This window comes from Solea senegalensis, linkage group LG1 (genome assembly GCF_019176455.1).
Source record: "Solea senegalensis isolate Sse05_10M linkage group LG1, IFAPA_SoseM_1, whole genome shotgun sequence".
Taxonomy (NCBI): domain Eukaryota; kingdom Metazoa; phylum Chordata; class Actinopteri; order Pleuronectiformes; family Soleidae; genus Solea; species Solea senegalensis.
Genome location: NC_058021.1, coordinates 28840716 through 28912804, shown reverse-complemented (window position 1 = coordinate 28912804; position 72089 = coordinate 28840716). Strand labels below are relative to the sequence as shown.

The 72089-nt window shown below is 41.4% G+C and overlaps 2 protein-coding genes and 1 long non-coding RNA gene across 3 annotated transcripts; 1 reads left to right on the top strand and 2 right to left on the bottom strand.

Moving 5' to 3' along the window:
* Positions 1-16281: 16281 nt before the first annotated feature.
* On the bottom strand, positions 16282-43720 carry LOC122761027. The gene is made up of 2 exons (XR_006358520.1): positions 43533-43720; positions 16282-17735 (listed from the first exon to the last, which is right to left on the bottom strand). It is a non-coding gene; the product is annotated as an uncharacterized LOC122761027 (long non-coding RNA).
* A 5015-nt stretch (positions 43721-48735) lies between these two features.
* On the bottom strand, positions 48736-51339 carry myca (MYC proto-oncogene, bHLH transcription factor a). The gene is made up of 3 exons (XM_044024803.1): positions 51078-51339; positions 50033-50769; positions 48736-49755 (listed from the first exon to the last, which is right to left on the bottom strand). Exons 2-3 carry the CDS (start codon positions 50730-50732, stop codon positions 49124-49126), a joined length of 1332 nt encoding a protein of 443 aa, XP_043880738.1. The 5' UTR covers positions 50733-50769; positions 51078-51339; the 3' UTR covers positions 48736-49123.
* Positions 51340-60413: 9074 nt separating this feature from the next.
* Positions 60414-71061, top strand: ankha (ANKH inorganic pyrophosphate transport regulator a). The gene is made up of 12 exons (XM_044031714.1): positions 60414-61099; positions 63220-63436; positions 63656-63774; positions 64059-64142; positions 64669-64839; positions 65089-65217; positions 65846-65938; positions 66031-66123; positions 68513-68642; positions 68786-68909; positions 69098-69197; positions 69977-71061. Exons 1-12 carry the CDS (start codon positions 61004-61006, stop codon positions 70163-70165), a joined length of 1545 nt encoding a protein of 514 aa, XP_043887649.1. The 5' UTR covers positions 60414-61003; the 3' UTR covers positions 70166-71061.
* Positions 71062-72089: the final 1028 nt, after the last annotated feature.

Sequence of the window (72089 nt, the reverse complement as noted above, 5' to 3'; positions counted from 1 at the left end):
GCAGAATAAGTTCTACAACAAATTTGTATTTAAAATGCAGAAGCTTTGTTTGAATCCTATTTGACAGATACTTTATGATTTAGAGGAGCACACGAGCAAGCGTTTGCCTCATTTTTTAAATTATAATTTAGCAGATAAAGTGTCAAAAAGGGGTCGTTCGCTGCCGCTTCGTGCTGCAGCGTCTGATCAAAAGATCCTGAACACACCTTCAGTGGCTCTTGAGGGACAGCAGTCTCACTCTCATGAATATTTGACGACTCATCAAAGACTTGAGACTTGAGCATGATGAAATGCAAAGAAGGCTCCTCACGACTATCGCCGAGACTCCTTGTCCCCTCTTTATAAGGTCTTTTTATGACCCATCAAGGGCATGTCTGCCCCCAGCCCTTGTTAATTACTGATGGTTAGCGCATGTATGTGTATGTAAAAGTCTCCCTTTTTTTTTTTTTGCATCAATTCTTCACCTATTGTGTCGTCAGGTTATCAGATAACTGTCTACAAGCCCCGCAATCTCTCTGACAGGCGACGTCAGAGAGTAGTGGGCTATATAATGTACATGGAGTACACTCGGACACGCACTTTGACCGCATGATGCGAAACCCTATATGTTTATATAATTTTATATTTTTTGACACTTGAAATTCAGCTCAGGTGCGTCCCATTGTTCTTGATCGTTGCTGTGATGATTCTACAACTTAACTGGAGTCCACCTTGATTGTGGTCCATAAAATTTATTGGACATGATTTGAAGAGGCACACACACACACCTCTCTATAGAAGGCCCCACAGCTGATAATGCAAATCAGCAAAAAAAAAAGCCATGAGGTCATAGTAACTGCCTGCACAGCTCAGAGACAGGACTGTTGCAAGGCACAGATCTGGGGAAGGCGGCAAAAAAATCTGCTGCACTGAAGATTCCCAAGAGCACAAGAGTGGACTCCACAATTCTCAACTGGAAGAAGCTTGGCACAAGCAGGACTCTTCCATGAGCTGGTCGCCCGGCCAAACTGAACAATCGAGGGAGAAGAGCCTTAGCGAGAGAGGTGACCAAGAACCCGAAGGTCACTCTCAGTGATTTCCAGAGATCCTGTATCGCCATAAAGTTCAGAAAGAACAACCTTTACTGCAGCCAATGCCAATGCATAGAAGAAAAAACTCATGAAAAACTGAAAACTGAAAAAACCTGAAGGCATCTCAGTCTGTGACCAACGCGATTCTCTGGTCTGAAGAAACCTTTGAATTTGAACAGTTTGGCCTCAATTCTAAATGTTATGCCTGGAGGAAACCAGGCACCGCTCTTCACCTACCCAACACCATCCCAACAGTGAAGCACGGTGGAGGCAGCATCATGCTTTGGGGCGTGTTTCTCAGCAGCAGCAAAGTACAGAGATGTCCTCAATGAAGACCTGCTCCAAAGCAGTCTGGACCTCACACTAGGCCGAAGGTTCACCTTCCAACACGACAAGGATCCTAAGACAACGTAAAAGTGTCAATGTCCTAGAGTGGTCCAGCCAGAGCCCTGAATTGACCTCTATCAAACATTCTCTGGAGAAACCTAAAAATGTCTGTCTGTCCACAGAAGGTCCCTATCCAACCGGACCAAGTTTGAGAGGATTTGCAAAGCAGAATGTCAGAAAAGTGTGCAACGATTGTTGCATCACATACAAAAAGACTCAAGGCTGTAGTTGCTGTCAAAGATGCTTCAACTAATACTGAATAAAGGATATTTAGGATGTTTAAAGAATACTAGCATCAAGCTGAAATATAACAAAAGTGAAGAGGGGTCTGAATACTTTGTGAAGCCTCTCTATGTGTCCTTATACTGCAGTTGTCCTGCATGTCCTCATAGTTCCTCTTCATCTCTTTGAGGTACATTTGTGTGTCTTTGTGGAGTCATTTCATTTTATAACACTTCATAACTGAACGTCTGGAACAGAGGCTCGTGCTCACGGTGTGACACGCTGAACGGGTCAAGTTTGTGGACAGTGCAGGTCAGGGCGCTGAGCCCAGAACCTTGAGCAGTCAAGTTATTTCAGTCTGAAGTCAGTAATGAGATGCATACTTGTGTGCACAGCGGAGACACAGTGGACCCATAGAGGACCCGGCGTGTACACGGCATCTCGGAGTCCCCTCCTCTGTGAGCCGACACAGCCGGCCATTCACCGTCGACCACACCGCAGCACATGATCCTCACACCCACAGCCGTCCCTTACGAATGTGGTGTGGCATATAAAAAAGACATTTCGTCTCGCGGTCCGACTGCGAACACAGGCGATAATTGATTTATGCAGACGGAATAATAAACGCTACTTCATGAGTTCAAGGCGAGGCGATTCTGCCCCGCAGTCATCAGTGGGTGCAAAGTCATTTGCCCGGTGCTGAATCATCAAATGTCCCCCTCATTTTTTTTTTTGTCACTGCCACATCTGATCATTTGATAGTAGAAGGAGAAAGAGTGAATTAATTTGAGGCCTTGTAGAGTTGCACTCTGTGAACTCTGTTTTTTTGGGGCCTGAACTGTCATTTGTGGATGCACATGATTCTATGCTACTTCTCCAGTAACTATACTCTTCCCGAACAACAGGCGCATCAACAGGCGCTATTATCGTTGGAAATTACAAGCTTTGATCCAACTGTGGTTTCTGTGTGCTGTGAGAGGGTTAGAGATCTTTTCTAGCTGTAATTTTTTAGATCACTAACCAACTGAAAGGGCGGAGACGGCAGCAGCTTTTCTGTGTCTCCACAAAGTTAAAGACTCCTCATTGTCAATCATGGGCTTTTCTTATTTTATTATCAACACTGTCAGACAGAGGAATTCATGCTGTCTGATTGAGAGCAGCCTACTCAGACGAGAAGTGCATCAGAAGTCGTAGTGAAATTACTGGAGACATGTCTGCATGGGTGACCTGGAAACCCCGCATGGCCTCATGCCCCAGAAAGTGTTTTTTTTTTTTTTTGAAGCTCTTCCTAAACCAGATTGTAACACAACATACCCACACAATCATACTATGACTACTTTACTATATATAACCGTATTTGATCATGTAAAAAAACAACTACATGCTTGTCTTGCAAAGTCAGTCAGTGCAAATTTAAAATAAATGGAACAAACAAATAAAGACACATCATATCAAGTAAATGCATAGTTGAGTGTCTTCTCATACATGTTTAAGCTTCTCACAAAAACAACATCATTGCTTTTATGTTTATCTGTGGAAACATGTCTTTAAATGGCGCCTTTTCCTCGAGCACTTACATCAAATAAAAGTGTGAAACCCACTTAAATCTGTTGCTGATAAAGCCGTGCTCTTTTGACCATTCAGAACTAGAAGATGTTTTTTGTTTTTGGCATTTCTGTCACGTTAGCAGCTGCCGGTGAACACATGGAAGCCTTGTTTTACATTTACAATACAATACTAACTGTGTGCTAGAACATGATTAGAACGCGTTTAGAACGGATGACAGATCATGAGATTTTTGTATCCCTGTAGCATTAAAACCACTTGAAGCTCAGCTTCAACTGTTCTCTATGGGATGGCACACAGTAGGTTTTTTTCACTGCAGTGAGCCTGACACTGACTGGACAAATGCGGCAAAATGGTCACTTCCATGGAAACTCAGCTTCTCTGGGAGTCAATGGAGGAGTGGACGGACGCTGGGCTTCTGCATGATGATTGGGGGAACTGTCTGAAAGGAGGAACCAGATTTTACATTTTACATACGCGTTCTTGTCATATGTTAAGGCATTTTTATTAATTTATTCATTCAGGGGCTCCACATGTGACTGACTGGATGTTTTGTCTTTGTTTTATTCACATTCTGTCAGAAAATAACCCAGAGACTGCCTCCAAAAGCATATGTCCTTATTTTCAGTGGAATGTACAGCACTCAAAGTCCACTTTCTTTTTTACAGCTTCAACAGAGTCGGTGAATTCAAGAAGTACGACGATAAGACAGCTGCAACACCAGCGGTACAACTGCCACATCACTGGAGAGTACCTACTTTGTCAGGCGCACAACACCTGAGAAACCTGTTTATCTGATTATGCTGCTGCCACACACACACACACACTCATGTTGTTATAATTAGGAAGTCAGCCACTGATAATTACAACCACAAGCTCATATCCTGACACACTCTGCACCAGCACTTTTCCAGCCCGCTGCAGACCGGGCTGCTTGAAAGTGACAGTTGTGAGGTGACAAATTCCTTTCATTCACACAGCGTCACAATAAATGCTGCTAATTATTCCGCCACCAGTGACAGTAAGCCTAAAGGGGAACTCCGTCAAACCTACACATCTCACAGGCAGTCATAAGATGCTCCGCTGCCTGTGTGAAGAATGTTGTATAGTGTCTCTGCGGCTCCAGGTGGCATTGCATACAGTCTGATAAATGGTGCGGTTGGAGGAATGTGCCTGTCCCGTATCGCTGCGTGAAGCTCAAAGCTGACACACCTGTGGCAGAGTCGCAATGTTGGTTATGTAGGTAAAGAAGAAGATATTTCTGGCTCAGCGGCATCAGTTTGATCATTTATTTATAAACAGCCCATTGTGATACAGCTGGATGTGCACAGTGAGGTCGATAAGGTTCAAATCACAAGCAGCGACGCAATACAATAACATGTATTTTGATTCTGTGAATGCCTAAAGCTGGACTAAGTGTCTAGCACATTTTAGATTTGTATTTATTTGTATACAGTAGTGCTGGCAGTTTAACTTTAATTTGCCTGAATTAGTTTTTTACCTTTAGAAATGTTTTAAAACTCCACCTTGAATGTACCTTTTTGAATAATAATAACAATAATATGAATAAAACTGCCTTATTACCACTACTTACACTCTGTCTCTGTTGCTATGGTTGTCATCGAGCGACGCGCCAAAGCAAATTCTATTTAAAAACTACTTGGCATGAGCTCAAATTCAGATTTTTATCTGAGCCGTTATTGATGCTTCACAGAAGGATGTAAAGTTGTTGTTTTGTTTTTTGGTATTTATATACAGCTGCATCACTTTGTCCTGTTTGTTTATCACTTGCACACTTGGTAACAGTGGATTTAAGATATTGTTGTTCAACTTGAAATGATAATAATAACAATAATTCCTTTGAACCCACTGCACCTTATGTGAATATATTATGTTTGTGTTACTGTATACATTTTCTATATCTTTTTCGTTTTTCTTTTTTTTCAAATTTTACTCTATTTAAATGTAAATTCAAATTCCAGTGTACTTGGCAATAAATACCGATTCTGATACTGAATCTTCCGAGGGAGCCCTCATTAATAATTCTGATTTAAGAGCCTGATATTTAAAATTCTTATTAACGAGGCTTGAACTGCAGGAGAAGATAGGAGGCGGGACAAGAGGGCGGGTTTTGGGGATATGAATTGGAGGCGGTGCGATGTTTGAGGTGTTTTCTTAAATCAAGCTGTAGATCTAAATATTGACACAGAGGAGCTCATGACACATCCCCTACAAGTGTCCCCTAAATTATTCATCAACAAATTGGGCTGTGTGCACAGTTGATGCATATTTCATACACCTTTCTTTAATTTATTATATTCATACGCCGACACCCACCAAAATAAGGGAAGTGGGTAAAAATATAAAAGAAGTAAGTCAATTTTAAGCAAAAAAGGAAATGGCCTCTTTATTTTGAGACCAAGTTATAAAGAACACGTTCCACATTCTGCAAAGAAGTGCAAAGAACAACCGTTCGTGGAAGTGACGCGGTGGGCCAAGGCAAAGCCAAATACACTCACAGCATGGCCTCGATATGCAGAGTATAGTGGTTCACCACATTAAATTAACGGAAACTTTTATCAGGCAATTTATGACCTATTGCAAAGCAGAACGTTACAGCCTGCATCTGCAGTTTAACTTCATGCAGTAAAGCCTTCAGCAGTGATTCCAGACTCCCCCAATTTTAAACGCCCGTAAAGTGAATGAGACCTCTGTACAGGTGGAGTCAGAAAGCAGCTTTGAATGATGTCCGTTTGCTTAACCAACATTCACACACTCTTACTGACTGACCCACACACAGGGAGACTCCCAGGAGAAGGGCAAAGGGCAGCAGTCATGCAGGAAATACTGAACTTATCTATTTTAATTAACTGATTGTAATGATTCAGTTTGTCACAGCAGTTTCGTGCAGCGGAGTAAAGAAAACGACGTGCCTGTTAACAAACCGAGTCCAGCTGAGCAGAGCCGAGAAGAGCTAGATCACTCAAGACGGTCAAGACCGACAGCTACTGCAACATGGTGCTAGTAAAGTGAGCCGACTGCAGACAGGTTGGAGTACGACTGAAAAGACAAAGAATTCCGCTGCTCAAAAAACCCAATCGCTCAACAATATTATGATGAGATGAATGCTTCTTGTCCCCACCCACCTCTGTGCTACAGCTGTATACACACAAACCCCGAGTCAGGTCTGGTCACTTCGCTCGACAGAGCCTCTTTCCAGATAAACGACGCGTCAAGAAAATGAAAGCACTCCTCACATTCAAGACCAAACAACAACGCCATAATACCAGCAGCAACTTAAAGTTACACACTGCAGCTTTAAAGATATCAAGGTCTGTCATATTTATACATCTTTTAAAGGATACGCCGTCTGAATGTACATGTCTTGCATGCACTTTGCTGCATAACTCAATATAAGAGTTGAAAGATGTGCTCTTTTCTCCCGTCATGACTACCTAAAGACATTGAGGTCGGTAGTGAGTACTAATAATGAGTGAATACACACTCTGCTTAGCAGAAGTGAGAGGCAGTGTGACCAGGGGAGGCCCCAAAGCAGACTGTATGATTGGCATGGCAGAGGCATAAAAGCAGCATTGGCTTTCACAACAAGTAATAACTTCCCCGAACCCCCAAATGACTCAGAGTGAAAACGCTGAATAAAATAAATTGAACGAACCTGAACCCTCTTTCAGTACTGAGTTTGACTGCACATTTTCCACAGACATCAACAGTGTTTTCCCTGGAATCCAATAATACCTTGTCGAGATTTATGTGGAGGCCACAGCGCGGATTACGCGACGAGGCTCACTTCACGCCGAGGTGTGAGACGCAGCTGTTGCTATTCTTTATATAAACACAAACATACGGGCGAATGCATTCTGAGTCACTGGATGTTAGTCATTTTTTTTGGAAGGTTTTCAAGTTTTTTCATTCATGTTCAGAGATGAGAAAGAAAAGAGAGAGGGAGGTTTGGGACAAATATAATAAAGAACAACAAATACGTGAGATCACTCAGTGTCTACACAGAACAGAGATCAGCAAATACAGCATGGAAGCGGATTACTTCTGATACAGAGGTGACTCCAGGGCCAAGTGACTCTGCAATGCACATATACTTTTATTGGCTTTGGCTCTGGTTGGCAATCGTGAAACACGAGAACCAACCTTGTTTTCTTGAAGCCACCAAGTTTGTCCAAGACAAACCAGCCCCCCCCCCAAACCCCTGTCCCCACACACACACACACACACACACACACACAAAACTAAGGTAACTCTCGAGATATTGCCTTGTTTTCTTTTTTGATAACGGTGAATCTTTGGTACTTTTTACTTTTCTCACACGTGATATTTTGTTGTACAGATGCTGACAACAGGAACGTGATCAGGTATCGCTGCTAACTTGTCCGTCTTATAAATTTAAAGGTGGACCAAAAAAGGGTTTTAATTTGGGTGTTATGGAGTTCTGACGATCCAATATAGTGTCTGATTGTGGGTATGTGATCTCTGGCTTGGACCTCAGGTTGGGAACCTTGGCTGTAGAGGGTAATTTCTTCTTCGGCTGCATAATTATTCTTCCCTCGAGTCTTTTCTGGTGCAAAGCTACAATGTAAGTTCATTTCCTGGCTGTTAGCCCAGTCAATAGCCGTGATTGTTAGTGGTGAAACTTACTTTTTACAACTTTGGAAGTGTGACAGCTCTCGTTATTTTTATGTCTTCATTTGGATCACATAGACAATCGATTGACTGAAATAGGGGCCTGAGAATATCATATTAACACAATGACACAACTGTAACCACCGTGAAACTGTCGCTGAGTAATCATCTGTAATATTAATGGCCAATTCACACGGTATAGGAAATCTCAGTAAAACTGCCACAATTGCAAAAAAAAAATCTGTCCCAGGAGTTCCGTGTGCCTGGTGATCCCAACACGGCACCGGTTATGCACAAACAACTATACCCCGACTAGTCCGTCGTCACCTCGTACTATGCTGCTTCATGATATCACAAGTGCAGACACGCTATCAACATCAAAACTCCTTGTAAACAGAAGATGACGGAATATTAACTCAGATATTTACTGCTGGTCTATTTGCACGGGATTAGTATTATCTGGGGTAATTGTTCTGGACCTTTTTACCCCAGGTAAATGTCGCCGGTAATCTTTACTGACATGGCAAATTTGGACGGGACTAAAAACTCACTGAGACGCTCTGGTAATAATTACTTAACCTTCACCTCCTCGTGAGAAACTAATCGCGTCTGAATGGGACTTTAGTCTCACTTGCTTTGGGTGACAAAAAACAATACAGGACAATTAAATAAAGCATAAAAATACGTAAATTAAATCGTAGTATAGCCATCGATTTTAGTGCGAAAGAGGCCTAAGCTTCTCCTTTCCACTCTTTGTGCAAAGCTAAGCTAATTGACGCTTAGCTACAGCTCCATAGTCGATGTATAGACACATTATCAATGTTCTCATCTCACTCCTGGCAAGAAAGCAAACAAGCACATTCCGCAAGAAATGTTTTCCTTGTCTAATGAAGTCTGGGAAAGTCTTTAAATAACGTTTGATGGACACTGTACATAAGATATTCACTCAGATTGTCTATCAAGGCCAGGAATGAGCAGCTCAATGGCGCAGTGGAAGTCAGTAGAGTTTGTGACAGCTCTGTTTACTGTGGCTCGCCTTTAGCAGTGTGGCGCGCACCGCGGCGGCATTAAGATCACTTTCGCTCGCCTCGTCGTCATTGGCCAAGTCTTTGATTAAAAACCGCTGTTTGAATTTACGTAGGAACTTTATAGCCTTTTACCGAGCTTTACTGTGCACAATGTTATTTTAAGAATCCCTTTTAAACCAAACAAAGTGATGGGTTTAAATGAAATAAAAGTGCCTGACGGGGCCACGGAGAGACCGGTGGAGCGTGTTTCCTGGAAAGTGCTTTCCCATGTGTGGGCAGGCAGATCAGTTGGACAGGAGCAAGTAGCAGCCTGTGATGAAGTTTGACTCAGGAGAGGGCATACTTTCGATTGCACTGCTGCCAAGCTGCAGGCACTCAGAGACCTCCCACTGCTGCCTGATTATTTTTTCACACCAAGCCTGGGAACGCAGGGTTAACGGCTCACCTGCAGCATGTCTGGACACTTTTTAATCCACAGACTCTCTGCTCGGAGGGAGCGGAGGGAAGATCTGTAGGGGGAGAAACAAAAAGATAAATGCGATAGTGAGGATAGTAGCGAGGGCAGGCGGTATTATATTGCATGATGGGGAGATAAGATGCAGTTACATTTGTACATGCACACACATACACTCTGTCTACGTTTACACAGAACTAGGCTGAAGGTTTTTGGGTTGGTGTGGACACAGAAATCGGACCCAATTTTACAGTCAGATTTGTCTTTATACTTGTGTGTGTGTGTGTGTGTGACCATGCAGCAGTCAATCATTTAGACTGGTTTATATAGATAGATAGATAGATAAACTTCATTGTCTCTTCAACTTCAACTCATTGCAACTAGCTGTTAGCATGTCGAGCCTTTCTACCGCCCACGCCGGACTTTGAGTCATTCATTCATTCATTTTCTACTTCTTTATCCTCCACATCAGGGTTGCAGGATGAACTGAAGCCAATCGCACCTGGCATAGGGCTAAAGGTGGGGGTCACACCCTGGACCAGGTCACCAGTCCATTGCAGGACAAACAGACTCTAATAAACAGACAAACATTCACTCTCACAGAGCGTCCAATTAAGTGGAGAACCTGGAGAGAACACACACACACACACACACATGCACACGCAGGAAGAACATGCAAACTCCACACAAAAAGGTCCCTGATTAAGCCCAGGATCCAAACTAGTGACCCTCTTCCTGTGAGGCAACAATGCTGGCCACTTCCCCACCATGAATATACTCAATCCTCAAAGCTGACAGAGCATAAAATCTGTCTCTTCCTCCGTTATTAAAAAATATACCACACTGAATATTTCACTGTGTTATGTAGTATGTAGATTCCCACACTATGTAAGTCTGACTTGGAGGATTCCGTCAGATTATAACATGCATTTTAAAAGTCGGGATTTAGTCAGACGAACACAATAACTTTAACGTCATGTACTACTACTACTACAACATACTGTTTCCCTGTCCGTCTCATATTAATAATCTATTTATTGATCTCTCTTTTACATTAAAACACATTTTAGGACAAATCAAACAAGCAGCAGAAGCACCCAATAGAAAAAATAGACATTACGTTGACATCAAAATATAAAAAACAGAAGTCATACATCTTCCACTTCCCGTTCACATGCTGACACTTGAAGTTATGAATGGTGAAGCATCAAATCTGACCTGCGATCAATCAGATTTGAATGGGACTTGGAACAATGGCGCTGGTCGTGTGAATGCAGCCTAACGTACAGGAGACATGCAGTATGTGTACGTCGGTGCAGTGGAGCAGATCCTGTGTAGATAAAGGGATTAAACGACTGTCTGTCTGAGCAGCTATTTTAATTGAAGATTTGCTGATGCCAGACATATTAATGCCTAATGGGCCTTTTCTATTTATATCGCACTCCACCCTCACTGACCTTTACATATATATGTGTATATATAGAGAGCAACTGAGTCACAGTAAACTATATTTCTGACCCCAATACGATTAAATACGCCTGTTCTGTTTTTATACTCTTGAAATCGGATCAGTGGAACCACATGCAATAAAAGATACGTGTGCATACTGGTTTACACTATATTTAAATTCAGCCTGCAGTTGTTGCAGCTGCCGCATGTTTGCATGCAAAATTCTTTAAATAAATCAATGATTCAAACACACATTTTTTTGCCCATGCATGTGTGATACCTGCAGCGCTGTGGTTTACATGCCCCCCCTGCAAGGAAACAACGGTGGCGGTTCACACATCTCGAGTTTGTGCGAGCTGCAGTCTCAGTATCAGAGGTGCCACTGGGTGCTGTCACGGGTTCACAGAGTGCAAATTTGTGAATGGAGTCCCTTCCATATAAGGTGCTGGTGGAGTGGTCAGGGCAAGAGGAACTTGACTTGAGCCTGATGGGTTTCCTCTCGAGATCACAGTGGCACTATGGTCGCACTTCTGTTTACTGCATTCATAAAATGGCTGCTCATTGGGAAAACATGAATGTTTTAATGTAGATCCTGAATTAACTGCTGTGGCCTGCAGTCAGTGACCGTTTTGCTATAAATTCAGTAGTTCCTGTTTGTGGTGATTCATAGTTTTTCTTCTCTCTCTGGTTTGGTGGAGACTTTCCTGTTAAACTTTTTTTTTTCTCACTCTCCAAACTCAAGAGGGGACATTACTGTTCAAAACTCTCACTTCATGAATAATAGAAAGAGATTGGGAGAGGTTTATATGCACCAGCAGTTAGTGAATCATGGTTTCAGGTAGAGTCTGTTCCTGTCGCGTAATCATCGCTTTACATGTTCAGTTTTGAATTGATGGTCATATTCTCATTACATTTGAGTCAGAGAGCATCTGCTCTTCGATAAAGGAGATTTTTGTGGTTTTGCATTCAAATGAAGTGGAAACTAAAATGTCATACTGGTTTTACATCGAATCAAAAATGTGCTGTTTCCATTTGACGACTAAATTGAAACCTGGGGAGACAGGTTTAAAGATTTAATTCAGTGTAGTTTCAAGACCTTTAATTAATATAATAGATACTCTTCTTTGGATTATTGTTATTATGATTTTTCCTTCTCTAGGGGTCGTCACTGCTGCAGATGATCTGAATATGTTTGATTTGTTATACCGGATGCAACCCTCCCATTTAGGTATTGGATGAGTACCTTGAACTGGCAACCCTCTGGTTACTAGCACAATTCCCTTCCGCCATGGGCTGCCCTCTCTTCTTTGGATAATAACTGGTCTATAATATAGGGAGGAAAACCCTTAAAACTACATTAATTTCATTTGACAAAAAAATATATAATCTGCACAATATCATTTTCATCTTGAAAGTTTGGCATCCACATGTTTCTGTGTCCTTCCTCAGTCAAAGTGCTACGTACATTGGTGGATTTAAATTTCACACCTCATGTGTGAGCCACATACTCGTGATTTTAACATTCGTCGTGATGTCACAAATTATCGCACACGAGTGGCGGTAACGGTCCTCGTCTGCTGTGTCTAACAAGTGTGTGATGTAATCTGGTTTTTTTGTGAAGACGACGACGACTTCTCAGCGTCCCGACAGGACAGCAGTGTCCTTTTATTCCCGTCCTGCCTTGACTCCATCGTGGAATTCGACCTCCACGCCTGCGGTGTGAGTCATGCAGGCCCGGCCCTGGACATTTGCCCTCCACAGAAGTGAACTCCTTTGTGGCGGCTCTCAATCAAGATTCACCTCAGAGAAAAGAGCTGCACTTCCTGGTCTCCGTCCCTCGGCTGGGAGGGGGAGCACGACGCAGAGCAGGAGCACTCAGACTTGGCTCTCTGCATTCCTGGCTCCACTCACGGTTTTCCTCTCTTTCCCAGTGGAACACATGGAGTCTGATGCTGAAAATGGGACTTGCCTGGTGGAGGAACGTGCCCCCCCCCCTCCCAGCTGACCATCTGCTTGCCTATGCAGCTCTTCAGTTCGCGTTCAGCAAAAAAACCACACCAGTTAAGCGGAACCAAAGTTCCACCACCTTACATCATCAACCGCAGGCACTGCTCGGTGCACAGTGTGAGCAGAAGTAATCACAACAGATCTTCTGCGAGCGCTTCCTTCCGTTAATTCACCTGGAATGAATGCGACGCCCACATTTACAAATATTTAACTGCATGTTCTCCATGTCCTTTATTATTTTCACCAGAACACTGTCCTTCCTTCTTTTTGTCTACAGCTTACACTGACACGCCCACTGATTAGGTAGATAACAGTATGAAGTGTTGTTCTTTAAAGTATAACCCTTACATTCAAATAGACAACCATACAGAAAAAATGGCGGTTTTGTCCAGCCGAACAACCTCTAAAAATCTTAAAAACTTCTCTTTTGTCCTATGACTAAAATTGAGGAGGTTTACAAAGTCATTTCAGCACCACTTGTGTCTAATTGAGCCCAGGCTGAATTTCAATGCAGGTGAGAAGTCCCGCCCAATGAGCTTTTCGTCGCTGGAATTGAAGCTAGAGAGGTGTGAACGAGACCGCATGTTTCTCACCTCCCGGCGTCAAACACAAACAATGCCAGTGCTACAACGCGGCATGAGTGAGGGATTTAGCGAGTGGCAGATTGTTGAATGGGAGAGAGCAGACCGCTGGCGCTGGTGAACAAACACAGCAACCACATCAAAAGGCACAGGGCCGGTCCAGTGACAATAAGGTCAGACAGTCAGGACATTTTCCTACAGTGAAAAGCTCTGGCTGAACTTCATCCAATGACACGTTAGTCACTTGCACTGATTCAAGCAGAGAAATGCCTTCAGTAAGTTTTTAACTCCTCAGGAATCTCTTGTAAATGGCTCAAAAAAAAAAAAAAAAATAGAACCCAAGCCAAAAAGATTGGGAACCTCAACAAATACCACTCAAAATCTATATAGACAACTTACAGTTGACAAAACACCATAAAACACCTCGTGAATGTTTGATATTTTTTCTGCCGTTGCCTTTCCCTTCACCTTCGTCCTTTCTGTGAGCCACTAAAGAATAAAAAGGAATGACATGCCAGTGTGGTTAAATGGATATTTAAACTGGTTTACTGGGCAGTAAAGTATCACAGCATGCTGGAGGCACATGAGAGAAGGAAAAAAACTAAAACTACCAACAAAACATATCCTCATATCATTAGATCTTACATTAAAAATCCTGAGAGTTCGGCATCATTAGTGTTGGTTTGTCGTGGCGTTTGCCTCGACGTACAAAACGCCACAAATCCAGACGTACAAAATATATGGATATTCTTATTGTTTAGGATCGTACTGCAACGTCTAAGTGGCCCAGTTCATAAAATAAGATTTCTTCGCCTTTAATTTACAGGTTGTAGCAATGAAACGGCCTCTTAGGAGGTAAAACTTTAATATAATTAATCAAATATTTCACTACAAGCAAGTAGAATTCACTATTGCACATACACAAGTCTAGAAGTCGACTGTAATAGGCTTCTTCAGTGGTGTGCAACTGTATAGAGATGAATGAGGAGTGTAAAAAAGCCGCTATATCACAAGTGGGTGTGTTAAAACTTTCGGTGGGAAACTCAGTCATCCTTCACCAGTCTGGGGAGTGAGGGCTATATTCTTTTTTTTCTTCTTCTTCATTTCCTGGTTAGGTGGGTGGGCATCTATTCATTACCTGTCCTGTAGTTTATTCTGCGTGGGATCTGAAGCATGGCAGCACATTCCTGCACCTCAGATAAAAAAAAAAGGGAGTGGGAGTTGTCCGTTTGTGTTTGTTTAACCTCCTCTCTTCTCTCCCGAATCGAACAGAAAATTGATCAAAGGGGGCAAAAAAAAAAAAAAAAAAAACGAGACGCCTTAACCCGGCACGGATGGCGGCGCAACGCTCGTGGTGTGAAAGAAACAGAAAAGTGAAATCTGAAGTGGAGAGGTTTGAAAACTCGGCCAGGGTTAGGTTACAAAAGCAGTTGTGTAAAGTGAGACAAACAGTGGCAGGAGGATCTCCGGGCCACTGAGCATGACTAACCCACTCAGCTGACCACAACCAAGGGTTTCTGCTGGGCTGGCTGAAGGGGCGAGGGAGAGCGACCTGAGCAGACACCTGGAGAGTGTGGCTGCCCTTGAGCAAAGCACTTTAGCGCTGTGGGATCAAACTGCTGCCAGAGCACTGTTTATTAAAGGAGGAGTCACGACAACGTACAAACCTCCACAGTTGAATAACTGGGCTGTTCACATAATGTCAAATGTAGTAGGAGATTGTCTTAAACACACAGGTGAGCAGGAGTGGCACCTCGCCCGTTTGCTCACTGTGAGTTTTTGTCCCCCCCCACCACTTTTCTCCACTTCAATAGTGTAACCTGTATTAAAAATATATAAAGTACATTAGAGCAAATATTATTTTCAGAACCATTTAACCTGCGAGTGTTTGGTGTTTGGTCCGCAAAATGCCAGAGAATGCTAATTTGTGTTTGACAAACCTCAAAATGATGGGCCGTTTTGTCCACAAAGCAAAAACTGGTCTGCAAAGAAAGCAGAAAATATTCATTTTTATTATTTAAGAAGCTGTAAACTCAGAGAACTTGCTTTAATTAAAAAAAAAAGAAACACCCAAAGTGACCGAATATCCAAATAGTTAACTGAGCCCTAAAAGAAACTAATATAACAGCATCTTAATCACTTTGATATGTCACTGACTTGTTTCATTCAGACTTTTAACCAGAATCTCTGTCTTGACATAATCTGAATAATCTGAAATGTTTAAACTATAATCAATTTATACAGAGGTACTTTTAAGCAGCTGTGGAGGAAACTCTTCACTGTTATCCTAACGATCAGAAATGTTGAGTCTGGTTATTTATTTTTACTCCCTCTGTTATCTTCAGCCGTTGCGCTGCACCTTTAAACCGGAGGTTAACTTTACAGTTGTCATTAATGACCGCGGCGAGTAAAAGCTTTAACGTTATCAAACAAATCTACGACGGTGTAACCCACGCTGTATTGAATCAGGCTTATCCTTCATTGTGTTTCGTCAGTTTTTTACTGCACCAACAGTCGTCAAATAACTTCCCTGACTTAAATCTGCCGTGAGTCACGACTGAATTATGTCCAGCTGTTTGATTACTGCGAAGTCTGCAGGGCCAACACCTCATTCATTAATCAATACCCGTGTCTTAACGTTAGGGGTTTTGTAACAAGTGTAAATACGGCGGCTTATGTGCTCCAAATGACCCTTGTGAATAGTGTGAGGAGGCTCGTGTTCAGATTACACACTTTCACTCTCTGCAGGTGTAAACAGGAGGCAGTGATGCAGAGCAGACAGGGCCAGCTTCAGTGTAGTGAGCACACATTGACTCACTTGGTTGGAAAATCTGAGAAAAAAAATAACAACACACACACACACACACAGTATAAACATCTGTCAGGCAGAAAATTTTATTCAGATGCCACAAAACAGAAAATGCATGATGTATTCAAATAAAAATACAGTACAAGTCATTTGGAAAAGTTTGACCAGGAACACAACTTAAAGCTAGGGTCTGTCCCCTTATTTTAGTTGTCCTAATCATATCATTTCATTTGGACCACAGTGAATAATCGTCTGATGTACCACTCAAGAAGTCATGAAATAAATGGCAGACTTCTGATTCTCGTTCTAAGAGGAGCGAGTGGGATGTATTATTCTGTGCGGCAGCTGTCAGCAAGGTTCCCACACTTTGGTTGACAACAAATTCAAGGAATTTTCAAGCACTTTCCAGGACCAATTCCCTCAAAATCCAGGGCAAATGTGCTGACAGTTTAAGATTTCACCCACGGCGTTCTCTTTTATTGATCTGGACATGCGACTGTCCTCGGGATCTTGGTCAAAGTTAGTCTTCATAATTTTCTTCGGTCTAGGAATTTTCATTTCCCAGGCTCTGCGTAGGCCTAGTACATCAAGCAACGCGGGGCAAGAAACAGTAGGTGGCGTCGTAACAAATATAACTTCTTTTTTGTGTAGAGTTGAAGCACTTTCAGGGCGTGGAGCATGCACAGTAACCATGGACACTAGCATGAAGTTATGCGAGCACGTCCACCGCGACCCCAACGTAGTAAAAAGTAGCGAGCGCGATCATCACTACTGGAACGCAATGGCCGACACAGACCCTTATTTTAGTACGAACGGGACTGCAGCCATGTACGCGCATGCTGAAATACGAAGCAGCGCTCTGCAGACACGGAAAGTATGACCCAGCTCCAGAGTGCAGTAGTCAACATTGAACAAACCCCAGCTACTCACGGGAGCCACACCACCGAAAACTGTGTCACTTGCAACTGCGGTCTGTTTTCTGTACTGTGGTCTAGACTTACAGACCCTAGCTTTAAATGAGCTTTATTACAAGTGAAACACGTTTTATTTTCATTCACAATATGACAAATGAATATCATCTCCTTTAAGGTGATTTCAGTTAAGCTCTTTGGAATGAACTCAAACAACTTGACCCCCTTGTTAAGGTGAGTGGAAAGTGCTCAGTGTGATCGGCTGCGCCTTTAAGAGCACTGCAGCATGACAGTTGTAAAACTAGGTACTTCCCGACCACAGTGTGAAGGACCACGGGGGCCCATTCAGGGTGTATCTGTGTCCTCTAACAGAAAGGGGGAAGTAGATAGTATTAAAAACCCTGTCATGTGCATGTCTGAGTGTGTGTGTGTGTGCGTGTGTGTGTGTGTGTCCATTCAATTCCACCGCATCTTAATGGATGCAGTGAAACCGAATCCGACACCGGCTGCTTCCACCTTTGCCTCCTCATTATGCTGATCAATATCTGCACTTGTCGTGGAGTCCAGCAGCAGCATCAGGGAGTCTGCAGCGCCAACCCTACAAAAACACCAGAAAACAAAACAAGAACATGACACACTCCAGCTATGACTCTTTGACAGAAAACTCTCGTTTCATAATGCAACTTTCAGCTCTGCAAATGAGACAGCCCTTTCATTATGAGCTGGGAGAGCGCTGGTTTGTGAATTTGCAGTGTAACGGACAACGGCGGACCATAACATGGGCCTTATCTTAGTCACAGTTCGCACACACACAATACACATGCAGGTTTATCTGATTTAAGGGTTCAGAGCAAGAGGAGGAAGATGACGGAGAAAGGACAAAGCAGAGAAAACACGTCCATTTATTGTTGTACGTCGGACTAAAACCAGACTTTTGAACAATAACACACCCAGATAATGGGACCCCACGCCTTAAACTCAGAAACAATCTAAAGAAGCTCATACACAGAAGAATAAGATAATAATAACAGCTGTAAAGTAGTCTGGACTGAGGGGGAGAGCCAGCACAGAATTAACAGTAGGGAAATTTGGAATGGCGCTCGTTATGTTAACCTTCATCCTCATGGGCATCCATTCTTAACTTTTTGAGTTATGACGCCCGGGGGAAATAACAGGGGAATGCACTGCATAATACGTCTTCAGTTTCAGTGACGCCACAACTCCAAAAATATAAATAAATATCTTATTTGTTCTCGATCACTGCCTCGTGCTGTATTTTATCTGTTTTTTTTACAGTTTAGCTTTAAAGTTTAACCATGAACCATGAATGTATGAGTTTAAATTAAATTATTGGACTGACGCATTAGGATTAATAACACAAAAGTACAAAATTGTACATAACCAATATTAGTCACTGATCATATTAAGCCATTATGGCTATAGTGTTTTGAATAAAAGATATAATTTATTAACATGGACATAACCTTTGATTAGGTTTAGTTTGTTCAGAAGTTTGTAATACAACTGTATTATTTATTTTACTTACTGAAGCTTCTATCTATTTTTAATAGACTGGACTTTTTTTTGAAAAAAGGAGCCTTAAAGCTGAATTATGAACATTTTGCCACATGGATCACTAGTAAATGTTTCAGTAAAACTAAATATCCAACTTTGTGACCATGGATAAGAGTTAGAGTTTGTGGTTTGCTGTAGGCACTAACACTTTGAATTAAATAAGTAACTCAGTTCAAACTTAACCAAAATAAAAAAAACGGTTAAAAGTGACAGAAAACGATATGAAGTCGTGTGGACGGAGGTCGTATATAGAGCAAAAGTGACGGGTTTTAAAGCAAAAATACAGTATATTCATTTGGATTTAGTGCAAATGGTAAATGACCGTTTATTTTTATGGCTGCACTGTCCTTAAAGTTGAGATTGTTTCATATCTGGGATACATGTCGAGACTAAAGCTCCGGCTGAAGTTAGTGATGAAAACACATTGATGAAATTGGTGATTGAACGTTCTTCACGTCAAGACCCTGGACCACAATTACAGTAAATCTTGGCCGTGATTAAAAAAAGAAGAGCCATGGACAACATTTCAAAGAAACAGCACCTCAAATGGACAGCTGGAGTTTTCAGAGTTACTGATAAAAACCTCCTCCACTTCCTGTCACTGCACCTAAAGCTGTCAGTGTGTGTGTATGTGTTTTGTTGGGGAAACTCAGTCAGGAATGCAAAACAACATTCGTCATATAATGAGGGTGTTGAGGCTTCTCATGAGTGAGTAGGTTGTTAAAAGGTTCAAGCGGTGACACCAGAAGGCTTTGCCTCATTTGCTGAAGTGGAAAAAAGGTGTTTGCCACAATAATAGAACCTATCACATGTCTCACTGGGGACTTTTAAGCAGACGAGATAATTCTGTCATCAAGTTGTGGGCCGTGCTTTTAACCAATGCAGTCTTAGTTTTAGTTTAGTTTAGTTTTCGAGGCAACAGAGACTCTGGTCCACAAATGAAAGGAGAGGTGGACTCACTGATATGAGACAGTAAGGTTGACGGCTGATATAGGACGCCAATATTTATGCTTCAGACTGATATCTCTGGTCAGTATTCTTTCATTTTAACTCTAAAATATGGCAATAATAAAATGACAGAATCTGCATTTTACACCAGTATACTTCAATATTTAAGAAAGAAAAAGTATAAACTAAACCATTTACATTTCAATTAGTTTGAGTGTCAATTTTTATAAGTTGTTCCAATTTAGGGGCCACCATGGCAGTGTAGTGGCTGCAAAATCCCCCGGGTTGCATCGACTTTGCATGTTCTCCCCGTGTGTGTGGGGGTTTTCTCCAGGTTCTCTGGTTTCCTCCCACAGTCTAGAAACATGCAGAAGTTAATCGAAAACTTAATCCCAGCTGACAAACTCGAAATTTGTCAGCTGGGATTTGCTCCGGCGACCCATGACGTTCACTGTGGAGGAAATGTAGAGAAAAATTATAAGTACGACACATAATAGGAGTGGGCACCAGTGTGATTGACAGCTGGTATTGTCCAATAGGAACCTGGCTGCAGGTGACCTCAACATGGCGCGGGCCAAAATCTGGATGCTTCAGATTCTTATGAGTGACGTCATGACCGGTTTCCAGTTGTTCTCGACCCACACGTGTAAAGAGATTGATGGTCAGTCCCTTTAAATAAATACATTTTAAACAGTGGCATACAGCAGGATCAAGCGTCAGAGGAACCCTCCTGCTTGTCCAACATCGTCCCATGTGTGGTAAAAGGGCACTATGGTTCATACAGAGGTTGATTCTTGGGCGGCTGAGTGGCTATAAAAGCAGGAACGCCACGTGTCAGTGAAAATGTATTTCCAGGGGGCTGACAGAGTATTAAATGGAATGTGGGCGAGGTTATGACCTAACTGGCACCGTGCCTCCTCACGTGATCGCTCCCTATTTGTGGAGATTCCGTATCTGAGCGCGCCGCGGCTAAAACTGGCCCTGAGATCACATGCACTTTTGCAGCAGCAGCAGCGGGGCTCACGGAAAAGCAGGCGCTGCATACTCACATCTAAACCTGCCTGTGTACTCAGCTCTCTTTTACGCAGCACTTGTATTTATACATGATAAGCATTCGAGCAAAGCCAGTGCTGCTAAAACACTGAGGCACGCAGAAGAGGTTGTATGACGTTTCCCACGGTGACTTTGGTTCACTGGGGGAAATCCCATTTCACCTGTCGTTGATTAAATCAGGTCAGTCACTTCAACAGCAGAGCTGGAAGGGATTGTCTCGTCTACATTAGGTCACAAAGAAACTCAGCCATGACAGCAGTAGGATCTCTCCGTATTAGAGGCGACGCTTGCGTCGACCGTTCCAAAACCTGTCAACTGGGCGATTTATTAATGAGTGAGTTCAACATCAAATTAAAGCACAAGGCCCACTCTGCATGGAGTTTGCATGTTCTCCCTGTGTGTGTGTGTGTGTGGGGGTTTTTTCCAGTTTCCTCCCACAATCCAAAAACATGCAGATTTGGGGATTAGGCAAATTGGATTATCGAAATTGACCGGTGACCTGTCAAGGGTGTACCCCACCTTTCGCCCTATGTCAGCCGGGATTGGCACCAGCGCCCTCCCGTAGAAGATGAATGAACGTATGAATGACATTTTTATACATATTACTTCTCACAAGTAAACAAAGTAGAGAAATGCAGAGAAACAGATGTCATCCAGTAGAAGAGATGGGACACTCCAGTATCTCCAGAGCACTGACGGGGCAAAAGGGTTTGGCCCTGGACACGAGAGCTGCAGTGAGCTGCTTCTAACTAGTTCAATGAAAGCAACGTCAGCACCTTTGAGTCACCAGTTACTAAACTTGTTGAACTCCAGCTGCTTCATGTCTCAGCTGTAATACAAGCCAGCTGGAATGTGCGGCAGTGACGGAGCTCGCAACTCCCGACGACGAGCTGCGACACATCTCTCATCAAGCACAAGCTCATTAACCAAAAACCTCCTGACAAATCTGAGGTCAACAGTGGGCAGGAAGAATCCTGGGGGGGAGGTTAAAGGTCTGAGCCGGATTGTTCCGGCTTTAAAGGCCACCAGGGTGAGATCAGAAGATCCATTCACACTTAGTCAGAAACAATTGAGTAAACAGGAAAAGCAGACATTGCACACTGCAGATGAGCATCCCGTTTATGGATTTTGGGTGACGCACATAAAACTCAGATCTGAAATAATCTCCAGATGCAGCAGGGGATCCTCGTCACTTGATGCCGAGTTCAGGGCCAGGCTTTCCTCCAGAGATGCAGGCTCATTATCAAACTGTATATTTCAGGGATTTACTCACTGACACAGTGACCAACAGCTGCTTCAGAGGAAAGCCAGCAGGCAGCAGGAGCTGCCTCCAGTAATAGGGCACTTCCTCAAAATCCTGCATTTACAAAGCCGAGGCTTCTCTTCATACTGAGACACTGTTATCCAGTGAAAGTGTGCTACATGCTTCTTTCGCTGCCAAACCAGAAATAAATTGGCTCAGTCTTTTCAGCCACTCTATGCAGTGAGTCAGCATTGCTAACGTTTCTTTGAACACAGCTGCTAGCCTCGTAAAAAAAGGAGAGGGAGACAATTTTTCAGTCGCCAAGGACCACACGTGAAAAACGGGACATTTCAGCCGGCTTTTCCTGCCTCTCTGGGAGTCCTATGAATAGCTTAATTAAAGACCCCATGGAGAAGTGATTGCACCCATTTAATAATATGAAAAAAAGACGGATCAATGAGATGAAAACGAGCAGCTGATGGCAGCACCATATCAAATCAGGCTACTATCAGGTTCAAGGTGGAGCGAGCGCTCGCTCCGCCTCTATCTCGCTCCTTTTTTCTTTTGCATGAGGAGTCCGTGAAGTCATTGCAGCTGCCACAGCTCTCTCATAGAGGCCGAGTGAAAGGTCGTCCCTCCAGCTGAGGGCCGTAAATTCTAGATGTAAAATGGGGAAGACGTAGACTCTGTTCAACAGGTGCAGATCCAGAATGAATGGGCACCCATTTTTTTTCCCCTCTAAAGGACTGAGGACAAAGAGGATTGAGACAGGAGCATTCAAACTGGAGAACTTATGATGCCAAAATGGCCTTGGTTAAAACACAGATCGTCCTTCATGAAACATCTGCAAATTAAAGAGCTCCGACACAAACTTGGCTCGATTCCCCTTACGTTGAAGCCATAATTCCTGTGAATGAAAGGCTGCTCACAATGAGACACTTAAAGATTTCGGATATTTTCGCCCACACACAGCAGCAACGGGATGAAACCCAGAGAAACCCAGAGATTAAAGCCCATAATTCCAATTTTCAGAATTCATAAAACATGTCACAAGAGCTGCGTCGAATGCGAGTGCAACTGTGACCATGGTGATACAGTGAAGGACAAACTAGAGGAAATCCATAATGCATAAATGCTTATTTCCTTGTTGAGGGATTTCGCAACATAAATCTTATGATGATCTGCATTTACTTTCCATGCAACCTGACAGCTCCAACATTATTCAGAAACATCAGGCACATTCTGAGATATTCGTTTGTTTTGTCAGGCTCAAAGAGATGTTTTTCATTTCCCCGTGAAAGATTGTGGTTATTAATTTTAAGGTGACACGCCGGACTTGATTTATCGCTCGAATATCAAACACTAACGCCCAGAGACTTGAGAAGTGGCTGTAAAAAGTCGTTCTGCCCTAAATAAAAACATGGCAACGGCGATGGGCTCAGATCCAGCTGCAATTTATTCCAATTTCACAACGTTGAATGGAAACAAAGCCTCCACAGAAACGACTTCATGCAAATGAGAATAATGATAAAGTGTTACGAGAGCAGTTTGTGTTTGAATTATGTGATCCAAACTACCGAAGCCAAATTTATTATTGATTTATTTCGATGATTAAAAGCTTATACAAAACTACTGCTGAATAATATGTATTGTGCCACATGCTGTCAAAACACCGCCGACAGTCCGCCTCCATGTCTGTTTACATTCTGAAGTCACGTTGAATCCCGCGACTTTCTGTCTGAAATCGTTTGATTAAACGACAAGTGTGTGGTCCTGTGCGTCTCGACTGGATCTAGTCTGTGCTTTCTCAAGATTAAAGCATTGAAAATCGGTTACAGCGCTCGTTGCGTCCGTGGTCTTCCACGATTTTAAAATCAGGTCAGATTGGAAAATCCACTAGTGTGGGGCAATTAATCACTGAAGAAATCAAGGTACTTGTTTCAGAGTCAGTCATAAGATGTATTAATGTGCGTGCATGTGAGGAAGCCATATCCGTTCTTCTTTCGGACATGTTTTTATTAGTTATAATATCACATGATCCATTCGGTCACATCGGGCCACACATTAACATGATGTTGTACAAGTTGTACAATGTCGTACCGGCTTCCTCCAAAAACAAGTACATTTGCGTGAAGCGTCTGATAGACACGGTACAAATGGCAGGAAGAGGCATGAGATTCCTAAGGACAACTCATCACGCACTAACACGATGACATAAGACCGACTGTTCTCAGTGACATTCACGGAATTTCACCCTGTTTATTCTGCTTTCATGTTCGCTTTCCTGCTATTAAGAAACATGCCACACAAATCCAATTAAAGGAACAACCCGGTCTCGCATTAGCATCCTGCTGATGTATTTCCTGCTGTAAGAATGACACCATTATATTTCTCCGAAAATCAGGCCAAACGATTTAAGATGGGTCTTTCCACTACTTGCCTCCTTATTTAATCAGAGCAGATGCAGACAGATGACGTTGAACGACTCTGTCTTTCAATACGTGTGTATTATTATTGTGTTAGTCCATCTAAAACTGGACTTATCAAATTAGTACTTGCATTATGTACACTTTGGCCTTTGTGCATGTTTTACAATCTTTGACACAGAAATAACAGAGAAATGTGGTATACCGCAGAAGAAAAAACAAAAAAATGAATCTTTTCTTTGAATCTTTTATCTTTGAATAATTTACAAAATAGTTTTCTGTTGAAGAAGAGCTGAAACTGGCAAATGAGAACATTAACTCCTTAGGAAAAAACATCAAATATAAGGAGAAAGTAGAAGCATTTTTTTTTATGTTATGTTTTTTAATGTTTACAGTTCGATGCCAGGTCAGAGGAACCAGAACCATCTCTTAGTGATGCTGCTATAGACCTAGACTGCTGGGGGAACTCACACTCTTTATTACATGTCATAAACCTTGTCCTTTCCTTCCTGTCCCCTTTCTGTCCTGCAGGCGGCAGGATCCAGTTCCAGTTTTGAGTATTACTATTATTATCATTAGCAGCAGTAGATATCAGTACAATCTATGCTACTACGTGTATACATGACATTATAGCTGCTCCTGGTCTTTCTCTCTTCTGTCTCTCCTTCTTTCCCTTTCTTTCTCTTCCCCATTTCTGTCCCCCACCACGTTTCCTTTCACCGCAACCGGTCGAGGCAGATGGCTGCACCATATATTCCTGTTTTCTCTCCACTGATGCTGATGTTGGGTTTCTCTTTTCTCTACAATAAAGGTTTCTGCCTGACTATGTACAGTGCCTTGAGATTGTGATTTTGGACTACACAGATAAAATTTAACTGAAATTTCCCATAGACTTACATTCAAAGTGCTCTTTGCAACCAGTGGTGTTGCCCCCAGGTGGATATTCAAAAATATTCTTAAAGGTCAACCAGAAAATGTCAAACCCTGACAAGCTAATATGGGGGCATATTGCTACCTAGTAAAGCGAGGTGGACACACCGGATTAAAATCAAGTCCGCTAGTGCTTGTATACCGGGACAAGGCCAGAAGGCTAATGAAACGGCTTAGTAAAGAAAACTCTGTTGCATACACTGGTTAGTGTAAAGAGAAAACAAAAACTTCCTGGTCGGTTTACTGACAGTTTTGATATTTTCCATGTCAGCTCATCTGGTTGACCTGTCCATGAACCAACTGATGCTGATGAAGATACCACATCTGATTTATCTAAATGTCACAAGGAATTCTGAGTAGTTTTTGTGTCTAGAGGGCAACAGCAGCTGAGGCTCTGCATGCCGATTAAGAAACAGAAACAGCCAAGGCATGTAACTGAAACATGACATGACAAATGAACATCCAGAAGAGGAAAGATCCTGTTCTCGTATCTATGTCAAACCGTCTCGCCACATTAAACAAAAAATAAAACAATGAAAAAAGTGCAAAGATCAAACGGCGTGTCTTGCACTCTTGAGATTATAGACTCAGCTAACGTCTAATTGTGTAACACTAACTGTGCACGTCGCAAAACACCTTAAAAGGGTCACAACCTTTTTTTACTAAACTGTCTGGACAGCAGAAAACCAGTCTGTGTTTTCCGGCGACAAAACTCGTGCCTATGATGACCTCTCATAACCCTCAGTCATGACCTCTGACCCCGCGGCAATAGCCTTGTAACCCTTTCTGGCTCACATTCCAGCCTGTTTATCGTCGTGAGTAATAACCAATAACTAACCAAGCTTTACAAGACAGCGGAGCTTAAATGTGAGGCACCGAATTAATCAACAACTGCGGTGGGAAACTCCACACTCCAGTGTCCTCTACTCTGCATTAAAGAACAGTTTGTGATTAATTGCTGCCCATTCACACAGCAACACCGCCGGTTGAGCTGTGAAGTTTCTTTATGGGTGTTTTAATTCAGCTTCTTTGCGCTCAGTTGCAGAGGTTGCGGCACGTCTCCCATTCATTTGTGCGACCGCCTTTGAACTTTCTTATATGCGGAAGGCTAAATATTTACATGTCGGCCTTTGCTTGTTTAATGTTACAGGCACACTCACACAGGAGAGTAAATGAATGAAAAAAGCTATAGACAAAACACCTCCACTGGCTGATGAGTACCAGACCACTTTACTGCGACGGCCCCACAGGTTCAACCTCCTTTTCAGGGCATGGGAGACAGAGACCCAGGGGTCTGCGCGGGGGCTCAGTGGAGAAGCGCAGCCCTGCTGACACTGCTGTCTCTGTGAAAAGAGACGATCTGTGCATTTAGAGTTGGCCCTGGCCCAAAAAGATTAAACGGTGGTAGAATACCATGTGAGGGCATTACGGACAAAGACAACACGGCATTTGATCAGCGGCCACCATACCATTCATCGCCACAAAGGAATGAGGCGCACAAAAGGCGCGTGACGTATAGCAAGTTTTTTTTTTTTTTTAAATCATCTTAGCTGATAAATCCCTTTCCCAAACCGCTACCGAACGCAGCAAGCGGAACTTTGACCGACGCAAAAGGCCAGTCAAGGTCACAGGCCATCGAAAACATACCTCGGACACTAACCGATAATAAAAATGACCATTGAATGACTCATTTGCAAAATAATTAATAGCACAACAGTCTTCTGTTATGTTAAAAGAGAGCGTTATTTTAAACACAATTCTTTGTATCGGATAGTGTTGTTTGTCATCGACTGACAATTTGAAGTAAAAAAAATGACACTGTATTTGTCTTTGCACTATTTCAATGTTAAAGCCACCAACGTTTGTGTGACAATCTGCAGTCTCACATGAATAATACTTAACAAAGTATTAGTCATGTCACTAATACTCACATTGCTAAGAGATAATAAAATTATTAAAAGGGAACAAGGGTTTTCCCCTTGTACGCAGTTACAGAGCGGTTGGTGTGGGTCAGGAAACAGTCAATTAACCTATTTACCTGTACTTAACGAGTGTGAAAATGTGCTGTACTTAAAGCCTTTTAAGCGGCTTCCTTCTGTAATAAAACAACCAAAATCAGCCCATTTGACGTTTTTCAGTTTGATAACGTGGTGTTTTACAGCCTCTCGGAGCCAAAGAGGGATGAAAAGAGATGAGACTTCAGATGAGTAGGGCTGCAATCAACCAAAGAAATTCTTGGTCGACTGAAGCCCTGAAATTTCGAGGGGGAGCGGGGGCTGCCGGCTCTGAAAGCGTTTTGCATCACGTGCATCTGCACAATATCATAGCGCATGATTTCCGAAAATATACTATATACTATTGCCGTCAATGATTATTAGACAAAAACATTGAAATATGCCAATTCTGATATGTTCATGTACACAAAATGGACGGAGCAACAAGTTATCTTACCGTTTTTATATGACATGCCATGTTTGTAGTCGAGCTGTGATATGCAAACTATTGCTCTCAAACTTTGCATTTGACTTTGTTATCGCCATCTATTTTTGTAAATATGTCTTTGACATGGATGCTGGAGGAGGACTGACTGTTGCCTAAAATGAAACGCTCAAAATTAAATAAAACCACCGGACGTTCTTTAATCTTTCCGTCTCCTGTGGGTTGGGCTGATCCAAAATACTGAAAAACAAGGGGGGTGCTCTGAAAACACCCCCATTAGTGCTCAGTATATTCCTCCAGATGAACTCAAATTAACCATAGACTGTATGAAATGAACACGGCAAAAGTCGACTTATCAGAATTTGAGTCGAACCAGAACATATCGACTCATAAATCGACCAGTCGAGTGGGACTTTACAGCCCTACAGACGAGCACTGCAGAGCTGTGGAGAGCAGGATCAAGTAGGTCATTATTAAACATGCTGTTAATTCCATCACAAATGCTTTAGCCATAACCTTGTGTAAGTGTAGAAGGCTGTACATGTATATAATTAGTTATAAAACATTTTAGAGGCCTTCCTGGATATATTGTTGTCAAAGCAGCTACTGCACATACTGTTCTGCGATGTTAAGAGTGAAACCAAACAATCTCACACTCGGGGACACCAATCTAATCTGCGGTGAATCAGCAGCAAATGAAAAACTCTCATCCTGCTTCTCTGTGATAGTGAAAAGAACAACCGTCATCAGCAGGAAGAGGGGGGAACTTAAAAAAAAAAAAAAAGTCCAAAGTCACCACAGAGGACGAGATGAGGGGGGCGAGTCGTGTCCAACTCTCAGAATCCACGAGTTAAAAAACAAAAGAGTTTGACTTGTACATTTGCAACAATTAACCGTGTGTTTCCGAAACGGTCGTCCTCGCCCGAGACGTGTTATTTATCGTAAATCTCAGGCAAAGACGGAGACAATCTGCTGTGTGAATGAAAGGCTCAGGAGACAATACAGAGCACAGACGCTGCCGGGAGAGTCTGGTGCCGCGTTTGTCTCACTTGGCAGAATCTGGTGATTAGATTTGCAAGAACACAAGAGCACAATTTAGTCCCAAAAATAAATAAATAAATAATGATTTTTTTTTTTTTTGGCACACGGAAACACCGATTGTGCTGCGGACTGTGTTTGAGAGCTGAATGACTGGAACCAAAAAACTGTCTAATTGGCAGCTTTATTGCTACTTTTACATCACTTGGATCGACCCCAAGCTGTTACTGTCTGGAAAGCTTGTTGAATCTTCTCAGCAAAAGGTGTTAGTCAAAAAAATGGAATAGATTTAATTCACTCAAATAACTCACCATCCTCTTTATTAGGTTTAACTTGGGAAACCACTGCCTTCCTAGTCTGCAGCGATATTCTAATGGTGGACATTATAGCACAAGTGTGGCTAATGCTGCCTGGAAAGCGTGTGTATATTTAAAGAATATATTATGGCTGCAACAAAGGATTCGTTTCACGATAAATCACTTGTTTGCGCAATAAAATGTTGTGATCAAGTTCTCAAATGTCTTGATTTGTCCACAAACTAAAATGATTCAGTTTTAATAATTTCTTTGTCATATGGAGCAAAGTATTCACATTTAAGAAGCTCAGAATTATTATTATTATTATTATAAAAAGTCTCAAACAGGTTATACGATCACATAAATCAAACTGTGTCTCTAGAATTTATATTAAAGTAAAAATATAGGATACACACGGTTTCCTCCAGGACTAAATTTGACTGCCCTTTAGAGGCAGCATTGTCAGGGTGTAGATTTATGCTTCTTATTACCATAAAATATAGCTCGTAAGAGAGTTCTGCACAGATATAATATACAGCTTCTGAAGGAGCATCACATCACAGAGGTCACCTGTAGGTCAGGTGACCCTGCCCAGGAACGTGTTGCATGAAGGATGCTGAGCACATAAGGCAAAGGAGGTGCAAACGAGCCGGGGGGCCCCGGGGGGTCCATCTGTTGTGGGCAAATAAACGGCGGCTTTGGTGACTGGGAAAACAGCCCTGCTCTTCCCCCTGCGAGGCCCAGTGGACAGCTCCATTAATCAGGAGCAGGATGAGCCTGCTGGTTTCCCAGTGACAAGTCAGCAGTGGCACAAATCTCCCCTCACACTGCATCTCCATTAGAGGCTGGAGGTGTCGGCGAGCTGCTGCTTCTGTTTCTCTGTTGTCACTATTGATGTTTTCACAACTGTCCTCTAAGAATAACTGGGAAAAGTGACACCGGGAGGAGCAGGGAATCATTTATGAGCCGACGTTAAACCCACAAATAAACAAACATTTGTGTTCGGAGCTCGTTTGGAAGCCGGTGACCAAATGAGTCCACTATCTTACATCTACATACATTGAGATTTGACTTTGACACAGTTGGGCCAAGGATTCATGAAAAGTACCTGAATCTGTATTAAAGGGCAGCGCAAAGTGCTTTACACAATAAAATCAACCCCCCCACACCAACTCCACCCCCCTAATAGACAGAGACATATGGTGCATTCCATTTGCAGGCAAAACTCTGGATTTTGCGAGGTCAGGGTTTCTGTTGAAGGAACGTTCCCTGAGCTCTGATTTCCAACTCGACGGCTGTCACTTTACAAACCCTGCTACTTTTACTGTTAACAGCACTTGTGTCTCGTTTGTTTCATAGGGGTGGGTCAAAATATCTATTTGGTGATATATCGTCCTCCATCCTGTAATGAACAAACTACGACTATTTTAATGAACAAATTAAGTTTTACCCTCCAGGCTTCTGTTGTTTGTTTTACCTCAGATGTGTGAAAATCGTTCGATTTATCATTTCCTGTGCATAAAAACGTTCTGAAGCACAGTTAATTGGTTTCTTGAAATTTCACCCAGGAGCAAAAATCAGACGGCATTAATTCAACTCCTAAAAAACAAACCACCTGGTGTGAAAATCCATTCATTGACTAGAGTGTTTCTTAAAATAGAGTTTACTGATTTCAGCGTCTTACATTTGACTGTTTACCTCATAACAATAAACTGATTACATTTGGTTTGGATGCAAAATGAGACATTTGAGGACATTATTATTTACCATTATTTGACATTTTATGGCACAAACAGATGCAGACATCACAGGGTACCATGCGATATGATACCTTACACGATACCAATAATATCACGATACGACGATTCTGTGATAATCAACACATTGCAAGAGAATCATACAGCGATACATCACGATATCTGTCCAACTGAAGAAAACACAACGTTAACGTGAAAAGTTAAAAGTGCAGGATTTCTCTATTTATTCACAACATAGAGAACCCAACCCTAACCCAAAGTGCATAAAGTCTATGTATTGAACATGGATGGAGCATCTCTTAGCTTTCTCCGCTATTAACCCACTGTAAACTCTCTCTTCTTCAGTCAGGTAACTTGCACCCAGGTTTCCCTCATTCATTGGAGCAGCGCCACCACAAGGAGACATCGAGTAGCGACGCCCAGCGAGTGACACTGGCAGGGACTGATTACTTTACAACGCTGTACAACTATTGATATTTGTATCGGTGTATCGATTACTGTATTGCACGAGGAAGACACATCACCAAATTGATATTTTGACCCACCCTTTGGCACAATTAAGTAATCAATTAAACAAGAAAATATCATTAGTTTTAACTCTAGGTTATTGTTAAGTATAGTCCTGTCTTTTAGTGCTAATATCTGAGTTTTAACTTCTTCAAGGTGGAGCTCCATGATCCAGTTCATTCTCACCAGTACCTGTGACAGCATTCACACCAAAGCCACTTAATGAGGCGCTATTTTCAGTCTCAGCGTGGCCTTAGCCCTGATTGGCAGAAATGTCTTTAGCATCTTTAGCAGTAAGATAAGACGCGTACCCTCAGCCAAGCTCCAGGAAAAAGAGAGGAGAGGGTTGAGAGGGGCGAGAGGCTGTGGGCAGAGACAGTGGAAAGAAAGATGGAGGAGCACTTTAATAGTATGATTCAGCAGTGGTATCAATTCCCACAGATGGCAGGCTGGCTCCTATTGACTTACATAGGAGGGGGAGTAAAGAGGCAATCAAAACCACCCCAAGGACGGACAGTCAGTACATCAAAAAGGGAGGGGATCAGTGCGGCAGAGATGCCCCGTCAGACCAAAGTGGGTAAGAACGAAGGAAGAGCTCTCTGAAGTGCGAAGCAAATGTACCCTACAATACCACAGAATGGAATCAGTCGTTCAATTTGAAAACATCGCAGACAGTAAAACACTTAAATGTCACCCTAACAAACAAACATGCATCTCGCTATTCCCTCGAAGTTTTAGTACCGACTAAAACCAGACTTTTGAAATACATGTAAATCCCTTAGTGAGACTGAGATTGCATTAACTCAGATTGGTCTAGACAAACCTGCACATGCTCCACAATTCCCACCCCCGGGCTTTGAGCCAGAAATAATGGAAGAACCTGGTCCAAAGAAGAGGATAAAAACATGGCCAAATCTCCTTGTCAGCATTCTGAGAGTTTATTCTCTTTCAGCTGGATGGTAGAAAGACACAGAATGGCACCAGACACCCATTTCAAACAAACAACTAACCAACTAATTAGATCATCTCTAAAGCTGTTGGAGTTGAATCATGGGTAAAATCGGGCAAAACCTCTCATAGTGTGTCCACAGCTTTAACAGAGATCGTTAAAAAAGGAGATGTCTCATTTCTTGTTGTTCAGCTCCACAGCATGAAAGAGTTGCGCAATGTCATAACCAACAATTAATAACAATTACATCATCGGAAACATATTTTAATTTGGAGTTCAGTGAAATGTCACAGAAGAACTACATCTGTGGCTCGGCTTCACCGCGCAGGGAAACGTAGAGAGTGACTGGTGTCGGAGTGAAGACGCTAAGTTGTCTGAACAAAGTCGTACTTAACGAAGAGCAAGTGTCAGAGGATGTTCTGTGACACCTCGGCACACTGTGCGACAACCACAGCCCGAGCCTCTGGAGGGTTCTCCAGGCGTTCACACGCGCTCACCGGCCGCTTTAAATAACACAGCGACGGGGGGGGGAAGAAATGTGAGGAAGCCGTTTCCACCTTGAGATGGAATGACATGGCAGTGCAACCTGATGATCTCACCTCTCAGCTGGAGCGTGGATCCTTTACTTGGCGAACGCTACCATGACACGGCGCAGGCCAGTTTCACTCCAGGTGTAAAAGTGCACCGACAATTTGCAGGGACTTTTAATCAGTCTAATGAAATCTACCAGACAGACAGCCAACAGAGTGACCTCCGACCCCTGATGAGTGAGTGATGGAGAGAGTTGGCACAGACAAGACAGCTCATGCTTTATTAAGAGCGCTTCAGGTGAAGATGTGATCCTGTGTTGCTCTGTCTGCTTTCTCTTAGTAATAAAAAAGCATTTTAGCTCCGACTGAAAGTGATGGAAACATGGGAAAAAACTGTATACTGGCAGGCTTTAACATCTTGATTTAGTTATGTCCAACAAGATGCACCAGGTACAGAAAAAAAAGCTAATTTCATCTGTACTGGCTAAAAAAAATCTGCTTATGTATAACAATCTTCATCCATCTGAAACACACCTGAAAACACATGCACGCCGGTTCTCGTAAAAAAAATAACAAGCATCATTTTAGAGCTGCAACTAACGTTAATTTTCATAATCGATGAATCTGTCGATTATTTCCTCGATTAATCGTTTGGTCCATAAAATATGAGAAAACCTTAAAAAATGTCGAGCGGTGTTTGTCAAACCTGGAAATGATGACGTTCTCAAATGCCTCACTTTGTCTACGAACTTCGGAACTTTGAACCGATTAATCAAAATAGCTGTCGATTAATTTAGTAATCGATTAATAATCAATTAATCTACGCTCTACGTCATTTGTACATTTTCAGGAGCTTAATAACTCCAGGCAGGTAGGTGGTGACTGAGTGAGGGCAAATTACAGTGTTTACAGACTCTAACACCATTTAAAATATTCACTTCATTCACAGGATTTGAGTATTCTCTGAAGCAGCTTGTACCCTTACTTTCCCATTAATTATGCCACAATCTGACCTCTACAAATAAATTGCTTTAATAAGCCCTGAATTGCCTTTAATCAGTCATCATCTACCGCTTTATCCTCCACCAGAGGGTCGCGGGGGGTGCTGTGCCAATCTCAGCTACATCGGGCCACACACAACTAGAGACAGACAACCATTCACTCACACACTCACTCATACGGTCAATTTAGAGTGTCCAATTTACCTAATCCCCATACTGCACGTTTTTGGACTGTGGGAGGAAGCCGGAGAACCCGCAGAGAACCCAAGCACACACGGGGAGAACATGCAAACTCCATGCAGAAAGGCCCTTGTTCCAACCGGGGCTCGAACCCGGGTCTTCTCGCTGCAAGGCGAGAGTGCTAACCACTACACCACCGTGTGCCCCAATTGCCTTTAATTTAGTTGCAAAATTGATCAGTCAGTAAGAAATGTATTAAGTATTTTTATTCTGTCCTTGAGGCACACTTTGACATTTAAGACAAGCAAGTGGCAGATTTTTATATTCAGTCTAATAAACGATAATTACACTCAATGTCCTCTTTCCTCTGCCATTTCCGATGACGGCTGTTGCGTTTAATATTTTTCACAATGGAAGAGTGAAGGTGAAGTAAACCATGGTGGCACTGGATGGAGAACTGTACTGTTCTTTATGATCCGTGTACAGCAGCGTTTCTTGAACCTTTTGTCCCACAACTCCTGAATGCAACGAGTGTTTTCGGAAATGTGAGTCAAACAAGCAATCGCTTGTGTTGAACAATTTCATTTAAACTATAATCAAAGGCTTTAGGGAGCGACATAAAGGCAGGGGAAGGATTACAGGTGGGCGGAAAGCCATTACAGAAACCTGTTGGATTCCCACAATGCCACCAACTTTACACATACCACGTGTGAAAGGGGTTAACGTGGAAATACTGGTAAATCGTGTCAGGCCACTCGCTGTATTGGCATCGCGTCAGCGTCGTCACAATGTGTGTGGGCTTCACCTTTCACTGCTGCAGGCAAACAAAGAGCATCAATCTGTCTTTGGCTCCTCCCCAGCTCTGTCAGCTCCACAATAGATTTTTATTATTATTTCAACCTGCTTATTAAATTTGCAGGCATGATTCCTTTCAAACACAAGTCCCTCCACCAGCTCAGTGGCAGGACACATAAACACAGTATGTGGGTCAGTCAAACAACTTGTGTCTGCTCTGTGCCTCCGCGCCTGAGGTAAGCACTGACAGCACAAATCCGGCACATTGTTTGCCGAGCATGACTCATCTCACCCGGAGAAGTTTGGAAAGTGGAACAGGGTTCACCTCGTCCTTGGATGTTTCCCGCCGCGCTACTGTTTGTGTGTGAATTGTTTGGTGCGATCTGCCAAAAACCGTCCACACTTGGCGCCAAAATCTACCTGCAGAGCGGCACAGGGACGGAGCAGCTGAGGCTCGTGTTTCCTCGCTCATGTGACTGATGGCTCACTCACTCACTCCGACTTCCTGGCTGTGTTTAGAGCAGCGTGTCATTTGGCGGCGTAAACTGTGTCAGCCACGCGACTCGTCATGAGCAGAGGGAGCAGAAATAGAGAGAGAGAGAGGGAGGGAGGGAGAGAGATGTCATGGGACGAAATCCATCCACTTTGTGAATTACATTCTGATTTTTCCGTTGGATATAATGAAATGTGGCATCATGGGTTTATGTACTCCATGTCACACAAGTGTGACACAGCTTATGTGGGAAAGGAACTCAATATGTGGGTCAATGTCATCCTGTGAGGGGAAAGGGGATTTTTCTCACTTTAAAAGGGAAAGTGGAGAAATGATTCACACCTGGATATATCCCACTATATCCCACTGATATCCCACTGTGGCCTCATCACAATCAACTCTCTTTGTTTACTGACTATTTATGACTGTAGTTTAAATATTAACAAATGCCCATGACTTTCAAACCATTGTCAAATCAGCCTAAAAGCCAATTAGCTCCACACAACAACGGTATTTTTCAACCATATGTTCCTAAATGTGGGTGTGTACGTAAATAGTCCTTACAAAAAGTTTCGTAATTGATCCTGTAGATGGCCTCGGGCGGCAGCCGTGACAGGCAGTCAGTGCTGTAGTGGAATCTTACGGGGCAAACGTGCCACATCCATAAAAAGTGCTTGTTTTCGGCAATAAATGGCAAACGAGTGCTCTGCATCCACACTAACAGACATAAAAACGTACATTAAGTAATCATTCAGGTGATCAACAGGCCAGCGATTTATCTCCGTCCAGACTAAAACTCAGCCCCATAGTTTTCATACGGAACACTGAGCCAGCAGAGTTTTAAAAATTCTCTTTTTAGAGCTCTGGGTTCGTCTGGAAAACAGGTTTTGTCTGGAGCAGAACTTACGCTTATGTTTTTTTTTTTTCAGTGTCATATGGATGCAGCCTGTGTGGATGTGAATGCTCTCACCATGTGTGCGTGTGGGGTTTTCTCTGACTATTCCAGCTTCCTCCCACAGTCCAAAGACATGCTTGGGGTTGCAATTGGAAGTTTAGGGGTTAGGTTAACTCAAGATTTGAACTGACCATAGTTTAAATCTTTCACTTGTGAATGTGAATGGTTGTTTGTCCGGGAGTTTTACCCGCCTCTTGGACAATGTTAGCTGGGATTGGCACCAGCTGCCCTCATGGTCCTCAAAGCAAAAGCAGCACATAGTGAATGGTCTGACTGTAGGCCTTTCTGCATGGTGTTTGCATGTTCTCTCAGAGTTCTCAAAAACATGCAGAGGTTAATTGGACACTCTAAATTGACCATAAACTGTGTACTTTGTCACCAGTGAGGGAAGAGTTGGAAAAACGCCTGTACATAGTTTCCTGTTTTTGGACATTGAGACGAAAACTCAAACAAATGTCATTTTAAATATGTTTAAATTTAACATTCAACTACAGTGTTTGGGGTTTTTGTTGTTGTTTTTTTTAAATAAAGTTTTAGTTTAGTTTTTCTTCATTTTAAATTGTTAATACACTATTTTAGCATGCAGTTCATTGTAAATAACTGCCAGATATTGAAAGTTATTCAGTTACAATAAGCTAAAAACAGGACATTTTGAGGGTTAGGTGTTAAAGGGTTCAACCCATAAATATTAACCGGGTCGACCAGGTTATTCTGGTTCTGTGACAGAAGTGTTACATGCCTTAAAGATGGAAGACAGCATTTAATGACACAAGGAGCTAGTTATTAAGGAGACAGGTGTGTATTTTACATGATATTTATGAGCAGAGAGTGAGGACGCCGGGTTCTTGATGCAGCAGGACACATATTTATACAAGAAAAAGGTGACATTGGGGAATTTGTTCCTGTGTGAATCCACAACTCGAGGCAGAACAGCATCGGTGTGACTGAGGTGGGGGGGCTGATGTGGACGTGCATGAACACTGGTGAGAACAATATAAGATACGTTTTAAAATATGTCCTTTCAGTGGACTGCATGACCCTTAAACTTCAACAGCACATCAGCAGTATTAATTGTCATTGGCGTAAACACGAGAGTCACATTGTCTCATGGTCAGTCCCAATTTAAGTCAGCGACCATATGTCACATTAGTGGCTATTTTCATATGCAGGTCACAACTCTGCAGAACCAATTTACTCAAGATTCAAAACGGTTTGTCCTTCAACAGCGGTCTGTGGGACTGTGAACCGCGATTATTAACATAAATCATCATTTCATGTGCAAAATGGCGAAAATGAATTTGCCACAGCACAAGCCGAAGTCTCCAAGTCGCAAAACACAAAAGACATTCTGTTTCCAGGGCAAAACAAATATACTAATTAATCCACCAATCATGACTTTTCCCAGCATGACATGTCCGCTGTGTCCAACTACTTTGGTGCTCACAGTTCCATAGCCTCGGCTTGGAGCAGAGCCCATACGGCACATCCATCAAGGCCTGACAGTCCCCTGAAATCCAATCAAGCCTTAGATGAACTCCAAGTAAACTATACATGGAAGGAACCAGAGATATAGAGATATTATAGATGATACAGTACGCATTAAGAGACAAGGGGAAATAACCCAAAATAAAATGAAACGGAGTAAGTTTCTTTGACTTTTTTATCATCATGTATACTTTAACAGCACATCACCAGAGGGACCAATACTGTGACATAACCATCCAGACGTTTTTATGACCACCGCCACACAGCAGCGTCACAAAAACTACTGCCCCTTATCTTTAGTATAGATTTGCCTGCAACAATAACCTGCAAAACATTACGAGGTAAAACTGTGACGCATTTTTAATAAGGCTATGTCTTCAAAAAAGGACACAACTCCCCCTTGGAGCAGTGAGAGCAAAGACCCGTCCTCCTCTTCTCTGACGAGATGCAAACGTGAGCACAGCTTTACAGCGACGGTATGAAAGGTATTGTACAAGTCTGGGGTCATTATACATTCTGTGACAGCCCGAGTACAACACTGAGCCCCGACTGCTGCTCAGTGAACCCTTTCTGTGATATTTAAGGTTTTCAGACAGTGTCAGATTTTACCAGCGGGGATCACTCTAGGACAGTAAGGGAAGCTCCGCTTCTTTCGAAAATGTCATAAAATAAAGGGTCAAATATGTTCCATTGTTTTTTTTATATTTCATGACTAAAAGTGCACTAGAACTTAAGACTATAAATATATGACTGGTTCGTTTAGAATTAGCCGTTTGACAGCGATCGTCTAAAGTATGCCCCGCACCAGAGGATAACGACAACGAGGATGAATGTGAAGACGCTCTTCCGAGCCCGGTGGACGGTAGAGAAAGAGGACAAACTTGTGGATTTACAGCAACAGCAGGACTGGTTAATGTGTCCTGCAAGACGTAGCACAACCAATCAACCAACCACACAATGAACAAACAGACAAATGAATGGAGGGACGGATGGATCAACCAACCAACCAGTCAGGCAACCACCCAACCAATGAATGTATGAACAAACAAAGGAATGAACAAACAAACAAACAAACAGATGAAACAAAGAATGAATGAGTAAAAGGACAAGTGAACAGATCGACCATCCACCAAACGACCAACCAGTGATCAAACCAATGAACCCGACGCCGCCGACAGTCCGCCTTCTTGCATCCCAAATCCCTGGACTCTCCTCCCTGGAATCGTTTGATTAAAACACCAAGTGAGCGCCGAATGGGGACAGAAGAGTTTCCTGTGTTAACGGAGTTGTTTTCTCGTGGCTTAAATCTACGTCCTTACGATGAGGAGACTTCCGGTGCTTTGCTACGCATAACATTTCCACACCGTGATTTTCTTTTCCACAGCTTTGTTGAAAAAACTCAAGGGGAACGCAAAATATTTCCACGCCGGTGGTTTTAGAGAAGCACAGCGGGTCGATGTGTCACCTAAATCACCAGTTGCCATGGTTACTATGAGTTGGCAGCATCTTAGGGTTAGCGGGAGGAAGTAGTGTAGTCGTGCTACAATGGCTACAACCACAGCGCTGTGTTTTTCCCCCTCTGCACGCCTGCAGGACGTCACACTGGTGTGTAATTAAAACGTCAAGATCATGACACTTCTATTAAAAACACCAGTCCACTAAAAGACATTAAAAGACTAAAAGACACCAAGGTTGTTTTCACATACCATTGGGGGTTGCAACATTCAGCCAGTCCGAGGTTTGCTTTCACACGTTCATATTTTAGGGAAACAAACCGAACCTTCTGAATAACGTATTCCCCTCCTCGCCTGAGGCGGCGCTGTATCAAGAATTACTCCAGGAGAAGACAAGACAATAATGGACAAGAAAACCCCGCTCATCTATTGGTTAATGCAGGGCAACTTCTTTTTCTGTCACATAAGAGCAAAACATGGACTCGCTGCAACAATGGACTCAACCATTTCTCCCGGCTATCGCTCTACACATGCGTATGTTTTGGCTGCGTTTATCCACAATGCCCTGCGTTGTAGTCCTCTTCCTGCATTTGGTTCACTTGAAGCGAACCAAGAGCTACGTTTTTAATTCGACTGTGCATTCACACCTCGCCGAATGAACCGAACTTTCCAAGCACATGGACTCGGGTTCAGTTGTGAATGAACCCTAAAAGACAGACAGAGACCAGACAATTCTCATGCTGGGTCAAAAGCCAAGAAGTAAAAGTGAGTTTTAAGACGAGATTTTAACGTTTCCAGGGTGGGGGCCAACATCCCACACTGAACAGAAACTGTTACACCTCTAATTCTTAACCAACCATAATGTGCTCATTTTGGTCAAGCAATGTGAAACTCATGAGTGGATCACCAAGGGTAAAATGTTAATCATCCACTGCTATGGGAAATGGCCTAGACAGCTAATAGCTTACTACACACAATGGAATATGTTCCACTTGGAAAAAGTGACTCAAATATCTCTAGTAAAGTCATAGTAGTTCACATTCCCTCAGTGTGTGTGTGTGTGTGTGTGTGTGTGTTTGATGTGAAGTATCTGTTGGCGCTGCGTCCAAACACACACGTGTCAAATTTCCCGGCAGCGTATTCCTGAAACTCTCTCACATGGTGAAAATGTCTCACTCTGAGGAGACTGTGCAGGAATGACGCCGGCAGCCAAACACAGATCATCACCACTAATATAAGAAAGAAAGAAAAAACGCTCAGCGACAGACAGCTCTCACACACAGAAAGAGAGATTCCAAATGAACCGGAGCGTTCCCAAAGAGGAAAGTGATGTCATGAGATAATGATGCTGTGAAACGAGACACAGCCGGAGAGAAAAGTCTTCGCTGGTGAGCAGCTACAGGAGTATCGACTGCTTTAATCTATTCCAGCTCGCAGATTATATAACATACAGACCTCCATGTATTCCTGGGCCTCTTAACTATCTGAAAAGTATGTGTGCACTTCTGCGGTGGTGAGGCACAGGAGCCTGGGTTTGCCTGGAAAAACTTTCATGTGTACAAGTCTGACTGTGAAACAGCTCCAGTGAGAAGGAAATGCACTCAACAGATTTAAAAGAACCACACGAGGGAAGAGCTGACGTAATGAGACAAGAATTTTGGGAACTCACTGCACTGTGACTCCGTCAACATGTTATTCACTGTTAAAAGAAAATATGTGCACGACCACAGAGTCCAACAACTGTACATTATCTCGCTCTAAAGGACAGTCAACTACAATTCTCATATGGAGCGGCTCTCTTTATCCAATACAGTTGCCCTTAACACCCGTAAACTTCTCCTTCTCGCAAGGTGTTTCGTTTCACTGGATTAATGAAAAGCCTCCTTCAGTCACTCAATGGTACAGAGAAATATTCAAGGTTATTCCTATGGAACACCTCAGTGCTACTTTAAAGGGTTGCTTTGTGATATCTGGCAACCTTTCCTCATCTACCTTCCTCGTGAGCTTGCTGACCTGCTGCTGAAAGGTCATAGATGTGTAAATTATTATTATTAGTAGTATTATTAGTATTATTATTATTAGTAGTAGTATTACACACAGGTTATGTATGTGACTTGTTGTTGATCATTTCGCTAAATCTGTATAAAAATCAATAAAATACACTAGGTCACGTGTTTGGAGATTATACTGCTGGAAGAACTTAATTAGATTCTTTGTCAAACATGAAAATTAGAAACAAATTATACAATAAACTATTGTATATTGAAATATAATGTTACATTTCCAGTCTCTTTAAAACAAGTAAAAAAATACTACACTGAAATTAAAATACAAACACATACATACATTAGTCGTGTTTCTGATTGGTTTACATGAGCTGCTATAAACATAATACAATATACATTTAATATTCTTGTTTACATGTTACAGAATACTGTCAATATGTCCACGGCGGCAAAAACATCAGTTTTTATTATTTTAATATTTTATTTTATTTTATTTTATTTTAATAATTTATTTTATGTGCGGCTACTTCCTGCAACCGAGCGGTTTCCAAGGTTACGGCCTGGACAGGAAGTAGCCTTACTTCACACATGCGCAGAAGAAATCGGGTTTCTAGTACAGATCAGGTGACGACAAGAACAAATCAAATAACACTGAACACATTTTCCAAAACAGCGTATATGCGCATGTGCAGCTCCATTCTTATGCAAGTTAATGTCCAGGTAAGCACAGCTAACGGCAATTTCAGTCACAAAAATCATTATCAATGTTTATTTTCCGGCGTCTTTATGTTATATTTCTCAGTTTTGCACCACTGGAACTTGACGATTAGAAAACAAATATTGACTAATCAGTCCATTTCATCACCAGATTAACAGCTTATTACAACCGACCGATAATAAGCCCAGGTTCATAACCTGATGCATTTAAAAGGAACAGTATGTCCTACTTAATGGCCTCTAATGGTGAGACTGTGGAATGCAATCATTATAGTTATTAGAATCAGTCAATTAAAAAAAGATTAGTTCAGGACTTCCTGCATGACCCGAGCAGAGACTCCGTCTGGCACAGCCACTGAACTGAAATACGACGATGTCGCTAAATACACCAGACTCCTCTGTCAAATATTGAGATTTTAGGCATTTCCTTTGCTAAATGTTGGAGATTAACGCATGTTTTCAGCAAAGTATTTCGTCTGATCTACAGTTCAACATTGTTCGGTTTGATTCTTGTGTCGGACGTTGCGCTCATGACTCTTCCAGTGACGACACTCTCTGACTTGATCAGTGACGCCATTTAAAAGACCTATATTTATACAGACTAAAAGTCCAACTGCAATAGTTTTGACACGAATTGCGATATGATTCGCGATATCGGAGGGAATCAATATTCTCATTTTCATTTGTGCAGATCTGCGAGAAACAAAGATGTTCTCTTCAGTCTGAAATGATACAAAACATTTTAAGAAATATTGCACCTCCCACGATTTGAAAATTGCAGTAGGCCATATTGCGATTTTGATAAAATTCCGTTTATTTTTTTCAGCTAAATGCGACAATGAGATCGGAGCAACTCCTCTGAACGAGGATGCACAGGTTTACTGGACAAATTTCCAACAGCATCGAAGCATGTTGTCATGGAGTCTGGAGCCCAGGTCAGCCAGTCACAGCACACCATACACACGCCGCCCTGCCCACCCACAACCTCCACACAATGGACACACTATAATTCCCCATTCTGTGTCAGTGTGTGTGCACCTCGTGTTTCACACATGCTGCTCCACCACATCCCAGCATTCGCAGGAAACAAAAATCACAGATACGTCTTATTTATGTTGCTTTTTCACTGCACGGAATAAGACGGGAGGGTTTTTTACCTGCTGCTCTCACACATGCTTTTCATTCTCTGCAGTAATGATCCTAAACAACTGCACTATCACACTGACAGACAGCACTTTATAGAACAAAGCTTCAAGCTCAGCTCCAACACTCAGTGGTGCGTGCAGGAAAAACAAAACAGTGAATATAAAGTATGTGTCAGTGTGATCAGCATAAAAACAACTATAACAACAGACAATAGAGAATTCAAACAAAAACAACACTTGTCCTGGGAACAATGTAAATGTCACCACATGTAAATTCACATCAAAATCAAACTCATTTTCATCCTCACTCTCATTATAACTCCATTATATTAAGTTTGCTCTGTCAGGTTGAGAGAAAAAGAGAAGAAAATCAGGCCTGTGTGTGTCTGTGTCTGTGTCTGTGTGTGTTTGTGTAGTTTAAATAAAGACTTTTTAAAGAAAACATGATGACTTCCGTCGGTACAACGTCTTACCTTCGTGTTCGGGATCGGTTCTGTCGCAGCTCCGGTGCTTTTATTCCGATTGTTTGTTTGTTTTCTCTGCTGCTGCTGCTGTAGCTGCTGCTGATGATCAGTCGCGTGTCTCACAGACACAAATCTCGACCTCATTCCATGTGCTCGCGACCGGGACCACGCGCTCATCAGAGGGAGCGCGAGGGATACGGCGTGTGACGTCACAGAGTGTCGAGAAAGCCGCTTATTTAACTTGACTATCAAAAAAACCGTGATCGTGTTACAACGAGTTCTCCTCCATTCATATTTATTTACATTTGGACTATTATACATGTGTATATGTTTATTTTCACACTATTTATTATTTGTTTGAATAAATATTGCTACTATATTAATATAATTATATCATAGTTTGACATGTACAGTTGCCTTTTGTTTATATTTTTTTCATGTTTTTTTCTTTTGATTTGCTGGAATGGAATGAAATTAATTCATTCATTCAGTCTTTCATTCAAAGTACTCATGCCAATATGTGTGACTGGTTATTGACTATACTTGTCTTTTTGATGCTTTTCTTTTGTCCACATTCATTCATTCATCATCCATCCATTTATTCATTCATTCACAAACATCACACTTATTATATTTTACCTATGTTATAGATTGTTCTTGCTTTTTATTTGTATTTTTCTTTTGATTTGATCAAAATCCATTCTTTCATCCATTCATTCATTCAAGTCCTTCAAAAGACTACTGTCAGCATGTTTTTCTTTTGATTTATCTAAATACCATTCATTCATTCATTCACAAACATCACATATGTCATTATATTTTATTCCTGCCTTGGATTTGTATTTTTAGTGTTTCGCTTTTGATTTGACCAAATAAAAATCAATTTATTCATTCATTCACCAGACAGATGTTACTTGTGCTATTGATTGTTCTTGACTTTGTCATGCTTTTCTTTTGACTTGTCCAAATGAAATGCATTCATTCATTCATTCATTCATTCAAAGTCCTACGAAGACTCATGTCACCATGTTGTACTTTTTTGTACTTTTATTTGTTTTTTAATGTTTTTTCTATCTCTCTAAGTACAATTCCTCCATTCATTCATTCATTCATATATTACATATGTCATTGATTGCCTTTTATTTGTGTTCTTTATATTTTTCTTTTGATTTGTCCAAATAAAAAGGCATGCATTCATTCATTAATTCAAAGTCATTTGAAGATACATGTGTTTTCATGTGTAAACAAAGATTCATTCATTCATTCCTCCAGTCAATCATTCACTCAGAAAAATCAAACTCATGTGCAAGTGTTACTCGTGTTATTGATTATTCTTGCCTTTTTATCTGTACTCTTCATGCTTTTCCTTTGATTGGTGCAAATAAAAATCAATTCATTCATTCATTCATATTGAACATATTAGACTCATGTCAGCATGTTTTGCTCGTGTTATTGATTTTTCTTGCCCTTTATTTAAAGTTTTCATTGACTTTCCCCCGAGTAAGTGTTCATTCATTCATTTATTCCAACTCCATCCGACTCATGTCAGCATGTTTTACTACATGAGACGAATTAAAAACACCAACTTTATTACAGTAGCATTCTGATGAGACATTAAAGGTCCAGTGTGTGTAACCTGTTTAGATGATAAAAGTTTTGTTTCTTTAGTTTTCTTAGCCTTAGAAAAAGCATTTAATAAGTAAGTAAGGTAAGGGTTTTTGTAATATAAGGGTATATTTTACATGGAAGTGTAGGTTTGTCACATAAATGCATGAGAACATCCTTCCACCATATTTCCCTGGTGTGCTTGGGAAAGGGGAGGGATTACAGTTTCCATTCTCACCATTAGATGTCATTCATTCTTACATACTGGACCCTGAATCTGATTATTTTAGGATGACAAATACGTCCGTCCAAAAAGATACAACGATGACAAAACAGTCTTTATTAACTTATCACGATTAATGACAGATTATTAAAGATTTTTCTGATTTGTGTTCATGAGTGGATGTTGATTAAAGCAGGTAATTGTGGTTTTAACCTTAATGATGACACATTTAACTGATATAAAGCACATATATATCTACTTATTGAACTTTTGCTGGCAGGTTTAATCAGAAAATATACCTAGAATGTTGTGTACCTGATGTATTTATTTGTGTACTACTGTGACTGCAAATGTATAAAACCTACTATTAATCATTCTTCTTTAGCCTTTCTTTGTCAAACGTATTATTCATCTTTATTTTTGTTTTCCACGTCTAAGCACGAACAGTAATGCAAAACTGCAGTAAAAGAACATTTGCTCAACACATTTTATAAGAGTTGTATCATAACTATGACTCGGCACTTGAGAATGCTTTCATGTGCCCGGTTTGTGTTTTATCTTATCCTTGATGTGACATCACATTATTATCTGATAGCAGGTTTGATCATAAAAGAAGTTTTATTGGTATTTTGTGCCCATAATTCTGTGCATAAACTGGTGTTTTTTTAGATAGTTTGTGATGCATATAGTGAAGGAAAAACAGGTCTCATCTGGATGGTTTAACACCTTCTCTACACAGGAGAGTCATTTTGTGAAAATTTACTATCAGTGCTGATGGAATGTCTTTAATAAAAAAAGGGCTATGGAGGTTGTAAATTAACCTGTTTTACTTGCACACACTGTATTTGTGTTTGTTCTTATCTGGGACATGATAGTAAGTTATTATCTGACAGTTTGATTGAGCATACAAACACTTTTATTCCAATTTCCTGTCTTTAAGAAAGAAATAATGTGAAACTTTTCAAAAATGATGGTGTTTTTCTAAAGAGTTTCTGGTCAATTCTGAAGTTTCACCTGGAAAACTGAGCGCATTTTATTAACAAGCTCTTCAATAGAGCTATAAACCAATAACCTGTTTTACTTTCACACACCCTGTTTGTGTTTATTCTTATCTGTAATGCGATATTAAGTTGTTATCTGTCAGTGTAAGGAATTTTACTCCAGTTTTGTAGTTGTTAAGGGAACAAAATAATATGAGAAATTGAAAATGATGTGTACAAAGTGGTGTTTTTAATGCGTTTCTGGTCAATTCTGAAGCAAAATAAGACTTGTGTGGATAACTGAACACATTCCCAACTGAAGAGAGTCGTTTTGAGAAAGTCTTCTATTGTTCTGATGGAAAGCTTTTAATGAAAAAAGAGCAAAGAAGGCTATAAACCAATATACACACACCCTATTTGGGTTTATTCCTATCTGTAATGTGATATTAAGTTGTTATCCGACAGTATAAGGAATTTTCTCCAGTTTCTAACAAAATAATATGAGAAATTCAAAATAATGGCTATAAAGTGGTGTTTTTAAAGAATTTCTGGTCAATTCTGAAACAAAACAAGTCTCACATGAATAACACATGAATAACTGAACACATTCTCTACAGAGGAGAGTCATATTGTAAAAGTTTCTAGTGGAAAATACTTTATTAACAAGCTCTTTAAAAAGAGCCACTGTGGCTATAAACCAACCTCTACGCAATATCTGTATATTTTTTTGTCTAATTTGCAATGTGATATTAAGTTATCATCTCACAGTATAAGGACTTTAAATGTAGTCTCCTGCAGTTAAGGAAGATTTAATGTCAGAACTTCAAAAATGATGTGTATGAAAAGGTTTTTCTGGTAAATTCTAACGCTAAATGACTTTCATCTGGATAATTACTCACCATCTCTGTACAGGAGAGTCATTTTGAGACAGTTAACTTTCAGTGCTGGTGCAATGTTTTCTTTATTAACAAGCTCTTAAAAAGAGCAACCGTGTCTAAAAAAACAACCTTTATTTGTACAGTTTTTTATTATTTGCAACATGATATTAAGTTATTAGGACTTTAGTTTCCTTAAGTTAAGGAAGAAACCATGTGACTAACTCTCAATTTTGAGTATGCTTGTTAAGGGTTTCTGGTAAATTCTGAGTATGCTTGTTAACGGTTTCCTGTCAATTCTGAGCAATCGTGACTAAAACCAACTTGTATTTGTATATTTTTTCTTAGCTGCAATGTGATATTAACTTATTATCTGACAGTATTAGGACTTAAACTCTAGTTTCCTAAAGTTATGATGCATTACAAGTCTTGTCTGGATAATTACACGTCCTTTTTTCACATTTACAATCAGAGAAATGCTTTTTATTAACAAGCTCTTAAAAGGAGATAAGGTGGTTATAAACCAACCTGTTCACCCACCATGTTTGCGTTTATTCTTACCTGCAGAGTGATATTAAGTTATTAGGACTTTAACTCTAGTTTCCTAAAGTTAAGGAAGAAATCATGTGAGTAGTGTTACATTTTAAGTTTAGTTAAGGGTTTTTGGTCAATTCTGAAGCAAAATGAACAATCATGGCTAAGAACAAACCATTTGTGTATTTTTTTTTCTTATCTGCAATGTGATATGAAGTTATTATCTGACAGAATAATGACTTTAACTTTAGTTTTCTTAAGTTATGAGTAGATTTTCTAGTAAATTCTGACACATAACAAGTCTTGTGGATAATTACACGTAATGTTTTCACATTTACAATCAGTTGTGGAAGAATGCTTTTATTAACAAGCTCTTAAAAAGGATATGGTGGTTATGAAGCAACCTGTTTTACTTTCACCCACCATGTTTGTGTTTATCTAAGTTATCTGACACACACACACACACACACACAGGGAATTTAACTCCAGTTTCCCTGCAGTTAAGGAAGAAATAATGTCTCTTCCGGATAACTATACACCTTCTCTTCACAGGGAGAGAGTTTACCGTCCGTTCTGCTGGAATGCTTTTAATAACACGCTCTTAAAAGAGAGCTATGGTGGCAGTGAATGTGCTTGTACGCACATAAATTACCTTGTCTTCCTTTACGGCCGCGCATCTAACTTTCATCAAGAGGAGACAACGTTATTAATTTAGCCCCTAAAGCGCTTCACATTCTACGTGGATGATGTCAGGAGGAGGCGGCCGCCTTGATGTGAGCATCGTTAAATCTGAACACCAGTCCCTGTCAGGGAGCGTTACTACAAATGATGTAATCATGTATGTGCTTAAGCCTCCTCCTCCCTGTTAAACCCTGTGTTCCCAGCACATACCAACGTTTGTGTACACTATGATGGGATGTGTACGTGTGCATGTGTGCGTTTGTGCTGCAAGAACAAGGAGACAAATTCAAGAGAAAACTGTATTTTATATTTCAAAAAGAATCTATGAACATAATGGAAAAAAACAAACACTGGGTCTGAACATCCAGACAATTGAGATCCAAAAATACATTTTCTTAGGAAATATTAATTATATACAAAACATAAAAATTTATATTTTAGCTTGGACCTCCAACAAGGACGGCCCAATTTTTTTGTCGTTTTAATATTTTATTAATAAAAATAAACTTTTAAATATTTAATCCACCCTTAACTTCTACTGAGGCAGTTTTAACATTGAAATCAAATGAGATTCCAAACAACTTAATCCGCTTTTGCATTTGCATGCAACAACAACAACAACAACAACTGTACACCTCAAGTTTTTGAACTTGCATAAAAAACAAAAAAATGCCACAAAAACAAAGTCTGATTCAAACGTTTTTAAGCGCGAGAGCTCTGCAGCTGTGACAGTCTCTGCTTTAAAAGTTCACTTTTCCTCCTCAGCTGCTCTTTGAGTGTGACCAGTTTGTGTTCGTCAGACTGCATGCTGTAGATGCACTCTGTCGCCTTCTTCAGGATCACCACTTTGGCCGCCTTCTCGTTGTTGGCAACTTCGGGGATCTCGTCCCTCAGGGCGAAAAAGCTCAGCTTGAGCTCGTTCCTCCGCTGGCGCTCCAGTACGTTATGAGTCCTTCTCTTGTCGTAGTCCTCCGTGTCGGACGTCCGCGGGCTCAGACACTTGCGGTTGCTGCTGATCTGTTTGAGGACCCTGCTGTGGCCACCAACACTTCCACCTCCACTGCTGCTCTCCAGCTTCAGCCTCTTGACAGCCGGCTGGTCGTGCCTCATGGACGGGTGGGCGGCGTAGTTGTGCTGGTGGGTGGAGACGTGGCACCTCTTCAGCACGAGCGGGCTGGGATGCCTGGTCTCCTGCGGGCTGGGGTCGCACCGCTTCACCGCCTGCCTCTTCTCCACCGTTACCACATCGATCTCCTCCTCTTCTTCCTCCTGCTCCTCCTCTTCTTCTTCTTCTTCTTCTTCCTCCTCCTCATCATCATCTCCATCTTCATCTTCTGAAACACAGCAAAAACGTAATGAATACATGCCACAGCTATGAAAGGAGGAGAACAAACAGTGGCATGCAGAGAACATGCAGCCATGCCCTCTGAATGATCCTCCTCCACCACAACATAACATGACAGCCCTGTATGGAAGTTTAACTGCAAATTACAAGCATTCAAACAATAATTGGGCCAATTTAGTCACCATTAAGAAGCCCGGGGCTATCTGATGGTGAAAAAGCAGAGAGGGGTGTGACTGCTGCATGCTGAGAACACATCCACAACCCACCTGAGTCACTACAGCTGCTGCTGCTGCTGTTGGGCGGCGTGTCCAGACCCAGGTCTTTACTCGGCGGCGTCGCTGCTGCGCTCTGCTTGGGCGTCTCTGCGATGGGATAGGGGAAAACCACAGATGGATCGATGCACTCCGAGGCGGACGTGTTCAGGTCCTGCAGGTAGCTGCTGTTCAGCCTCCACACAGCTGCAGCCGCTGCACGGCTCGCGTCCGGGCTGTCACAGACAACAGCGGCGGCGGCTGAGGACGCTGGCGGCGACGACGACGACGTCGTCTCCTTCCTGGCTGCGTGCAGGGAGGCGAGCCGCTCCGACACAACCTTCTCCAGCTTAGCCGCGGCGGAGAAGCCGCTCCACATGCAGTCCTGGATGATGATGGACTTGAGAAAGGTCTGCGAGTAGTCGGCGTCGCAGATGATGCTCTGGTTCACCGCGTCGTCGCCCAGGAACTCGGTCACCATCTCCAGCTGATCCGCCGTGGACGGGAAGAGGCTGGAGAGGGACGGCCGGCGGCTCGGGGACAGAGGAGGCGTCGGCAGCAGCTCGAACTTCTTCCAGATGTCTTCACTCGGAGCCGGAGGTTGATGCTGCTGAGGGTAAAAATCCTCCTCCTCGTTGTCATAGTAGAAATACGGCTGCAGGGAGTCGTACTCGTAATCGTAGTTTTTACTCGCCAAACTTGAAGTCAGCGGCATCGTGACGCGTGTCCGTGTTTCTGTCCTTAATGTGGAACTGTTTGAAGAAGAGAAGATGAGGGAAGAGGTTAATGGTTGTTTATAAAGAAGTGAAGTTTCGCAGCAGCTGCTTGGCATTGACCCTGCCCATGAAACATCACATGGTCAATCCAAAACATAGAGCCGCGGCTGTGCGCACGCCCTGCATGCGTGCACCAACAGTGCCGCAGCAACAGCAGGTGCGTAACTGTGAAACTGATATGAGCAAGAGGAGAAACCTCACCCACACACTACACACTTCCACTAACTAGAAAACCTGTGTGCATTTAACGCGTCAAAGCTCCAGAAAGCGTCTCCTCCTCTTACCTGTTAGTATGAAATCACCAAGCAGGGGAGAAAAATCGAGCCAAAACGTGTGAACAAACGGAGCAAGAGAGTTATTCCAGCGCGTTGGACGCATTAAATCCTTCAGCATAGGCGGTGCACTCGGTGTCAGAGCCGCTGAGTGAAGCGAACATGGAGAAGAGAGCGGCTGCAGCGGCAGAAACACAAGCAGGGCGAAGACAACACGACGTGTACCCTCTCATCAGCAGCGTCAGAATCACAGCTGAGCGCTCCGCCTCCCGCAAATAAGAACCACCGCAGCACAACCTTTATCCCTCCGCCCTTTTTCCCGCGAAACGCTCCCCGGCGCTTTTTGACGCCTAAAACCTTTTTTTCCCCCGGAAATAATCCCAACACGCCACAAAACACGAGCACACAGACGCACACTCGCAAAGGCATCGATATTGTGTCATTATTGAGTGTTTCCCCCCGCTTTACTCCGGGTCTATTTCGCCAGAGGAGGAGCTCTATAGTAGAGTAGAGCTGCCATTGACTGGGGTCGAGTAAAAAAAACAAAAAACAAACAAAAAAAACACTTGACAGTTAGTAGTAGTGACAGATAATTAGATTGACTTATTTTTACACCACCTTTCCCGCTTTAGTGGAGTGAAAAATCCACTCAAGTACAAATTTAATCCCACATAAAAAAAATGAAAAAAATAATAATTCATCTAAAAAACATCACATTCATGGCCTAAAATAAAATATACGAAAAAAATCATGCGTCTTTTTTTTTTAAATCCCCATCTTTGCACAAACAATAAATACACATGATGTAATGTGTATATTTAAGACAAGGTTTTGCACAATTTCTGCACGTTTCGTAGTGAAATAAGGTTAAAAGGGGAAAAAAGCTGCACAGGTGCAGCAGCTTACCTCACTGACAGGTGATTTCAACACACACAAATGCACCAAGCGAGTTTCGCAGGTAATGAAGCTTAAAGTTCTCAAACCTCGTCACCACAGTTACTGCACAGATTGGCACCAATTAGCAGCAGGAAGGAAGCAATTAAAGGAATCAGATGGGCAACCCAGTAGTGGATGGAGGAGTCTCTGCTGTAGTGAGGAGGAGGAGGATGAATGGGTGAGTGAGTGAAAGGGTGCTGGCTGTTGGGTGTTGGGTTGGACGGACTTGGAGCGCCCTCTGCTGGGTGATTTGATCCAGGGCTGGACACCAGCCAGGTGTGTGCAGAGGTCATGTCAAAAAAAGAAAAAAAAAAAAAAGATGTGTCACAAAAACCAACGTGTCACTAAAACTGAGAGTTTTTAATGAATGAGGTTTAGGATCATTTTATAAAACTGAAGGTTTAATAATGGGAATGACTGTATAATCTCACATGGATCATTTACAACACTGTGGGTTAATGGAGCCGTTTAATCAGGTTAGTGGGTCATTTCATTAAAACAGAGACTTCTGGAGAAGCATTGACAAATGATCAGCCTGCAGCCTTCTGATAATAATGTGTACTAAATATAAATCATATGGAAGTTAAAGATTCCTTATTATGGCAAGGTTCCTTATTTCCAGACTAAAAAGTCCAAAATAATCAATAATAGTCCAAATATTATTGTTATTTATAAAAGCAGTAGCACGCTTCTAATGAGAGGCCTTTAAAATACACACTGAACTTAATCAACTCATCTTAAAGTTATGTATGAGTCAAATCTCTAAATTGTGACAATCATAAAAGTATGTTAATGTTTTATCAGGCCGTGTTGAAGAGTGTCCTGAGATCTGGTTTGGCATCGTCTCTGTAAATCCAGACTAAAGTCCAGACTATGACCGGTGCGCACAGATGACCCTCCTGTGATCTGCACTGTCACTGTGAGCTGTTACACACACACACACTGACGACACACACACTGACGACACACATACACACTTCAAGGCAGGAAGAACTTATTTGTCCCAAACACAGCATGAGCAGTGATAACCACCGGGATATTTCACTCACTTCTTCTGTCCAAATTCAGAATACCCCATAACATGATTATGATTTACTCTGAATATCACTTTAATCTGGTTAAGGTAATCAGAAAATGCTGTTCACATGACAGAGTCTTATTCAGATTATTCTTAATTATTAAATAATCAGAACATGATTCATAATTATAAATGTTATTTGACGGAATGTAGTTTTATGGTGAGTTTACCAAATAAAAACATTAAATCACGTACTGTAAAAAGTGAGCACTCTAATGTAGTTATAATATAATCCATAGATCAATGATCAAAGTCATATTTCCTTCTACCACAGTTTTAAAAAGAATCATTTTTCGAGACCGTATGCGGTTTGTGGGAACATACAGTTTCCACATTTGGACACGTCCGAGCAAAAGGAATTAATAGCTGAGCAAAGACAGAAGAGAGAGAAAGGAGAATTTCTCTGGTTATCAGTTCAATTCCAGACGAAGGGAAGTGAAGACAAATCCCCAAACTGAAATGACCACCTCTTTCCTTTCCTCTCTGCTCACTCCTTTATCTGTTCCCTCCCTTCTCTCCTTTCCTCACTGTTGAGCAGGATAGGGATCATCATCATCATCATCATCACCACAGGGTTCATGTGTTGTGGTCATTTTGTTCATCTTCTCTGGCTGTTCCTCATGTTACTGTGGAATCATTTCCTCTGATGGAGACGGAAAGTGTTCAGTCAAACTGGTTCTTTCTCTTCTGACAGACACTCGACAGTAAAAACAGATATTTCCATTCATTTACCCCTTTTTTTCCCACTGACGTTTAAAGGTTTCTTTACATCATTTTAGTATTAACAGTGGTATGCATTCAATTGACACTGGAGATCTACACTCGCCTATATGCAAGAATCAATCAAGTCAAGTTACATGTTGTATAAATAAGGAAGATAAGTAAAGATGATTTTCCAGATATTCCACATTTAAATATGCCAAAAAAAAGAGTTTTATCTGTAACAGAAACACTGCATAACTCTGCATACAGTGGAAGAACTGCTTCATGGTCCCACACAACTGAATTGTATGGGACCATTGTACAAATGACATTACTCCTACTTATCATAACCAGCTATTTAACCAACTGACTTCCTGTCTTCCTTTGTGGGAAATAGAAATTTCACCTCGGTTGCCAGGTTTGTACCGCCATAATTTGAGAAAAGGTGCTGAAGAATGTGCTTGGCCTCTTTTTAAAGAGATGTTCAATCTCAGTGAGACTTTCCCACTTGAGTAAAGATTATTCCTCTTCTTCTTCTACTACTATAAATAATACATCTAAGTCTGCCTTTTTTTTTTTTGCTATAGCCTGACTTCAGGCTCTCTGTTGTACAATCATAATCACATGTTCTTCATCAGTGGTGGGTCGACTGGTTACTTGTAACTGCACTGCACCTGAATTTATAAGCAAATTATCTTAATCATACATTTTTAACATGTTCAACACATTAGCATTGATGCATGAAGCTCAGGACTGAGATCCATGACTGTTGGATTAGTCAGGTGCTCGACAGTCACACTTGCAAACGGACTCGTTTCCTCCCGTGTGACTCAGACGCTGCCTTTGCGAACTTCCCTCATTTCTGACCACAAAAAAACCCGACATCCTTCCACATTTCTGTGGCGTGAGTTTCATCACAGTGACTATAAAAGTGCTGCCACATGGTCAGTGTTTCCCATTTCATGTACTGGTTTTTAGTGTGTTTTACACTGCAGAGGAGCTTCAGTCTGGATCTACAATCCACTTTTTTTCCTCCCTTCATGTTTCCCGTTAGCTGACTCAGTTGCTACAGATTTCTCCCACAAACAGTAGATCTGACAGACGAGACTGACAGCAGTTCATTAGCAACTATTTTAATAATTCATACACAAAAAAACACCCACACACAAATGTTGGCGCTCCTGTCACTAAAATATAGAGGCTGTAATGTCATTAGTTAACAATCAGTTGACTGCAACCTTATAATAATCAAATTTAGAATATACTTAGTTAAATTAGTTTTTGCATACTTGATATTACTTGAGGTTTTATATGAATTCCTTTTGCAGTTGGTTTTTAGTACAACACCTTTTATACTGTATTTAATGCTGTTTTTTTATTTATCTTTTCTGTTCCTTATCTTGGTTTTATCCCCTTTTTTTTAGGAATTTGAATGTTATGCTGTATCACTTTGAGATGTTGATAATGTAAAGTGTGTTGTAAATAAAATATACAATTTTTAATACTAAAAACAGTGAAGATCTACCATTTTACTTTACTTTACTGGATTATTTGTGCTACACTAAACAAGAGAACCAAAGCAAACTGAGGGGAAAGTTGATCGTTTGCGTCAGTCCTGATTGTGTTTGTCAAAACTGCACAGACAACAACTTTGAAATCCACTTACACAGAGACAGAGGAACACTTCAGCAGACACACCCACACAGAAATGTCAGGGATGTTCTCCTCCTCGCACGTCCGGGACACGACTCAGCATGATGAGGCAGAAAATCAATAGCTGCTCAGCTTCGTCGAGGGAGAAGGAGGCTGCCAACGAAGCATTCAACAACTCCAGCCTGTCAGGCTGCTCCAGAGCTAATTGTGTCATTAATTATTGACAATGACAAATGACAGCTATTGACACAGTCTGCAACAGCTGCACACGGTCAAACATGCAGTGTTTATACTGTTACACAGCATGAAGTCCAGCTTTTTGACATTTGATTTCCAGCCAAATACAACACATTTTTCCCCTTGTACGAGGGTTTTTGTGGAGTTTTACCCCACCCAGCGTGAGGGTTTAAGGATTGTGTCACTCACTGTACAGGCAAATTGTATTTGTGATGTTGGGCTATATAAATAAATTTGACTTGACTGGGAGCAGCATTGTGCGGGCCCTCCCAGCATTGCCCTATTTTTCATGTGCTGATATGTTCGAGACTCTTATCTCTCGTGTGAAGTTTTGAGCAGATTGGTCAATACACAGCCAAGTTACAGGCCACTTCCTCTTCTATGGAAAAATGAATGACTTCCTCTTAGGTCAAGTTCATGTTCAGGGTTAGGGTCTATCATGTCACCTATAATGTTTTGAGAAGCTTGGTCAATGTACGGCAAAGTAACAGGGCCCTGTGTCTAGTACATATTGATGCAATTTTTTTTATGTTGGTATTATTAACATGCTCACACATGTTCGTTCATTTATAAAAACGTGCAAATCGCAAAGATGGCCGACTTCCTGTTGAGTTGACGCCATGTTCGCAATCGACTTTTTTGTTTGTCCTGGGCTGTGACATGTTTCCGCTCAGTTTCGTGAAATTTGGTGCAACTTAGTTTTGACTTTGTCCTACCGGGTTTCACCTTTAGAGGCGCTACTGAGCCATTTCACGCCACTTTTACGTATTTCCCCTTAGTTTATAAATGTTTTTTGCATGTTCTGATTCTGATTTCCTCAACGGTGAGTGCTTCAAAAATGTGATACTTTTGGAAGAAAAAATAAACAAATGACAGTTTAATAAGCCTTATACTCCTTATACTCACTTTCATGAACTACATATAGTTCACAATGTGCAACATGAATGTAATTCACTAAAGTAATGCTTAAGCCTTTTACATCTACAGTCTATGCTCAGGGCTCCACTGACTCAAAATTGCATTTTCTCCAGTGATTAAATCAAAGATGTGGAAGGTTGCTGCTATAAGAACTTTAATGTTTTATAGTGCTTTCATTGTGTATTGTGAAATAAAGGTTTTTATCATTAAAAAATGACCATCTGTGCATTAGCATGGGAACAGTTCATACTCAGGAATGTCATAATCCAATCAAGGCCTCTAGAAATATCTTTTATAGCTTTTTAATCAAATTTATAGTCATTTATTGTATTATTTGAAACAGCATAATCCTTTGTATTCATTGAAATTATTTGCAACAATTAAACATGCTTAATTACATCAGTAACCGCCTTTTTAATGACCAATATCAAACTGATTATGGTAGATTAATAGACAAGAATGAAACTATACATGTCTGGGGGGCTATTCATTCATTCATTTATTTATTTATTTATTTGTTTATACGTTTTCTGTAAAAAGGATGCTGGATCCCTAACTGACCAATAGAGGTCAGCATCTACCTTTATCCAAGTAGAGAAAGAAATCACTGCAGACTGAGTTCACAGACAAACATAGGCTATGTTTTTAAAAAATAAAAAATAAATCTGCAGTTAACACACTTGGGTGTGCAAATACTTTCGGATTTGAATGTGTTTTTGCATTTCTGCAAAGAACGTTTAAAAGGTTTAAGAAATGACTGCCTCCATAGATTCTAATCTGCTGTCGTTAAAATCACAAGACCACTGCTGTATTCCCAATTTTTCTAATTGTAGCAAACGTTAGAAGAAAACAGGGGTTTACCCTGGTCAGATAAAAGCCATCTGCCACCATGGGAAGTGTTTTAGTCCTCTGTTAATGTGAATTCACAAGAAAAACAGGGAAGCTTTATGTTTTGTTGATAGTTTTAACAGAGTTTCTGCTCAGTTCACGTCAACAGAACAGTGTGTACTTGAACTGAGGAAGCTAAATGGAACTCAGCCATGATTAATTTCAATATTTAATTTAAATGCATGCTTTTCCTATTGTGAGAAAATGCCACAGGAGGATTTAATGCTACTGAAGAAAATGTAATTAAACATAAAGATATACAGTGTATTTAAGTGTCTGTCTGTCCCTGATGGGTTAGGGTTTAATCCAGGAGCACAAATGACTCTCTTGGAGTAAACCATCTGTGACTTGTTTACTAAAAGAAAACAACCCAGCATGTTTAAGTCAATTACTTACTTTCAAAGTAAAAGTCTCCCATTATTGGGACCCCTGAGGAGAGTTTGCAGCAGATGTAATGAAACACTTCCAACACTTCCAACACAGTGGCTTTAGGTTTTTTTTTAAGCCACATGTAGGTCAAGTAAACATCTGAATGAAGTTACAGCTGCCAGTGAGAGGAATGTCTGCTCGTAAAAAACGCTGTGTCACGATAAAACACACCAGTGAACTTCCCTCTGGCACGGCACGACACGGCACGCAGCAGCAGCTCAAACAACTGTGTTTTTCTGTCTCACCGTTACAGTTTGAACCTACATTTCACATGAACCATATTAAACACACAATAAACTGAAGAGCAAACAAAACTGTGTCCATTTGAGTTTTTATTGTTTAACTTTTACACTCAAGCAAAGTTCATGTACATTTTAAAGTGGAGGAATAAAATTAAATATGACCAGTGATGAAAGAGAAAGTTGTTAGCATACAAACACTATTATCTTTATATAAAATAATGAATTACATTTACTCACGCTACTGTAAATGAGTAGGTTTTTTGTGTACTTTAAAAAATGTGTAATTTTACTTTTACTAAGTATGTTTTTTTGGAAGTACTATACTTTACTGAGTTTTAAAAAAATGCTTTTCTTAACCCTTTAAAGGGCACTCATTGAAAAATTTTGTCCTGAATTTAAAAACTATTTAAAATTAAAATTCACTCACTGGAAACTTGAGAGTGAATGATGAGGACAGGTGAATTGGTGCTAATTAAGGTGAGAAAGTTAAAGCATTTGTGACCTTTGACCCACTTTGACTGATACATTATGTGTAGCAGGACACAGGAAAGAACCTCAACATTGTTAAAAAAGTAACTAAGTAACATTTACTCTGGAGTACATTTTAAACAACCTACTTTTTTTACTTTAACTTGAGTACATTTTTAGACCAGTACTTTTACTTGTACTTAAGTAAAAGAAATCTAAATAGGGGTAGTTTTACTAGAGTAGAATACTACAGTATTCTTTCCACCTCTGAATATGACAGAGCTGTGTGCAGTGTGGCCGAAAACGTTCAATCAAATCAGTCAATATAAAATGTCAGATAGTTAAAGATTAAGTTTTGCTCCAGAGTGAAGGAAGAAGAAACCAGTTAACTGTGCTTTCAAACTTCTTAATAAAACAACATCTATTATTTTCCACATGAGTCACAGGGGGAGGTGGAGCCAATGTCAGCTAGATAGGGTCAAGGTGAGTAAAAGGTAGCTAGGATGGTAGATGCACTAAAAACTGACACATAGTTAAAATATGTAAAACTGACATTACTTTGGGGTAAAGTGGTATTTATTTTGTTTGTGTGAGTATTTTGTAAGTCGAGTTAAGTAAGTATTCCCCTCTTGTCCACCAGGGGTCAGTATTTCTGTAGATATTGCCATATTATGTGTTTACGTTGTCTTTAAAGGAAGGTACACAGTGTAAACATACACTATTTTGCATGAAAAATATGGAACATTGCATCACTAAATCGTTTACTCATGTAAGTAAGCATAACTAGTGATGATATTCACCAGGGGCTATTTATAACCAACAGCTTGAATCAAGAGACATTCACAACTTACCAAGTAATCTAAACTTCCTTGCTCACTTGCTGCTTTGCCCACTTTGTCTTGGCCTGGGCTCACATGTGTTTGTCCTGCATGCGCATGCACACACACGCACACACACACAGCAACAGTCGCATCCATTTTTGAACAGCAGCCATTTTGGCAGGAAAAGCACAGGTGTTAGTGATGACATTAACGATGGCTCTGTTCAGTTCCTATAAGTCAAGATGCAGCCAGAAACTGAGGAAGATAAATTTGTGTGATTTTTTTCCCTACTGTTTTAGGGATTTTCCAATCTATATATTAATTGAGAATGAATATAAGATAACAGTACTGCAGTTCATACATCATCTCCTTCCACTTCCGGGTCAAAGAGTCCGACTCCAGTCCAACTTAGTGTATACTGCACAGGAGTAATCGGATGGTGAACCACATTAGGGATGACGGTAGATAAAGTTTAGTTGGACTAACTTGTAAACTAGAAAAGCGCTATGTAAATACAGACCATTTGCCATTATTCAGGTATGCTATTCCGATGAGATAAAAGTCTGATCTTAGTCAGACTAAGACAATAAATTGATTTTCTTAATGTCACGTAAACAAGTTAGCATGACGAACATTCAGCTAGTCTTAGTCGGACTAACTTGTTTACATGACATTAAGAAAATCAAATGTTTGTCTTAATCCGACTAAAATCTGACTTTTAATATGCATGTAAAACACACTGGAATACGTATCCTGCAAAAAAAAGGAAGCAGTCAAAGAACAAAGTAGTGTGACTACCTATATGAAGATCTGAAAATCTGCATTCTTTGTACAATGCAAATTAAAAACATCCCCACTGGTTAAAATCCTTTTTAAAACCAGTATTAATGGGACAAATGGTAATAGGGTACAAGACTTGGCCCGGAGCCCCTAAATTCCCTTGACACGCCCCTGCCACAATGTCACAGCAGTGGTGGGTCCGTTTTAAAGTAAACAGAGACGCGCTGCCTGCGCTGTGTGTTACTGACAGCCACATTTAGGCTCGATGATGACGACGGTGGTGATGATGTCACAGCCAGGCCCACGTGCTTGAGGCAGTGGGCTGCAGCCTCGGGAAGGGTCGACAACACCCGGACAGCAGCGGCACAGGCGCAGTGAAAGGCGCAGCTAGAAAACGGACACAGCCAGTCCCGGATCATGAGGATCACTTCAATCTCGATTTGACGACGTGTTGGGACGCTTCCTGGCTCCGATTCGGCGCTGTTTATGTATCGCCTTGTGTCTCTCCCCCCACCTACTTCTTTTCCTCCACAATGATTTGCGAGGAAGATGCACCCATTTGAAATTTCCATTGACCTTCCAGATAGCGAAGCCGCTGCCGCCGCTACAGGAGCAGCGCCCCCCGGCTACTGCTCCTGCTCTCGCCCCGTGTAACCTCCCCCCCGGTTGTCGCTGGACACACAGGTGCTGTCGCTGCCGTTTTCAAGCCGCTAATCTTCGGGTTTTTCTTCTCAATCAATCAAGACCGAGGCAGATGCCCCTCGCTCTGTCAGCCCGGCTTCTACTATGGTGGACTTTCCATCTCTCACTCCTTACTGGCCTCTCCTCCGCTTTCTGGTGCCTCTGGCGATCACCAATGTCGCCATCGACATCGGGGAACAGGTACCGTTCATGTCGTGATTGACTGTCTTCTCTCTGTAGGTCATTGAAGGCAGCAGCTAACAGCTTCTTCTCTTTTTTTTTAATCCGCCATTTGGGGAATAATTCCTCCTCAGTGTGTTTTCCGCTGCCGCCGCCGAGCATCATCTGTTTTTAAAGCGGCTCAAAAGAACCAAAAAAAATACCCACATTTGTTTCATTTTTAGAGTATTTTTAAACCCTTGTTTTTTTCTTTGAAAGGTGACACAGGCTTGCGTTTCAGCCACAGCTAGCTTAGCACATAGCCTGAGACATTCAAGGCAGATTAACATACATTATTTAGACCGTGCTGCTCAAAGTATGGGCCGCGGCCCACTGGTGGGTCTTGGAGGGATTGCAGATGATCCTCAGACAGCAAAATATTACGTTAGCCAAATTATTTGAGAAGGGAACTCTTTAATCTGTGTTGACATGGGACCAATGACTGTACTGTAGTCTTCCAGTTTGAGAAGTAAAGCTAGTAATGGAAGTAGTGTGTCGCCAACAATTTGTTTACTCCTCACTTGATTAATGACGTAACAGTAAATAATTACTTAATTAGTTAATGGTCTTTATCAGTAGTTTCAGGTCTTCTGCAATAACACATGATGTCAATTTACTAAATTATGTTCCCATTTAGAGGAAAGTAGACATGGCCTATATGAGTGCACAAAAGCAGAAAACGTGAGTTTGTTTTTCACGTCTGCTTTTTGTTGTGGTATGAAAACGCCCCACAGTTATCCTGACCAAATTTTGTTGAAAATTCCCTGTAAGCTTACAGATACAAAAACAATCCCAGGTGAAAATTGTCACTAAAGTGTAGTAGAATGTTTTGTGAACATAAATAACAGAATCCTAAACTGTTATTATTATTGATCACCATAGACAAACCAATGTAGGTCAACTCCACTGTGTTATTTGTAAACAACACACAGAGGTTCACAGTTGTGCTCAAAAGGGTCATCATTTTGACTCACATGAGTATTCAGTATGCAAATATTTCTGTTTCTTTTCTCCATATAACTATTCAATCAATTATTCAATTAAAAAAATAATACTTTTTGGTTTGTGGACAAAACAAGACATTTGAGAACATCCTAATTTCCCGGTTTGGTGAGCACCAATCAACATTTTTCAACATTTTCTGGACCAAAGGATTTCTCGTAGTATAGGGTTTATTTAATGTGTTTGATGTTTCCGTGTGATCTATTCACTTTAGTGCTGTGCTACACTCCTGCTAGTAAACAAATCTTGGGTGTGGGCCTCGTAAAGGTTTGCCAAATGTTGAGCTCTGTGGATCCCACACTCATGATGACCCTGTTGTTTCTTAAATGAACAGATAAATAAATAAACTACCATGCTCCTGCAAATTTTGGTGTTAGTTATTTTCCAGCACAGACATTGTTTGTGAGTTGTTTATCAGTAAATCTGAACCTCTACAGTCTGTTTGGAGATGAGGATGATGAAGGCGTGCTCACAACAAGTCCGTAGTAGTTTCTATTATGTAATTAATCCTCAATGTAGAAACTTCATTTAATGTCACACATTTGTCTTGTAACGCTTTGTTTTATCATCTTAACACACACACACACACACACAGTTTGTGTGTGCGTTCAATTTTCTTTAATTGTCATGTTTTCCTGCCCTCGCTCAGCCATGTGACTGATGTGGTGTCTGCACTTACTCCATTAAACACCAGGCAGATAGTGTGAGAGTTTAAAACTCAAGTCATTGAAGCTGGGAGATGTCGGGATTAAGCTTATGTAACGCAGTATAAATAGCACGCAGCCTCTGCAAAAGGCAGCTGTGCTTGTTAGCGTGAAGGTAAAAGTGAATGGAAGTCATTTTTGGACTGAGTATTGTGGGTGTTTCCTGCTTGGATGTGATGGTGGCACGCACTCCAGCTCAAAACAAGCTCTGTTTTTATTGTCCTCTCTCAAGCACATGCAGTTATTTGGTTTTTAATGCAGGAAAGCCTGGGGCTGTGGCAGAGCAACAATCCCCATCTGGTCAGAGATAAAGTCAGACTCAGTCATGGTGGTCATGTCTTCCCCTGACAACTCTCTCTCTTTCTCTCCACACCCACCCTGCATTATCTCTTCCAGGCCCTCAACAGGGGCATAGCCACAGTCAAAGAGGACACTGTTGAAATGCTGGCCAGCTATGGGCTGGCCTACTCTCTGATGAAGTTCTTCACCGGGCCAATGAGCGACTTCAAGAATGTGGGTTTGGTGTTTGTCAACAGCAGGAGGGACCGGAGGAAGGCGGTACTCTGCATGGTGGTGGCTGGAACCATCGCCTTCGTCCTGCACATCCTGATAGGTGCGTTTAAGGGCAGTTTATGCACACATGATGACCCGCTGTGATAAAACCACATCCTGTGAAAGTGACCATCACCGCAAAAACCTTAAGTTGCATCTGTGTAGCACCTTTCTGACCTTTCTTTATCTCTGGTGAGAGTCACAATCCCTGCTCTTCAAAATAAAACAAGCCTCTGCTTAAACTCTGCATCCTCTTTTTTTCCCTTCTTCCCCTCTTTAGCTTACACAGATTTAGGATACTACATCATTAATAAGCTCCACCATGTGGATGACTCTGTGGGGACCAAGACCAGAAAGGCTTTCTTATACCTGGCTGCATTCCCTTTGCTGGATGCAATGGTGAGTGTGCACTATGGCAGGATTATTCTGCACAAGTCGTCAGACATTTTATCATGCAGGAGGAGGAGGATTTAGAAAAAGCATCTGATATGGATCAGTCTGGAAATAATCGCTGGTTCGTGCTGGTGACAAATGATAGTGTATCCTCTGCTTCAAAGTCTCTCCCGCCTGCATTACAGAGACTGTCATTTAGCTGCGGTTGAGAGGAAAAAAAGGGGGCAAAATAGAGCTTTTGTGTATTTAAAAGCCTGGTGTAAAGTCTCTGTCCATTGTTCTGTCTGCAGGCATGGATTCATGCAGGGATTCTCCTCAAGCACAAGTACAGCGTCATAGTGGGTTCAGCCTCAATCTCTGATGTCGTGGCACAGGTAAGATCCACTGTTTGTTTTTTGTTTTTTCTACTTCCTTGGTAAAACAGGTTGGTTTTGAAAAAAAGTGAACATTCTGTTAAGGTTTTGTACACAAAAAATGTTTACAAAAGTGCTTCTCACTCTCAAGTTTGTTGACTAATATCAAATATGTTCCCAAACCTAACCACATATGTTTAGACATATATGCTACAAATAAATGCTTTGGTTTCTTTACAGTGTGGATCCCGAATTTAGGAAACAGTGGTGCTTATTTTAATCACAGCTTTTTAAAGTGTTTAATTCCATAGTTATTCTTGTTTAGTTTAACCTTTCCTATAATCAGTAATGAGTAAGGGTTGGCCATAGGAAAAAGATATCAAACTTATTGCAATAACAATATTTTTGATGATATTTTACAGACTTTCAAAACAAGTGTTGATATGGAACAATATAGAACTCAATAAAAACATATTTATGATGTAAAATTAATCTTTGCCTACTTTTTACTGTGAACGATTGTTGATGTTTGTCTGCTCTTGTGTAGATTGTGTTCGTGGCCATTCTCCTCCAGAGTAACCTGCAGTGTGTGGAGCCTTTACTCATCCCCATCCTCTCCCTGTACATGGGTGCCTTGGTCCGTTTTACCATCGTGGGTCTGGGATACTACTGTAACATTCACGACAACATCCCAGACTCCAGTGGACTCGATGTCGGTGTAAGTGCTGCCTTTTTTTTTTGTCTTGTTTTGTTTTTTGTTTTTTTTGTCACAGCCCACAGTGGGAGGCAATAAAAGAAAAATGGGGCCAAACTAAATGAGGGGGTTGTGTTTTTTTTTTACAGTATACTTTTACACACTGTCTAGGTTAGCCACCAGAACCAAAGGCACTGTGGTGTTATTTGAATGTGGGAACATTAAAAAAAACCAGTCGTGTGTGATTTATCTGCTATGTCACGGTCCCTGCAGGGCGATGCTACCATCAAGAAGATGCTGAATTTCTGGTGGCCCCTGGCCCTCATCCTGGCCACTCAGCGCATCAGTCGACCCATCGTCAACCTCTTTGTGTCTCGTGACCTCACCTCGGACGCTACAGAGGTGAGCATAGCCCGGCTTTAATTCTCCTCAACTGTTATTTTCTTTATGAGGAAAAAAACATTTCACATTCATTCTGGTATTTATTTATCATAAAATCACCACAAACTCCATAATGGTGCTACTAGGACTCATATTACAGGCTTGTGGGTCATGAAGTGGGATTTTACAGCTATGAGAAGTTAATTTTCCCTGCAAGTTATTGCATATGAAATGCCAACAATCCCTCTGGAGCTTTCTGGCTTCCACGAGAACCTAAATACGAAGGACAATGCATTGCTGTTTACCAGAATGAACTGGGAATCATTGGCCAGAATGAACTGGAAATCATTGACAACACTGGCTGCCAGTGGTTTTGAGTGATTCACCGTGTACATGTTAAACTCTAGACATGATTAATCACGAGTGAAAACATTCCTACTGTACGGCGCTGCTGTCCTCCTGCGCAAGTCCTGCGACTGAGGAGCAATAACGGCGCTCCTCATCCAGTCGTACACGTGTGAAAAGTCTCACGTTAAACGGAAAGTGAGAGAGAGAGAGAGACACGCGTGTGGCGTTAATGTCAGCTATTGTTAGACACCTGTCATTAATTGTGGCGACGTGCCGATGACTTGTATCTTTGTCATTCCAGGCTGTGGCTGTGCTCACTGCCACTTACCCTGTGGGTCACATGCCGTACGGTTGGTTAACTGAACTCCGAGCAGTGTACCCTGCCTTTGACAAGGTAAACCGACTCTTCCCGCACGTGTTTCTCTGCAGTGGGGACATTTGTGCTTTTTTTACACCACTAATAATAATAATTCCTTTCACCAACAGAACAATCCCAGCAACAAGATGAACGCAGGCAGCCCTGTCACCAAGTCGCACATTAAAAAGTTTACATTCTGCTGTGTGGCTCTCTCACTCACAGTAAGTCCTGTTATTTCATCAAGTTAATGAGCACGAAGCAAAAGTGTCAAATAACGTGAGGATTTGCAGCTGTTTTTGCCTTAAAAATCAATTGGAAAATGTTTGACTGTTAAACTGACATCATTAGTGGATATAAATGGTATAAACGCTTGTCATTTGGACAATAGTGTTATTCAAACCTGGTAAACGATACAGCGAGCGTATTGTTTCAGTGGTAGTTGTCACTATAGGCAGCCTCTGCCATGCATGGTGTTTGTTTACAATCTATTTCGTCCTTCGTTGACACTCGAGCCCTCTGACTGTCGGTGTTAGTTGGCTTTAATGGTTCCCTGCTAAACCTCACAGGCTAAGCAAGTCTTTTTTTTCCCTTTTTAAAAAAAATACAATGTTTTTTTTTGGACAACATTTGCTTCCTGCTGTCATGTTTACATTTTTCAAAACCTGCTGTATCATTGGACATTAGATACCATCGCAGGATTTAGTTCCCAGACTGATCTGACTGGTTTGGTCTCACGGAGGACATTAGATGTTTTGTTATGCTGGTGTCTGAAATGATGGAGGATTCACAGCTCCATTGTTAGATGTTTTGAATTTACTTTTACTTTGCTGTCCTGTTGTGGTTTCTGGTTGCACAGGGAGAGGAAACGCATTAGGATGGGAATTTGTGTCAAGTAAAAAGGGGCGCTTTTGTCTCCTCCCCACTCCCACCCGGACTCTAAGACTGCCATAAAACAGGCATTTCCATAAAACATATCAGTTTACATTCTTAAAGCCCCTTGCAGGTGTACTTTTGTTAACAATGAGTGCTGCAGTCACATGACTGACTGTTTTTTCCAACATGTTAAGACGAGCAGATCTGCAACAACACGCTGCGGACCAGTTTCTCTGATAAAGTCCGACGCCTACTCAATTTAACGTGATCCAAAGTGAACGCAGGGGAAGTTGAGCAGAGCCTTTGCCCCATTCATTTGTCCTGAGAGCTCGACAAGAAAAACAGGAAGTGACTGGCCAAGGTTGTGCCCTTTTCAGGGAGTAGGAGGAGAATTTCACGCCAGATGTAAAAAAAAAAAACAACCCAGCGCCGAAAACACACACACCACACGTGAGTGTGCGTGTTCAGCACAAAACAACAGGCACATGCATAGGTACTGCCTGTACCAGCAGCTGACAGACCGCATGTCTGGACTCGCTCTGATTACAGATGAAGAGTGTACGACGGGACAAAACACGGCAGAGGAGGCAGTGTGTTGGAGAGGGGGGAAATGAGTGATGTGCTGTAACGAATGTGCTATGAAAACAAGACGGTGAGGCAGCGTGCGTGGATGTCTCACCTTGTTTAGAGAAACCACGGCTGAGTCACTGTTTTGGTTAAACCATAAAAATTAGTCATTATCTGCCGCCGAGCTGCTAAAATAACGATCGATGGTAAAGTCATACCAGAGGAAGTCATTAGTCACAAGAGCTATTCCCATGTTTTGACTGCTTCTAAAACAAAACCAGATGAATTTGAGCGATTCATCATCTGCAAGTGTCTACTTTTGTGTGAAGAATAAGATGTTAAAATGTTTATTAGACGAAGACTGACTAAGACAAGACCTTTTTTCTGATGAAATGTAACCGTTTATAAACACAAATTACTGTCTCTCAAATCTAAGTTTTTAGTGTCTAAATTAAATATTAAATACATGAAACGGGTAATAAAATAGAAATATAAACTTGAATATAAATTTAGCTTTGCACACCTTCACATATGTCATGGCACCTGGTACAAGGTGTTGAGATGTTTGTTGGAGATAGGGAGGCGGAGCCTGAGCTGTAAATTAATGTTGCTGAATCAGTGTCACATAGTATCTTTTAACAAGATTGTCAACAATTAAAAAAAAAAGCGGGAAAGTCCCTCACGGCTGATGTGTTGATAACAACAGTTTGTTGCAAACACTGCAGGCTACAATAAGCGTCTTTTGGAAACAAACAACTTTCAAAACAACCAGCAACAGCCAGAAGCAAGCATTGTTATCGGCCTGTACCAGAAAGACACCTTTTACAGACCCAGAGAGCCTCTGATGTTCGTTCTAATTTTTTGTGCAGTTAGTTCAAAAACAAAAACAAAAACAGTTGGGTGTATTGATATTGAGATCAGATCTGGTTTATGCTGATGTAAAACACTCGCTAATGTTCTGATCACACAGTAAAATTCTGCCCGTGCTCCAGAAGCAATAACATTGTCCGACATGTGTTTGCTCGCCTGTTTTTGTGCTTCAAAGGCTTGTGTTCCATATGAAAAAGCCCTTGATTTAATGAAGTAATGAAATCTAATGAGGTGTACCGGGCGACTATTGTGGTGCAACAAACACACAAATTAATTAGCTTTTGCTTGTTGTGTGTCCAGCTTTGTTTTGTGGTGTTTTGGAGTCCACATGTGTCCGAGAAGATCCTGGTGGATATCATTGGAGTGGATTATGCTTTCGCTAAGCTGTGTGTGATCCCACTCCGGATTTTCTCCTTTTTTCCTTTGCCAGGTAAGACGCTTCATTTGGTCTTTCTGGTTTTTTTTTTCCCCTCCATCACTAGTGTGCAGCTGCATTTTCCCTCCTGCTTTGGCCTAAATCAGGGCGTAGCTCAGACCAGTGGGGTGATGTTTCCAATTTGTGTGTGTTTGCAGTGACTGTTCGGGCTCATTTGACTGGATGGCTCATGACCCTGAAAAAGACCTTTGTGCTGGCCCCCAGCTCAGTTCTCCGCATCATTGTCCTCATCACCAGTTTAGTTGTTCTGCCTTATATGGGGTAAGTCAACACCTCAGAGAACGCTCTCAGGGTTACAAAGGTCAGCACCATGACTCATGACATACTGTTATTTTCTACTGTTGTGTGCTTTTCTGGTCAAACAACAATCCACTAACGGTACATTTGTAAAGCAGCAGCAGCAACAGAAAAGTTAATTCAGTGTTTTTTTTTGTTTCTTTCTTTGTCAGGGTTCACGGGGCGACACTTGGGGTTGGATCCCTCCTGGCCGGTTTCATTGGGGAGTCAACAATGGTTGCCATAGCAGCGTGCTATGTTTATCGAAAACAGGTGAGAACTGCTTCCATCAACATTTGTGACAACTGGTCTTGACGTCGCCCATATGTTCGTAATCTGAACTCCCGTTGTTGAAGCTCGGATATTTATGATTTGGCGGACGCCATGCATACAGAAGGCTACTAGTCACACGGGTATCGCCAGCATTGAAGACCCAAAACTAGTGATTTAAAACTAGTGGGTCAATATATCGATTTGGTGATGTATCATTGTCCTTCCTTGTGCAATATCGATATTGCAAATATTGATATTTTAATTAACAAATCAAGGTGCTCTAAACAGTCCCTGCCAGTTTTACTCGCTGGGCACCGCTGAATGAGGGAAACTTGGGGCAGAAGTTACCTGACTGAAGAAGAGTTGACAGCGAGTTGAATGACAGAGAAAGCTACATTAATAAATACATGGACTTTAAAACGTTTTGTTTTCTTCGGTTAGACTGTATCGCTATAGGATTGTCTTGCAATATAGAGATCATCACAGAATCATTGTATCGTGGACTCCTACCCACAATTGAGACCATAAACGCTTGAGGGAAAGGTTTACTGACATTATTAATAAAAAAAATATATTTCTTTTAATCAAATAGGGCTCTTTTTGCGACCAGTGGCTTCGCCCCCTGTTGGCCATTCAGTATATTTTTACTACAAACAAGACTACATCTTGAATTTGGACGTTTTGAAAATGTTCCAACTACAAATAAAAATACCATTTATCTAATTGAACTCAAAATGTCTTTGAGAATGTTTACGTTTTCATTCTTTCTCTCCCCGCAGAAAAACAACGAGATGTCCAGTGAGCTGGTGGCGGAGTGTGAGGACTCGGCCCCAATGAGCGAGGTGTGCTCCAGGTCTCAGATGGACGCCATTGAGGAACTCCAGGAGGAGGAGGAGGAGGAGGAGGAAGATTCAAGTGGGTCAGCAACAGGAGGAGGCGACATGGACCTCCGTGTGGAACTTCGCTGAGGAAGAGGCGGCGGCCGTCAAGTGGGACAGTGATGGAGAGCGGAGAGGACTCCAGTATGATTTTGCTTCAGAGGTTCCCGTGACAGAAACTTTGAGTCGAGAGTGAAGAGGTTGCCTTCACATCGACCCGCACACCATTTTAAGAACGCACACTGTAAAGAAAGCCATGCACTTGCAAAATGTTCATCCATCAGCGTAAAAAAAAAACAAAAAAACACCTTTGTCTTCCGAACCTTTCCATTAGCTCTCATGGTTTCTCTCATCATCACTTCAGCGGGTGTCTCAGCCGCTCTTCGTGTGTTTACTGGTAAACGAGGGAAATGGACAGAGGAGGAGTTTTGTCCGTTTCACAGCGAGGACGGAAACGTCCGTCGAGTGGTCGCGCAGTTGCCAAAACACACAGTTCATTAGGTTATGTTTTTAATTAGCATTGAATTTAAATATAGATATGTTGTGGGACTTGTTGGGTTGTGCAATCGTATTTTACATACAACGGTGTACAGATTATTGTTGTTTTTACATAGTTATTTGCAATGTGTATATTTAATTGCAGAGGGGGATCGGGAATCCCTCGTTATATCATTGCGTCTTACAGAATACAGTTTTGATTGTTGACATGGATCACAGTCTGGAAGTCGCATCTACCATTGTTTTGCAAAAGCATTTTCCTGGTAGTGTTCAGACGGTCATATGTACTGTATATACTGTACAGGCATTCTTATTTGGCATATAAATTGCTTTGTTATTAACTCTTGTGCTTTGCTGGCTTTACTTTTTCGATGTCTCTGTTATGAAGTTTGATCGGAAACACAAAATGTTGAAAAATACTTATGGGGACAGGGAAATAGCCACTTAGCGGGGTTTTTTTTCCATCAATAAAGAGAATGTTTCATGTTTTTAATGAAGTATATGTAAATGCATCTACACTCGGCAGTTTATAAAAAAAAAAGTACAACATTCTAAAGTAGATGAAGTAGAACGGAGTGCTCTATTTTACAAATTGACAAAACCGTTTCATATACAAAAATGATTGTGGTGAACTGAAATAGCAAATTGGCCAATTGTTAAATTAAATTAATTATTAAATTGTCTTGAGCAACATTTGTCCTGGAAAACAGCATCAGAAGCAACCGTATTAAAGCATTATTACGTTAAGTCTTATTAGTTGAATTTTGTACGTGGTATAGATTTGATAGATTATAGAAATATTTGGACTCAAAATTGGCAATAATTAAGCCATAGCCTGTCTGTCAAGAAAGAAAGTGGTGTCAGCCTTTAGCACTATTATGTTTACCGGAGTTCATCAAAAACTAAAAATCCCTTTTGGTTGATTCTCTCTCGTGTATTCTGTACCGCAGAGGTCTTACTGCCGGATAGTGACATAAAGATGCTGTCCGCAATATCATCTATTGACCAACTTCCTGTTCATTGCCGCCATTAGCGTTCCCCACCCTCGTTTGGTGAAAAAAAAAGGAGCATTTATTTTGGACAGACAGTCCAGTTTGGGTCACCATTTTGTGTTCTGGCTCCCAATTCAATAAACTGTCCTCCCAAGATTTACGGTGGACTCTTGCGAACCATGTTGTCACTTGGACAGTTTTTAAACGATCGGCATATTTGATTGACGAGCACCAGGAAAACACAAAAGACATCAGCGACGTGGAGAAAACTTAACACATGTAACATTTCTCCACTTGTGATGCACACAACATGAGCGAAATGAAGCAACAGACCCACAATGAATGCAGCAATGCTTGTTGCACCATCCGTGCCAGCCTCTGACAGGAGGCAAAATTCCATTACATCTACCCCCTCTTCATTTGTATGTTCACTCAAACTTTCCCCTATCAAGAGCCGTGTCCCGAGTCAAGTCATCAGTGCAGGCTCACGGGGACACAAGCAGGCAAACGGATGGAGCAACTCA

Coding starts and splice junctions, on each gene's coding strand:
- myca (XM_044024803.1), bottom strand. CDS start 50,732: ATGCCGCTGACTTCAAGTTTGGCGAGTAAAAACTACGATTACGAGTAC. Junction 49,756..50,032: donor CAGCAGCTGTAGTGACTCAG/GTGGGTTGTGGA, acceptor GCTGTGTTTCAG/AAGATGAAGATGGAGATGAT.
- ankha (XM_044031714.1), top strand. CDS start 61,004: ATGGTGGACTTTCCATCTCTCACTCCTTACTGGCCTCTCCTCCGCTTT. Junction 64,143..64,668: donor TCTCTGATGTCGTGGCACAG/GTAAGATCCACT, acceptor GCTCTTGTGTAG/ATTGTGTTCGTGGCCATTCT. Junction 69,198..69,976: donor GCTATGTTTATCGAAAACAG/GTGAGAACTGCT, acceptor CTCTCCCCGCAG/AAAAACAACGAGATGTCCAG.